Raw genomic sequence first — 63369 nt, 5'->3', positions numbered from 1 at the left:
GTGAATTGTGATTCACAATTAGTGAATTACTTATAATTACGATTTAAAATAAGTAATTGAGTGTAAGTAGTTAGATAATATACCTACAATACAGAGAAATCGGCATTACTAAACGTAAACAAAGCAATAGTGGCAAATTAGTTGACTGTTCCATGGGCGTATATAATGGGAGTCCTGGGGGTCCGGACCCCCCCCATTACTATCCATATTCCATCTTACTTGTCCAATCGACAATAATATATTATGTACCCACCGATTTTAATCGGTGAGATACATATATTTTTTTTCTATTTACAATATAATAATTATTATTATACTGTGGTGCGTGTCCGCAGGCAGAGTAGGTATTTAGGCTGCTGCTGAAAACATTCTCTTATTTATACTATGTTCTAGTGGGAGGTAGACCTACCTACCTACTTACTTCCTTTGTGTGATAGAAAACTAATACAATAAAAAAGAAGTAGGTAAAGTACCTTATCTGATCATCAAGTAGAAATTATATTATGCTAGAATAAGTGAGTAAAACTTACCTTCCCCGTTCAACAGGTAATTTAAACAAAGACAATTCTGGAATTGTTGCATTACTATTAAAACACCCAAACACATAGCAATATTATATTTATTATTCCTGCGATTATGATCGGACATTTTTGATTCGTTTAGCCGCGGCGCGGCGCGGCGCGAGTGTACTGTAGCCCCTACTGGTACTTGTCGAAACCCGCCGAGATTTTGTTGTGTGCCGTGTGGCGACGCACTGATACTATGGCGCACACATACAAGCTGCGCGCGGTGCCTTTGTATGAAGATAACTTACTTCCCCTCCTTATACTACGGTCTGTCCGTCCGTCTGTCTATCCGTCTGTTTGTCCGCGGTTTTGCTCAGAGACTATTAACCTATAAAGCTGTTATTCGGCATGAAAGCACATATTAATGATACCGACAAAATGTATAATATAAACTCCTAAAAAAAATTTTTTTTGGTACCTCTCCTACACATCAAGCGGGGATGATTTTTTTTGTGTCCACCCCACCGTGTGGGGTTTCGTTGGAAAGGTTTTTAAAAAATATTACCTACGAGTATTATTAGATCATTTTCCGATTTAGGGATCCATTTGTGAAATATAAAGTGGAAGAAATCGTTAGAGTCCATGTGTCCCCCCCTTCTACCAGCTAAACGGTTGCTTCTGGAAATGTGAAAAAAACACGGGAGTAGGAAATATTATGCTGAATTTAAAAGGAAAACTATCACGGCTAAGAAGATTTCATAAGTTATTGCTTTATTGAGTAATAGTCGATCAACTAAAAAAATTATTCGGCGAAGTATAAAGGAACTTTTCGTTTTTTTTCGTTTTCAATTCCTTTGAACGTATCTGAGATTATGTTTTTAGTAGTATAAAACACGTTATAAATGTACATTCATTGACCATACAAAAATTATCAAAAACTAGTGGTACTACGGAACCCTATATTGCGCGTGGCCCGACACGCACCTAGCTATTTTTTTAACTACTACGGCCTGGGACCTTCGATGAATGTAGGGAGAAAACCACCTCAGAAGATTACCACAAATCCCCATGGATTCGAGCTTTTTAGGGTTCCGTCCCCAAAGGGTAAAAACGGGACCCTATTACTGAGACTTCGATGTCTGTCCGTCTGTCCGTCTGTCTCCAGGCTGTAACTCAAGAACCGCTGTAGCTAGACTAAGAACAAAATAAAATTAATATTTAAGAGGGCTCTCATACAACAAACGTGATTTTTTTGGCCTTTTTTGCTTTATATCAATAATGACAACAGGTAGGTACTTGAATTTTTCTCAAAGTCCTTAATTATATGTGCAGTTTAATATTTACTAATAATATTAAAATAAAATAAAAAAATAAGGGGGACTTCCATCCAAAAAACACAATTTTTGGCCTAATTTTGCTCTATAATGGTACGGAACCCTACGTACGCGAGTCCGACTCGCACTTGGCCGATTATTTTTAATAAGAATCTATATCTATGCGGTCGAAAGAAACATTTAAAATAGTCGGCCACATCGACTTGCTTACCGGCTTCCATGGCCTGCGTTTGATAGTCATTCAAGGTCACTAAGTTCAGTAAGAGACAGCTCGATCTGCCATCGAGAAACCCATGTTGAGATGCACTAAAGGACGTCTTCAAAGCTGGGCATAATTGGGTATAATTTATAAATAATATGAAATACGTTCAAGAACTTTAGCATGCACAACTTTGCGATGGGTCTATAATAATTAGTGACATCGGTTTCAAGCCCCTTCTTATGTACCGGGGTGATAACGCACATTTCCAAATACCACTCCCTCACTTAGCGACCTTCTAAAATCTAAACAGTAATGTAATGGGATTCGCAATCGTAGAAGCGGTTATAATCTATACTATACTATACTATACTATATATAAATACGCGAGCGAAAAACTTCGGAACCCTTTTTACGAAAAATGCGGGTCGGAAACGTGGGAGCATGAAATTTCGCACAGTTGTAGTTTATATGGTGAAAGAGTGCATCGAGCTAACATTGTTTTAAAATTATGCTTTTATCATACATTATTATTTATTTTAATAAATAAAACATTATAATACCCCCACACCGGTTTCGGTGACGGTGGCCGGTTTCATTGAAACCAGGCCAGGTACGGAGGAGTAATTTTATAGTGCCCAAGTGTTTGCGCAGTACACAAGAGCACTCTCTATTCCTTTACTCTCATAACCCAGTGGGACGGAAGACCGACACAACTGGCGAGAGATCAGGCGCAGGATCATCTTACTTGACAGACAATCAGGTGATCAGCCTGCATTGTCCTAACCAAACTTGGAAATAACATGTTTCCAACGCGGGAATCGAACCCACGACCTCCGAGTTAAGAGCCACGCTTTTAACCACTGGACCACGGACTGGCGTTGAAACGTAAAAAATTACACACACTACAACACGCACACTACCAGGTTTTGACTGACAAGCAAGACATTAGACAACACGACACACGAAATAATATTCTTTGTTTATGGTTGAAGTCTGTTATCAAATTAAAAATGATTTTTTGTTTTTTTTATTAAATCTTAAAATATCATAAATATCAATACTTTAAACGGGGAGCCAAAAGAAGAAGATAACTAAATTTGAGGTCGAATTTTGACCACTGGGCGATCTCTAGTAATAATAATTATTATCAAATAAGTTATTTTTCTAAGTAGGTTAAACATTAACGCTTCCCAAACGTCTACATGAGATCATGAGAGATGCGATGAATATCGGTTCAGTGCTCTACAAGCACTAGGTCTAGTATCTCTATAGGGTTTTTGCCCTATAGAGATACTAGACCTAGAGGTTTAGTTAAAAAATATACAGTGCTATAAAATTCAAACAAAGACATTCAGAGACGCTAGATCCTCCAACTTAATGTCTGCGGAGTACACTAGGCCAGTATTTCATATAGGGCAGTAAACACTAAACAGGGAGAAGACAGTACAATACATTAGACTCTCCTTTTTGAAGCGTCTGTGTGTTTAGTTCTAATTACCCTATAACTACTGCACGCTTAAATAATGTATCTTTTAACGCGACTGCGGGTGGACCAAGGAGACTTTTCTACGGCGTCCCTCGCTTAAGCCTAAACAAAAACTTTTGAATTTTAATCGGCAATATTTTATCTAAATATCCGTGACAAACTGTACCGCGGGCGGCGGCGCGAGCGTCACGGCGCGGGCGTCACGGTGTCTCCGCTAATTTATTGGCGTTAATAAAACGATAACGGTAATGAGCGTGCGCTAATCCGCGGCGCGTCACACTGTGTCAAAGCGTCATGTGTGACGCAGCGTCACGTGCGTCACAGGCGGCGCGCGGCGCTGTCACACGCAGCCGCTACACTCTCAGACTCTCAGTTTGTTACTCTCCAATTTGTAACTTCGCACTCGTTATCGCTTCCCAACTGAGTATTCGATTTGATCGATATAGTAGCATTCGAAAAACCTCGAGTCGGACGATATTCTATGTTTATTAAGAGCAGTGATAGTCAAAAGGTAATCCATAGAATACACATACTAAGCATTATTGAAGCTCTAATGGGTATTTACTCCTGTATGAGCGTTATTTGTTTTCAAACAGATTTTTAGTGCTGATAAACTGATGAGTTTCGGACTATTAATATAACTGACATCAAACTGAACTGTTCTGACTGAATCGTCAAAGCGTAAATACTAAATAGGTACAGCCAGCTATACACACACTCTCAAGTTATGTATAAGGTCAGGAAAAGCCATGCTAATATAAGTATAAAAACGTTTAATTACATAAACGATTTCAATTACGCAATATTTTCATCGACGGCGGAACATATTTGGCGTGATTTGCCCCTCGCTGCGCCCCTCGTCATTTAAATGCTATTCCTGCAATCATCCCGATCCGCCACGGACAGTCGCCGCCGCGGGGAGCGGGGGGAGCGGCCCGGTGGGGGGGGGGGGGGGGGGGGGTGTTTACAAACACACATACAGACAGCGCCGCTGCCCGCTATTGTTATTGTAATTTTTATAATTTTGTTATCGCACTAGGGCAAGGGTTACCCCGTAATAATTAGTTATGTAGTATTATAGTCGCGGCAGGAGTACAGTTGCAAAACGTCCGGAGCTCGACTCCCGATAGTCCGATAGTCACTGGTTCGATTCAAGTTTAGAGCTCGGCTCTAAGCTCCTCGCTCAGAACTCTACGTCGTTTGAAGGTCGATGAAGGCATGCGTCTCGGCCACGGGTGTGTAACATCAGTCCTGCGTGTAATCTGCGGTCGCATCCGCCGTGCTGGGTCGGACTCGGTGTTGCCGAGACCGGCCGGCGCGCGGCGGCCGGCGGCCCCTCACAAGTCACAGCAATCGTCGCGGGAGCTCATCGATCTGCTCTAAGTAGTCGGCGATATTGTGACTACGTAAATATCACTACCGTTATCATAATATAATGTAATATGCTCAGTACACTTGAGTGTATCAAATATATTACAATATGTTACCGTTAATGTGCGTAAACCAGTTAGTTTACAGATTAACAAGGTATTCTGCAGATTATCTGGGTCAGTCAATTAAAGTGCATTAAGTTTATTCTATACTCATTAAATATAAAACAGGTTCTTGTTTGAATAAAACATACTATTTAGTTGTAGATTAATAATTTAATATAATTTTTTGGACATAAACAAAGTAATGAAATATTAACTTTTAAGTAAAATGTTACTCCACTAATGAAATATAACAGATCGAATCAACTAGGAAAAAAAAACAATCAAAACAGTGCAGTCTTAGGTTGACAAGCTTAAGTCAATATTTTTAGGACTTTTATGAAGGAAGAGAATGCAAATTAACTAGGTAAAGTGCAAATAAAAAAATAAAAAAGCTTTTTATTTAAAAATTGTAATTTTTTTAAATAAAAAGCTGTTTTTATTTAAAAATTTTAAAATTTAAGGGATGGCATCAGGGAATCTGCAGATTACCTACGTAATGTGCACGTTAACGTATTGTGCATTCTAACGGTAACATATTACACACAACATTAAGGCCATCCCCAGAGCAAACGACCTTGACCATGCATTTGACGCGTTGCCGAGATCGCACAAAAATCCTATTTTTTTAACTTATCTTAGTTCACAATTAATTTAAAAAACATTGTAAAAGGGGAATATGTAGTTAATGAAATTGTGGATCTATTGGCGTGTGTTTTAAATAAAAGTATTTTGTAAATATATACATAATTATATATAAAATAATTTTAATAAATTGGCTTATAAAAATAAGGGGGCAAACGAGCAAACGGGTCACCTGATGGAAAGCAACTTCCGTCGCCCATGGACACTCGCAGCATCAAAAGAGCTGCAGGTGCGTTGTCGGCCTTTTAAGAGGGAATAGGGTAATAGGGGAAGGTAGGGATGGAATGGGAACGGAATAAGGGAGGGTAGGGAAGGGAATACGGTAGGGGATTGGGTTATGCCCTCTATAGGACTAAGGAGCCCTACGCGTCTCCTTAGTCCTATAGAGGGCATAACCCAATCCCCTACCGTAGACGAGGCTACGCTTTTCGTAGACCTCGTGTAGCACCGCGGAGATGTGGCGTAGCGCCCCGTAGCGCTCCGTAGCACCGCGTAGCACCGCGTAGCGCCCCGTAGAGGTGGCATACATTTCCGATGTGTTATCGCACCAGACTCGTCGGGCCGCGATGTCGTCGGTGATCGGGAGGGAAGGAGAAGGTGATAAATTTGGATGAGCTTAAATTACCACGAAAGGCGTAATAAAATAAATGATAAAAAAAAACGCCAGTTTCTGCTACCCACGATGTAATTTACGTCGCAAAATAATATGTTTATCTGCATCAGTGTCGGGGCCGAGACCTCCATCCCGGCGGATCGCGAGGCGGCCGGGGGCGGGAGCCGTCGACGAATTAACTATACACTAAATACATTTCTTAAATCGCTACACAACACGGGGTTTTTTACCCACGTGCCCGGCCCGAAGGCGCGGCCGCGCGGCGGGCGGCGGGGCGCGGGGCGGCGGGCGGCGGGGTGGAGCCGGGCCCGCCCCCGGCGCTCGCCCCGCCCGGCCGGCAGTCGCGCGCCCGCCGCAGCATGCGCCGCACGTCCTGCGCCGGCGCCGACATGCACGATGCACCCCGCGGAGCAGCGTAGACCCGGCGCGATCGAGCTCGACCGGCTGGTGTCGGACAACATGCTGCGCACCATCCGGAGCCTGTGCTACGAGAAGGGCGCCCCGTCGCCGTTCCTGGTGGACGACATCCTGCAGCGCGCCGCGCGGCCGGAGCCCGAGCCGGACGAGGTGGAGGCCGGCGAGCGCGCGGACGAGGAGGAGGGCTGCGGCTGCGGCGGCGCGTGCCCCCCGTCCGGCTGCCGCACGCGCGCTGACCGCCGCTACCTCAGCACGGACGAGCTGGTGCGCGCCTGCGACGCCGACCAGAAGAAGCCGCTGCTGAAGTTCAGCGTCAGCGCCATCCTGGGCGAGGAGCCGCCGGCGCCTGGACATGCGGGTGAGTGCTGCCGCCAGCCGGTGCCCGAGGCCGGTCGGGTTATGGGCTTATGGCGAACCCGTGTCTGTACCATTATTTAGTTGCAATCTATTTATATGCAGTGTGCGAGTTACGAGGTGCAAATAAGATAAATATTAAAGGGGGCTCCCATACAAAAAAACACATTTTTTCCTACTTTCGCTTATAACCGTACGGAACCCTTCGTAAGCGAGCTCGACTCACACTTGGCCGATTTTCTTAATTACTTAAAAAAGGGCAGTTTTTAAAGCAACCTTAATAAATATTGTATTTTTGTGCTTTGTCCAATGACTGGTACTGTCCAATCACTTATCACTAGTCATTTATCCAATTCGTTGCTGTCGGATTGTACTTGAACGAAAAATTTAGAAAAAATCCGTCAAAAAGAAAAGAAGTTATACTTTATTTACATTAGTAATACATTCTATACGGAGGGTATAGAATGAGTTCCGGTGAACTAATTCTATACGGAGTATAATGTTAGGTTAGGTTAGGTTACTTTACCTTCGCTTCTGGTCATTTATATTATTTTATAGACGAGACAACGCCTGTCGAACCCTCCCCATATATAATCTAAGTTCTAACTAATAATCAACTAATTCAAATCGATCTACTCTGACAAAGTACAAGACCATGGATCACCTTAGAATTGTGAACCGGCTGCTTCATCGGTTAGAAGGTCTCCTGCCAGTCGTGGTAGGTACTTATTGTTAGTAGGATTTTGGTAATTATATCTAATGATATATTCATATTATGAATTCGTATCTCAACAACATTACCTACTAAGTACTAGCTCCCTCGATCACAAATTATTATTACCGACTTGACATAGTTCATGATATATCCGTCTACTCTTTACGAGATTAAACTGAGCGTCAAAACATTATCACGACGGAGCGCGGAGTTGCCGCCAATCCAACTGACGGCCGCAACGCCCGCAACGCCCGCGCAACGCCCGCAACGCCCGCAACGCCCGCAACGCCCGCAACGCCCGCAACGCCCGCAACGCCCGCAACGGCCGCAACGGCCGCAACGCCCGCAACGCCCGCAACGCCCGCAACGCCCGCAACGGCCGCAACGGCCGCAACGGCCGCAACGCCCGCAACGGCCGCAACGCCCGCAACGCCCGCAACGGCCGCAACGCCCGCAACGCCCGCAACGGCCGCAAAGCCCGCAACTTCGTTGCACAAAAAATCGTTAATCGCGCGGGGATCGTATACTTTTCCGGGATAAAAAGAATCCCATGTCCTTCCCCGACACTCAAAATATCTCCATACCAAATTTCAGCAAATCGGTTCAGCGGTTTGGGCGTGAAGAGGTTATAATTTATTTTTCAATTATAAATGCGAAAGATCATAATGACAGACAGACATCTTTCGCATTTATAATATTATTATGGACAAAGTATATCCTCCTTTAATCTAAAAGAACAACTTTTTCTGGTTCGTAAAAGGAGCAATATTTTTTTAACACATAAAAAATTCAACAAAAAGGTGATACACAACAATGGCAGGTTTAAGTCTCCGCTGTCTAAACAGTGTTAGGGTGGTATTAAACCTCTTGTGCCCTGTTTATGAGGTTTATTAAATTGAGTTTATCTATTCACTAGCAATTTTGATTGGCAGCTAAGATATTAACTCGTACTGTGATAAAAAGAAATAATAATTATTATAACGGTGGATCTGCCGCTGACCGCGTAGAGGCTGATCGGTTAAATAAAACTACTTTTTAAAGTATTCACTCGGAAGAATATCAAAGCATAGATTACTTGACGCTGCACAAATGTAAGTTTACAACATGTACCTACTGCTTACAATTAATTACAAGTATGACGTTGAATGAAGAATCGATTGCATAATTTTTAAGTCCGCACGTTTAAACCGCAAAAGTGACATTGATGAAATTAAGTATTCCATATAATAGAGTACTTATATAGGTACTAATTAAAAGAGTCCTCTCTTCTCTAAAGTTTGTTTGTTCGTTTGTTTGCAACGAATAGGTTCAGGTAAAGTATTAGATAAAATCCGTGTAACATTTTATTATACATAACTAGATATAATAACATTTAGTTATGTATAACAAAATGTTATTGTATCTAGTCAGTAGTAGTTCAGTGCTTACAGCTTATCTGAGTACTGATATAGTACATTATACATACTTCCCGGTGGCAGGTATCTATCAGTGCGACAGTGCCACAGGCGATGCTAAACGAGGCTAAAATGACGCGATCTGATGCGGCCGCCCGTCGTATTTCTTCATTGCAAGGTGTTAACTATTTTAAATGAAAAATTATAGATTGCAGTACATTTAACTCATCATTTCCACACTAGTGTCGGTAGCGGGACACGGCGGGACACGGCGGGACACGGTGGGACAACGTCGCTACAGCGCGCAGCGGGACATTAAGTCTGACGCATTAATCACGATAACACCCGCAACAACTGGCGGCGGTGTCGACGTGTAGTGGTGGTGTAACATCGCGCGTACACTACTGATTGTCATGTGTAATGTGTGATCGCCCCCGCCGCCCCCCGCCGCACCCGCCGTCGCCCCCCGTGATAATAGTTCCGGTGTTGTGTTACACAGTTAATCATTGTAGCTTAGTATTTGCGAATGTAAATTGAAGATCAAACTGAAGTGATAGTATTATACCTCTCGATATCATAACTCCTAGTGCCGGAAAATTCTTCTAGCTTAACACGAAATTAAATTTTAAACTAATTAAAAAATGTAACGAATATTTAGGATCCGTTTTTACCGAGGTATCGCCGAAAGAAACGGATAATTTTATGAATGATATTTTAACACAATATCGTATTTTCTGCCAGTAAACTATCCGAGGGTGATGATTGATGACAGAGTAAAAAAAAGTCAATAAAATGTTTAGTGGGTGTTTCTTTTCGTTTTGAGTTTAAATTACAACAGTTATAATATAATAATAGAAATATTATTAATAAATAAATAGGTCTTTGCAGTATGCATTCATCGTAGACAATTTATACAGAATAAAAGATAAGATATCATTAATCCTGTATCATTTTATAGCTGGTACTTAAATCTTAATATATCTTTAAACGAGCAATTCCTGTATATAATTATATAATTGGAATCTCGGAATCGGCTCCAACGATTTTCATGAAATTTAGTATTCCCCCTTCCCCTTCTGGGTTTCGGGGGCGATAAATCGATCTAGCTAGAAATCATTTTTAGAAAATGTCGTTTTATTCGTGTTTTATCGAATACCGAACAAAGCTCGGTCAAATAGCTAGTACTATATAATATACACTGCCACCAATTTTGACTAATGTGTACAGTTTTTAGATTCTTCACTTGTGGCTGACACATTATAATATTATGTATCAAGTATTTTGCCGCGACTAAGTTTTTTAGATTTAAGGCTGAGTATGTAAGGTTAGAAACTTGGCTCTACATGATATCTCACTACTTTTTAATGTTTTTGGTGGGATTTAATTTCTTTTTGTAAGTTTTACCACATACGTTTTTATGAAATTAAGGGGCAAACGAGCATGTGCACTCGCAATATTAGAACAGTTGCAAGTGCTTTTTCAGCCTTTAAGAGGGGATCAGTTATATAAATTAATTAGGGGACAAACGAGCAAATAACCTGATGGAAAATAACTACCGTCACCGAGTTGCCAGCCTTTAAGAGAGAAAATGCTTAATTGAGGGAATAGGGAAAAGGGGTATCTCTATTTCCCTGTTCTCTTTCCCTTTTTTATGAAATTAGGGGACAATCAAGGAGACGAGTCACCTGATGGAAAGCAACTACCGTCGCCCATGGACACTGTAACATCAGAAGAGTTGCAAGTGCGTTTCCGGCCTTTTTAGGGAAGAATAGGCCAAGGCTAGGGTTCCCAATCTTTTTCAGCCTGCGACGCACTTACAAGTCTCAATGTTTTGTCACGGTGCCCTACTTTACCAAAAAGATACATAATGAAATTCCCCTTAATGATTATAGGTAGGTTAAGCAAGTAAATAATAATAAACCAATATTTAATCATCTGCCTGCTCTGTATAATTCATATTAAGTATAATTTTATTTTATAATATTTGTGGTTACGGAAAATAACGGAGGATCGACTCACGGCGCCCCTCTTGCCTTTCTACGGCTCACCAGGGCGCCGCGGCGCACAGTTTGGGAACCCCTGGGCTAAAGAAATAAGCAGAAGAGCATAGGGATAGGGAATAAGGTATAGGGTGCAGTTGGGCCTCTGCTAAACTCACTGTACTCCGCTAAACATACGAAACACAGCGCAAGCCCTATTTCACGCCGGTTTTGTCAAGTCAAGTCAAGTTCAGATCAAGTCTGTGGTCTCTCAAGGCTAACACGTATTTTTTAGGGTTCCGTACCCAAAGGCTAAAAACGGGACCCTATTACTAAGACTTCGTTGTCTGTCGGTCTGTTTGTCTGTCTCCAGGCTGTAACTCAATTCAATTCAATTCGTTTATTTGCTATAAAAGTGGTGAATACAGTATCACTACTCAAGAACGGTAATAGCTAGAGAGTTGAAATTTTCACCGACTCGCACTTAGCCGATTATTTATTTGTCACAAGAATTATTTTATACTATTTTTAATTTTGTATCTAGCAGAAACGGTGGTCTCTCATACTAACATCCACCCTCTATATCAAGGAGATGGGATAGGTTAGGTTGGGTTGGATAATTTTTGTTGTTGTTTCTGTACTAATATTATATTACCTACCAAATTTCAACTTTCTAAGACTTCAGGAAGTACCCTAACAATTTTGATGATTGACGGTGAGTCAGTGACAAAATTGTGGGTTTTTGGACACTTATAAAATCTAAATTAAAATAGCTACGATATTCAAACTTTGCGCATTCAAGAATTAAACTCGTATCATTACATTTTTATATCTTAAAAATTTGATCTTTCTGGCATTATCCAAACCAAAGTTACGAGGGTTCAAAAATACGACGAAACACTTCCAGAAAAGGTAGGCCTTGCGCTTCGCTTAGGTCGTCTCGGCGGGGGCACTACCGTGCACCCGGATGATCGTTTAGAGAGCCGACGGCACTGACGTTCCACGAGTAGTCCTCGCAGCTTGGCACGCGCGCGCGGTGCCTAGCCAATAGCCATGTCCTCACTAGTCACTACACGCGGTGACAGCTTCACACAAAACCATCAATCGACCATTGACTATCCCATATCCCATAGGCCATAACAACGACAAAACATAACTAGATTTATGCTGTTTTTGAGGATGCTTGTTTTTTAAAAACCGAAAATGATGTTTTTAAGTTTAGTTTTGAATGAGTCGTAAGATCCGTGACAACTTCTGTTCTTGAGAGCTGCAGGGGCTTATCTGTTAATGAGTATATTATTTATCTTTCTTCCTTCATCTCGGTTTAACGGTGCAGGCCTATCGTCGACTAATTTTATTGGGTAGTCTACAATAATTGATTATAAATTATAATATATAAATTAATAGGTTAATTATAAAAAAAATATTTTATAAACATAAGCTAACCCGACCCAGGTTGTCACATATGTTTATCAATTAATCTTTTTAAATTAACTAGAGATCGCTCAATGGTCGAAATTCGACCTTAATTATCTTCCTCTTTTGGCTCCCCATTTAAAGTATTAACTACGTATTTCAGATTTAATAAAAAAAAACAACAATCCGTTTTTAATTTCACAACCAATTGACAACAGACTTCAAGCATAAACAAAGGAGTATAATTCGTGTGTATAGGCTTGTCAGTCAAAACATGGTAGTGTGCGTAATGTTTTATTTATTAAAATAATGTATTTATAAATGCATAATTATAAACCCCTTCTCCATATAAACTACAACAGGTGCGAAATTTCACTTTGGAACCCTTTTTACGAAAAATGCGGAAACGTAGTAGCATGCCTCCAACGTTTCCGCATTTTTCGTAAAAAGGGTTCCAAAGTTTTTCGCTCACGTATTAATATATTATAGATAAACTACCTCAAAATGTACAAATGAAAACTTTACCCCTTATTCAGAGCGTAGTTGTTAATACTCATCCGTCGGCGGCTGCGAGTACTTTTCTTTTATTCACTAGGTACTTATTATTATTTAAAATTTAAAGGCATAGTAATACAAGAAATTTTTAATTGAGAAAAATATTTTATGTCCTACGAGTTGCCTCATGTAAAGGGAAAATTCAGCCTGTATCGATTTAATAACAAAACTTAAATGTTCTATTAATAAAAAACAACTGGCTCTTAGAATAGTCATATATCTATAAAAGGCCTTCGACACATTTTAGGCATAAAAAAACATCGATATAAAAGGCACGGCATACAAAATATCAGAGTCATATTAAAAAAATAGGAAACAAGCAGTTAAAATAGACGAAACATTGAACTAATTCGGTATCTTGTAAAATCCCACAAGGATCAATTCTCGGACCTCTACTTTTTCTAATCTATATTAACGACTCTCTAGTTTGACAAGCTTAGAAATATCTAAATAAGTTTAATGAATGGTTAAAATATAATTTATAACTTTTAATGTCAAAAAACTATATTATATTCTCGTCAAAAAATAAGAAAAAACTAGGTAGTTTGTAATTAAAATGTATTTAACAGCTTGTCTAAAGATATAAAATAAATAAAATCGCTGCATTATTAAACAAGAAACTAAAGTTTTATGTACTACTTATCTGATATTAATTAAAAGAATGTAAATAGTAATAACCTAGAGTAGGTATTCTAAGATCCTATCTATGCAGAAATAATAATATTATGATAGAATGTTTTTCAGAGAATGTATGATGGTGTTTGCCAATTGTATCATTCAATTTATTTTTGTAAAACGAGTTTCTCCCCTTGTATAATTATTTTGTGAGAAATAAAGTCCTAAACCTTTAATTATTGGGGAAGAAAAAGTATGTCATACATTTTGTGTATTTTTTAGAACGCTTAATGCTTTGATAGCTGGTTAACAACGTTTATAGTTTAAAGGTAATGATTTTTCAAGTTTTTAATACAATTTATAACAAGTTACGGTGTGAGCAGTGCCATTGTTATTTTTTGTCATAATCTTGAAGTTTGTAGTTGTGGGTTCTCCTTTTTGGAAGTCAGTTAAAAAACAAGGGTGCAGTTATATAAACTCGCACAGGGCGCAAAAACGGCTATTTACGGCACTGGGTCCGCCCACGCATTTTCAAATGAGAACCTAGCCCTAGTTGAACTATAAAACCACAAAAAATGTAAATTCGTTACAAGAAATGAACAAAAATAATAAATTTAAATAGGCTAGAGGGTTTGTGTACGCCAAGATTCACTCTATTTTCACGCTAGAATGGTAATATTACAAGGACAAAGTACGTAATATTGCCTATTCTAGCAATCGACTTTTTTTTAGCAATCGACTAACGTAACATGATTTGAAATTGTTGACCAAGTTCTGCATCTACGCGTCGCGTTGCAGTCTGAATTGACCCTTACACGATAACAGAAAAGCATTTAAACAATTAAAATTTTGTTTAGTTTACCAATTTATCGTTTTTTGTCCCTCTGGCTTTTTTGTCCCCCCGAATCTAGTAGATAAAGTGTTTGTTGAAACAACCTATTTAATGCGATATTTTTTCATATAATCTTATGCAGTTTTAAAGGGCTTGTTTGTTTAACTTATGTGAATTTTATGTACCTATTTGAACCACCGCCGCTGCTAAATGCTCGCTTAATGCTAGTATATTAACACTTCTTACTGTAAACATTGTCATTTACACAATTGGTATTCATTATTGTGAGGTCATGACTCATGAGAGACTATAACATCGTCCAGCTACACACCACCTGGGCTGGATCGACAGTCGACACGGGTCTAAGATGGGAGTACTCTCGGCATACATGGCTTTATAGCCCAGCCGTATAATGTAGGAGACATTAAAAATACTCTAAATGTTGCCAATAACAATTCTCCGCGCTACATCTTAATTCACTAACAGACTCGCAATATGGCGGCCGACTTTTTCAATAAAACTGGCAACATCTGGCCGGACACTTAAGCGCGGGGGCGGGACAGAGACGGACGCATGGGGCCCGCCGCGGCCGCGAGTGGGACGGGAGATGACGAAATTAATATGTCTTTTTCTTCAACATTTTCGTCGGACGCGAGCTTTATTATTGATGTCGAGCTATTTCTCCATTAATATATTTCCTGGCGGCGCCTCGCAGCGCTATTATGACACATTACTGGCCCCCCTTCCAACTTCCCCCTCCCGGGTACATGCAGTATCGGTAATTAATAATAATAGTTACTAGTGATCCCCTCCCGGACACTCGTTAAATCATAGATATAGCAACAGTCAGGGTGTGTCACAAAACCGAGTGATAAGAGTGATAAGAGAGAGTTTACTATAAATCAGTAGCTCAGAAAGAATTACTTTTTCATAATACTTGTACGGCAAAAATATTATACACTTTGTTTTGCGTTCATTAAGCAATAGGACATTAGAATTTCATTCATGGACTCCACGAGACAGGCCAGGCCTAGTGTGGAGTCCACTAGTAATTAAGTTATACTTTGTAATATTTAATGCAATAAGCAATTATTATTATTATTAATTAAACCCATCATGGACAACATTCGCGATTGCATTATTTATTTTATCAAAATTTAGAGCCCGCCGGTTAAGTTTAAATACGAGTGACGTGTCGCAAATAGAACAATTTCATTTCTTTTATCATGTAGGGCAGGTCATTTTAATATATATTAAAAAAGATAAGGGCCGAGAATAGATCCTTGCGGCACACCATTGAAGATCGCTTGCCATTAAGCTGGACTCTGTCGCTCAATAGATCCAAAGATTTACCTCCTCTCCTCCTCTTATTCCGTAATGATGCAATTTTTTTGTTCCACGATGTACGCAGTCGAACGCTTTAGACAAGTCACAAAAAATTTCCAAGCTTTGCTTTGCATGCCAGCGCTGCTACTTTCGCAGTGAACTATCTAACTCCGTGGTAATAATAATCTATATTATACGTATATATACGTGAGCCAAAAACTTTGTATCCCTTTTCACGAAAAATGGGAAAACGTAGGTGAATGAAATTTTGCACAGTTATAGTTTATATAGTGAAGCAGTGCATCGAGCTAATATTATTTTGAAATTATGCTTTTATCATATATTCTTTTAAGAAATAAAACATTACACACACTAGGAAAAATGGCAGATTTTTGAGTGACAAGTATGGTTGAAGTCTGTTGACAACAAGGTGACAAATTGAAAATGGATTATAGTTTTTTTTATTGAATATTGATACTATTAGACAATGCTTACACGGCCAGTCTGAGATCAGCTGAGTCCCAGAGGCAAGAGTTGAAAAAAATGTATATTAATATGATAAAGTCAATATTTCTTTACAAAATATAGGTAGGTTGTTATAGTCCTAATGTCGTTGAAACTAAGGTCGAGTTTCGACCATTGGGCGATCTCTAGTATATTGTTATTATATCGTAATGATTGTAGGTATTCATATTTCCGATATCCAGCGGTTTGGGACTCGGCTCCTGATTTAGAGGTTCGATTCCCGTAGTGAAACAACGAAAAAGTAAACTTCAAGTTTACTCGGGAGATCGACGGATTGACTGACAAGGAAGGTGGTCTACGCGTCGGATGGGCGCGTAAAAGTAGGTTTGACACCAGATCCTCTCCCGTCCTCGGGCACTTTAAAATTGTTCCTCCCCATCTGGCTGAGTTTGAATTGGAAAATTGGACACCTCCTCCTCCTCCTCCTATCTTCTTTTAATAGCTTTTTGCGGGACCCGAGACAGCTTTAGCACGTCTCTCGGGCTCTCTGAAATCATATCAATGGGTTATAGTGGTTGGATACCGCGGTGGGAATGTATGTCGGGCGAGGGCCCGTTGAAAAAAACCAGGCCTAGTTTCAATCAAACCGACATCGGCACCTGCGAAGTTCGCGGAGCCTGAAAATCAGAGCAGCCGCAACAGACAACTCGTGAGTCAACTATCACGTTACACGTACTCCGGCGAGGAACAACAACCCTGACGCCGAGTCGTTCTACAGAGTACCCTGGCCTCGTATCGCCTTTCGATACAACATGATACTCGAAATTGCACGAAACGTTCGCAAAATAATAAAAGTAACTCCGCAGGCCGCCGGCGAAAGCCATTACACCGAGATTCTCAATCGTCGCAGCGATCGGAAAATCAATGTTATAAAATTATGCATTTCGGGTCCCGCTCCCATATTAACATGTCATCGGACGCCATATTGCGATAATATTTGAATTCCGTCCGACTCGCCCGCGACTCCCTGCCGCGCGACTCTCGACCCTACCGCCTTCGACACAGGGGGACGAGCGCCGCGCCGCCGGGCTCACCCGCCTCGGTAAAAGTTTATATCGCTCGCTGGTTTTTTACGAGAAAGCTATAAAGTCGATTCCTAGATGTAGAACCGATAAATCGTTTCGATTCAATTCGATTATTGAGTGAAATAAAAGGGTGGGTGGGTCGGGCAGGTGCTCGGAATTGTTATTTCCGCGTGCCGCCGCCGCCCGCCGCCCGCTCTCTATTGCGTTTCGATGATCGTTCCGCCGAACGCCGGTGCTCGGGCGGGTTATAGCCCGCAGCCCGCAACAATTAGGTGCTCACTGCTCCGCTCGTTAAGGCCGCGTTTTCCTCGTCCCCTCACCTGATGAGGTCCCGCCTGACCTTTATATAAATACGATTACGTGGGCCCCCGACCATTAAAACGACCTAGATATCATAAAAATATAGTCGAAACCGATCCTTTTTGTCGTCTTATTGGCGGGTAGAGGTGTAATATTATAATATTATAATCTAGTAACTCGTGCAATGTGCGGCCGCTTTAGTGGGTAAACGGAACTACTGTCGTAGTTGTAACGATAATTACGATAATTTGGAACGCGGCGCGGCGCGACCGTATCCCCGCGCCAGCTCCGCTCCGGCGGCCTTTTCCGGGGGTAATTTACGATGTTTAGTGCGGTTTAGCTAATTCGTGTCGCGCGTGGTGTCGACACTAATGCACTACGCGCGACGCGACGCGACCCGGTGCCACCGGTGCGGAGTTCAGTCGGTGACGGTCGCGACCGCAGCGTGCGCTGAATTACAACGACGTGCGGTCGCGAGCGCCGTTCACAACAATAATTATACCCTGTACGACTTATGCATTAGTACTTGTACTATTATCTATTCTGTGGCATTAGTTTTATATTATTTTTATTGAGTCTGACAATATTGCTGTCCCCGGCTCGATCTGTGCAAAAGGTCTGCTATTGCCGAAATACGAGTAGCCATAATATTATTTCTACGTACGTACCTACGTATCTACGTATCTAAAGACGAGTCAGTAATTTAGTAGTTTTTACACGAATTGAAATATTATAATTCGTGTAAAAACTCGATTTATCATATATTTGCCTAAACCTGTGTATGATATATACATATCTATACTATATCTATATCTTTTATCTATATTTGTGCAAATGCAAACATCAAAGACTTTTACAACTTTTGGGGCCTATTCGATGAACAAAGTAAACTTGTAACAAACCTTTACTTATTTATGAATTATGATAATGTAAGAATAGAGATAAAGATTCTTTTAGGTATATCGTGTGGTTCCAGCCTCGTCTTAGATCATAGGAGCTGAATAGTCATAGAACTATTCGAATGTAGTAACTTATCAACATTGTCAACTACAATAGTGAGTGCTGTAAGGGCCAGTTTAAAACGATAATTAGTAACTACCATATACCCAACGTAGCACATGCCGATGCGTCATGCAATCAATACGAGTGCCCGATTTAAACGCGCGTTGTTCAACTTTTAGAGCAAATAATAATAATAATGATGATAACAAATAATAATATCATAATAATATTAAATAATAATAATAACAAAGTAAACAATATAAAACTTTCCCACCTGTTATACATAGACGATATGTACGCAACGGACAGACAACAGCTAGAACATCTCCTTAAACTCACTGAAAGATTTAGCACAGATATCAGAATGGCTTTCGGCATCGATACATGTAAAATTAACTGCGTCATAAAGGGACAATACCAACAAATGAATCCGCATAACCTGGAACTACAAGACGACATAATAGATAGTATGAAAGCACACGATACGTACAAATATTCAGGATATATACAAAACACCGCAATTAGTCATAATGATATAAAAATACACTCAAATCTAAATACAAGCTAAGATTCAATAAAACACTGTCCACTCAACTATCCGGTCGTAATAAAATAAAAGCAATTAACACCTACGCAATACCAATATTAACCTACTCATTCGGAATTATTAAATGGTCTGATACAGAACTCGACGCCTTTAACACAGCAACCCGTACCGCTAGTTAAACATCCATCACATCCATTCGGCATTCGGCAGTCGAACAATTCACACTCAAAAGGAAACTAGGAGGACGAGGACGAGGTTGCATCGACATAAAAAACTGCGTTATAGGCAAATAGAACATTTAAGAATTTATTTCCAAAGTAAAGCTGAAACTAGTATTTTACACAAAGCCATATTACAACTCACCCATTCTGGAACGCCCCTGCAACTAAACAATGCTCAATTTAATCCAAAACTCAAAATAATAAAAGACTGTGATAAAATTACTAAATGGAAAAGTAAAGCACTACATGGAAAATTCCCTCACCGGTTACGACAGGACCATATAGACCGAACCGCATCCTTCAGTTGGCTAGCGAAAGGAAATATTTACAGTAAGACGGAAGGCTTCTCAGTCGCAATACAGGCCCAAATCATTAAAACCCGCAACTATTCGAAATATATACTCAAAGAAAACATAGATACCGATAAATGTAGATTATGCCACCGAACCACCGAAACAATAGAACACATTATAGGAGGATGTAGTTCAATGGCCCACAAAGAATACACCCACCGTCATGACAATGTAGCTAAACATATCCATCAACTACTAGCCATCAAGACGTATAAACTAATCGACACACACACACCTCATTACAAATATAAACCCTGCAACGTCCTGGAAAACAATACCGCTAAACTCTGTCGGGATCGAGACATCGTCACCGACCGCACTGAGTAACCATACTGAGTAATAGACCTGCTATTACCTTGACAATCAAATCTCAAAAAATCACTTACCTCATAGATATAGCCGTCCCGAACACCAATAAAATCTGAAACAAAAACAAAACGAAAAGATTAAAAAATACATACCTTTCGCAGACGAAAGAAAGCCAATGTGGCGCCAGGATACCGTAAAAATCATTCCCATCGTCATCTCCTCAACTGGCGTCATCCCGAAGACGGCCCTCACTGCTGCTCTGAAGTCACTCGACCTAAACAAAAACACATACATCCACATACAAAAATCCGTCGTAATAGATACCTGCTCCATCGTTCGTCACGTCGGTTTCTAAATCCATCATCATCGTTCACTACCTTACAATCATAACTCTTCCCTCGTACAAACTGAGTCAGGTACTTGGCATAGCCCGTACCTGAATCATAACCGGCATATTTGCCGAGACATAAATTCATATATATACATAATAATAATAATATCTATGGACGCTTCACACCACGTCAGTCTGGCCCCGTGCTAAGTACCTGAAGGACTTGTGTTACGGGTACCAGACAACGGAAATATATTTAATTTAATACTTTTATACTTACTATACACATATTTAATACACATCCATGGCCCAGGAACTTTGAAAAATTTTTGTTCCGTCGGCGGGATTCGAACCCGCGACCAGCTCGATCTACCAACAGCCCACCAACTGAGCCACAGAGGTCGTCAATAAAAATAAATGACTGATTTCTGATTTATACTGAACAGTGAAGTAACTGAAACATTATCATGAAAATAATGAAGCGGCACGGAAAATGTGTAAGTGAGCGCCGATAGCCCCTCAGGAATCAATTATTATTTGAGCGCGGCGGGCGGCGGCGGCGCGGGAAGTGTCACTTCATTAAACGCCGCTATTGTTGCCGCCGCCGGGGCCTCATTTTTTGGTCATCATTTAATTACATTGTTACGGCGATGTGGGGATTTAGCCGCGAGTAGGGAGGTGGGGCAGCAGGTCGCACCGGTCCGGCGGACCGTGAGCTAGCGCAGCAGTTTTTTTTTCATTTATTCAAAATTTTAAAATTTTCTTATACAATACAAATCGCCAAACTGCAAAACAGTTTGTTGGCGAATTTCACCGGATACGACATAATCATAATCATAAGATCGCGCCGGTCCGGCTGACCGAACCGGTCTAGATTGTTTAAGTTTTTAAACGTAAGCAGCTCGGGCACCGTACTGCGTAGCTTTAATAATATTATAATTTAAGGAAGAAGATTTTCTGACATCATTAGGTATTGTACACTGTACACTCACTTCTAACTTCTTCTTATTTATTGAACATCACTTTTTTTTAAATATTTACATAATATTATATATTATGTCTATTGGGATTAAGGCTTTAGCTATTCTGTCTCGGTTCGTCTGTTCTGTTTTGGTCGCATCCGCGTCCTATTTCTTGCTCGTCACAATACTAGTAACTGTTTGTATGATTATAATTAATTATTATTTATGTAGTGACATTGATTCCTATCTTAAGCTGTATTTGATGATTTTTATGGGCCTCGCTTCCCCTCCGGCCCATGGGAATCGCGGCAGTATTTATGTCGCTCGAGCTCGGCGGTCGGCCTACTCCGGGGCACGCTCGGTGAACACAATATTGGCACAGACGTAAAAAAAGTACGGACGTAACCTTCTCTAATCACGAGTGAAGCCTAGTTATGGCCGCCCGTGTAGGACGTGTGCGTGATATGAGGGTTGCCATATAAATCATAAATTTCCCTACTTTTAAATTTTGTAAACTCAGACAAGTTAAATGTATTTTTTATACTTAAACATATTTTTATGTTTTTTTCGCTTCAGAAATGTAAGCGGTTGTTAAAGATGTCATAATGAAAATATTATTTTTATGACACTATAGATAGAAAAAAAACACATGTTACGTACAGAGAGGTATATTATTTACATAACATTATTAGTAATAATGATTATGTACAAACATTTACAATAATAAAATTATTACTAGCTATTTGACCGAGCTTTGCTCGGTATTCGATAAAACACGAATAAAATGACATTTTCTAAAAATAATTCCTAGCTAGACAGATTTATCACCCCCGAAACCTATATACGAAACCTGTATACGAAAAGATATAAGATACTTAAGTCCCGTAACCCGTTTCATCAAACAATCAAGTAATGTTAAATAAATAATGGCTTGTTAAATCAGTTAACGGCCTGTTAGAGCTATCGAGAGTTCTACCATGCGCTAACGTCAAATCAAATCACCTAACATGGTGTTAAATTTATTCCTGGTCTAGAGGTCCATTCAATATTTTCATTCCTACTAGGTCTCAATGACGCTCGGGTGACTACACCAATAGCACCTTCCCTCCCCTACTACTGAAGGAAATCTAAGACAACAATTTTATCTATGGACGCTTCACACCACGTCAGTCTGACCCCGTGGCGTGCTAAGTACCTGAAGGACTTGTGTTACGGGTACCAGACAACGGAAATATATTTAATACTGTTATACTATACATATATTTAAGATTTTTATTATATGATACACATATTTAATACACACCCATGACCCAGGAACTTTGAAAACTTTTTGTTCCGTCGGCAGGATTCGAACCCGCGACCCCCGGCTTGAGCCACCGACAGCCCACCCACTGAGCCACAGAGGTCGTCAAACAACAGTTATATCCACTTTTGTAAATTAATAAATTAATAGGGGTGTAGACTATTTTTAGGAAATATATTTATTTTACAGATGTACCATCAAGGAAGTTGATTCCTATGCAACTGACAGACCAACGTTATTTGGTCGAATACTTATGTCAATTCAATGTTAATTGTGATCTGTCGGCTGGGTTTGACGTAACGCAACCAAACTACTTATGTCCCCGATTTGCATAGGAATCACCTTCTCTGATAGTACATAAGTATTTTGTTACACCTAAAAATATGTATAAAAAATAAATACACTCTTATTTCAATAAAAAAAATCACTTATTAAATATAAAAAATATTATAAAGTTATTAAGTAAAATATGTCCATTTTCGGTAATTCTATAATACAAACTCACAAAAAAACAATAATTTGTATTAGATTTCGTTTACTGTTTACACCCCTATTATTGTATTCCTGCCTAATTACTGGTCAATAGTATGCTAAATACTTACATGACACTAATAAAAGACAATAAAATTAATTATTTGATTATTTAAAAATAATTTAAAATTTTCCCCGGTTTGGGGAAAATTTCCCCACTTTGTTATGGACATTACTGACCTGTTGAAGTTGAATTAATATTTACATTATTTTATCAAAATACTTTAAAAATATGTTATCTTACCTATGAAATATTATTCCTTGATGTTTTTTGTGTAAGGTTGTATTGTTCTTGCACCATTTTACAACACAAGTTAGCATATTTATTTTTATTTATGAATGACAAAGATGTGTCACCGCGATGCAGTCTAATTGCGTAATGGCGGTACGATCGGCTTATTACAGTGCGAGTGTTTGTGCAAGATGTGTACATATGATCGCCTGGGCTTATTAAGGGTGCTTCACTCATTTCTTAATGGTGATCCGTCCGTATTTTTTTTACGTCCGTGAATATTGGATTAAAAAAGCTAATAAATAAAGTTTATTAGTGCATTCGAACGGCCGTGCGAGGGGCGGCGCGGCCCGCCCACCGCCGCTGCGCTGCGGCGGTAGTCTCGCGCGGTCTCGCGGACCACCTGTCAAAACACCTCGTTTGTTACGTCGCCTCATTGTGTTCGTCCCTCGTAGTTTGAGTAATGTCGCGTCATATTTTAATCTTTTTAATAACGGCTTTGTTGAAATGTTATTGCATCTTTTTTATCCGAAAAGATAAAATGCTGGGAACAATCCGCAGTAATAACAAGACGATGTGGACGTGATCACGTTTGACAGTTTATTTAAGGCTTTTAAAATTATTGATTTTGAGGTTCGTTACACATTTTTATCAATAAGAATGTCGTACACATTACCAAGTACGTAGTAGACATAATACAAGAAACATCTTGGCGGTCTAATATACTTGCCATTGAGAAAGAACGAGTCTATTTAGAATGTATTGAGTGGATTCCAACAACTTGCATTTTTTATATAATTTTGGTGGAAATTTTTGTTTAAACCAAAATTAGAGATTAGGTGTTTACGGGAAACTGGTACGACAACCACCACCTAGACGAGTTAGCTTGTGACAGAATGAAGTGAATGGCGTATTTTTTATGCTTTAAGAATCAATGGTATTTTGTAAAAATAATGTTTTACACACCCTCTTACCCACCATTTACCCACCAAAATTGAAATTTGCAAGAAAAATTAAAAAAAAACTACGTGCACTAAAGTTATAACACATTAAGTTAATTATAAACAAACCAAAACTCTACCGGTATTCAAAATAACAACATGATATTATTGCCCACAAGTAGGATAATTTAACCAAAATTGCATAAAATCGGGGGTTTTGTGATAAAATGGTTTTCTTTCATTTCTGGCTGGAAACTGGTACGACCCAGCCCACAGCCACCTCCTAAACGGGTTAGTGTGTAGCTGAATGAAGTAAATGGCGTATTTTTACGCTTAAGGGATCAATTTGGTATTTTTAGAGACACCAAAATCTCCGTGACAGACCTAAACTGTGTCATAAAAACTCAACTGTAGAACTTAGTACAACAAAATTCATATTTTATCAAGATCTCATAGTATTAAGATAAAAATCCAAAGATTATCATATTATAAAGATAAAAATCCAATCCAGTATCAAGTTTTTAGTAAATCGGTCTAGATATTGATTAAATAGGTCGACGACAAGCCACCAAAATTGGAAATCACCTATTTAATATGTTTATTATTTTGGAAAATAATTAATATTTAAAAAAATAACGACGGGGCCAAATTATAAGCATTATGTTTTACTTTAAAAATCAAAAATTAAAACCTTATCTTAAAAAAAAATAAACTGTATACAGCCGAACGTATTACCTCCTCCTTTTTTGAGGTCGGTCAAAAATAGGATAGTTTTCAGCCTTGCCGCGCAAAAAAGCGGTTTGGGAAATCCAGTCTATTACGATTTACGGTTATAGTATACTATTAAGCAAAAAACGTAACCGTTTATCTAAAAACATAAATATTGGAATTTGATGTATTCTGTGTCATTTTCACAATTTTGAGCACAGTGTACACAGCTAGTAAAGACAGGGTAAACATACTTTACCCACAAAAATATTTAACTAATATTTAAAATGTAGAGTATTTTGGAACTACATATACTAATATTACTTATAAAAACATGCAATAACTTTAGTTGTTTCTGCGTTAAGTACAGCGTAATGAAATGTAGGTTCAACAACAATTATTGTAACGACGTTAAGTCGACGTGTAATCGGGGTAGCGAGCACAATTATAGCAGCTATCGGTTCCCGCGCACCTACAATAACACAGTATAACAGTATACACTATACAGTAACACCGCACGGCGCAGACGGTCACGGCGACCCCGCGGGGCTCGGAGCGGGATTACTACACCCAGCACCTCCCACACGACCACCACAGGTTGCCCGACGAGTGCATCTAGAACAGAACTATTATTATAATCGTCGGCTTTATTGCTGTGGATTTGTCATCTGACATCTCTGTTATTGTCTTAGGGTCAATTCAGACCGCAACGCAACGCGTAGGTGTATTTCTAAAGTACTGAATTGACAGATTTCGATTGCGTGAGACGTCTTACAAATCAGTCAAATCCATACAAATTTAGAAATATATATCAACGCGCCGCGTTGCGGTCGAATTGACACTTAGGGTCAATTCAGACCGCGACGCGACGCGTAGATGCATTTCTAAATTTGTATGGATTTGACAGATTTCAATTGCGTCAGACGTCTTGCGAATCTGTCAAATCCATACTTATTTAGAAATGCATCTATGCGTCGCGTTGCGGTCTGAATTGACCCTTAGGTGTAAGAAAAGAAAATGGGCATATTCATAGCATAGAAGACATTACACCTATTATACCGGTATGAATTGCGAATTAGAGGAGCGCAATTTCCGCAGCTCGTGTTACATTTAATATATATGTAATTTATATTATGAATGTTTCTATAACTTCCCTGCAGCATTAATAATAATGATAATTGAAATAGGCTCACGGCAAACTAATACGAGAGGACTTGGCTGATCATGATCGAGGTGCCTGGGCGTGTACCTGGTGAAAACATTGGAGGCAACCGCAAAAAACACGCATTGTTTGCGCTATCATAATAGTGCGTTAAACGGCCGTCAACCGCGGCGCACCGCGCAGTTCGCCGAGTAATTACCGGTATTGTGAACACTGAACGGTGCACATCCTCGCGGCTCTCAACACAATACGAGTGGTTCGCCACCATTGTGAGAACATCATTCATACTGCGATACTAATTCACAAGTCGCCTCTCACGCGTACTCAACGATCATTACAAGATCTCATAACATCATAATAATATTATTATCATTAAAATTTTAACGTAGTTCTGCACTTTGTGTGCTGCCTTTGTATTGCAAAATTCCAAAGTTTCAATGAATCTTCTGAGCGACTACTCGTTTGAAGTACTTACTGACTACGATGGGTATAATTATATTATATTAATACGCGAGCGAAACACTTTGGATCCCTTTTGACGAAAAATGCGGAAACGTAGTGGAATGAACTTTGCACAGTTATAGTTTATACAGTGAAGGAGTGCATCGAGTTAATATTATTTTGAAATTTTGCTTTTATCATGCATTTTAAAACAAATAAAACATTACACACACTACAATACTACACCACTACCATCTTTTTGAATGACAAGCCTATAGGTACATACGAATTATACTCTTTTGTTTATGGTTAAAGTCTGTTTTTTTAATCTGAAATAGTCAAAACTTTAAACGGGGAGCCAAAAGAAGAAGATAATTATAAAGATCTAATTTCGACCATTGGGTGATCTCTAGTATAATTAATAGGACATCATATTACATATTACTGTCGGATTCTATCGACGATGCGACTGATACGGGTATTAGGTCCAAAAATAATAGAAAAATTCGTAAATATGTTGTGATAATGAGACGTCGTAAAGAATGTAATTTTCCCACACAACCACCGATGGTCGAAAATTCTGTGACGCTCCCGATTCACGACCACATGCGACCGTCATAACTCTATAGAATAGGCGCATTTGTTTCACAAATACAATTCAATAGGTGCTGCCTAGATAGAGAATAAAAATAGAACATTTATTTCGTATAATAATAGAGTCGAATTAACAAACAATTGTTAAAGTACGTCGAATTTTATTGCTCCTTTGATATCCTCGTAATCTCCGGGCTCCAGGTAGAGTCCCGCGGGCCGGCGGCCGGCGCGACGTCGCGCTCCATTGTGTCGCAACAACATTACAAACGTCGCAACAATGAGGAGCTAGTGATGCAACCTTGTTAATACCCCGTATTAAGTGCCGACTGCGGTAGGGCGCGGGGTGCGGGGCGCGGGGCGGGGGCGGTAGTTTATAGTACTACAGCTCCGCTGCTAATTCGAGCCAAAACATTCGTGTTGAGGGTTGAAACTTGCTCAATATCAGGAACGTTACCGTCACAGAATAATAGATGATATCGTCCGTCCTAGCTCCTCGCTACATCCTAAGTTGAATAAAATTAGTTTTCTTTTCAATTATAATCGCATAGTACCTACGCACAACGATAAGTGAGTTCTTTTGTAATACTTAAGGCGCCCCAGATAATCGAATATCTCCCGCACTCGGTGGGATCGGAGACCGTTTAAATGCCCCTTAGCCAATTAATACGTGGAAATAATTAAAATCACACCCTCCCGGCGCCGCGGGAGACTTTCCGCCCCGACGCCCGCCGCCGCCCCGCCCGCACCCCGACGCCCGTCTTCGTGAGCCGGCGGAGGTATTTACTGAGAAAACTGCTCCGATTACGGCGCGAGGCGTCGAGGGTGGCTTAGCGCCGTACCTCGCGCTCCCGCAGGCCAACCGTCAACCGTGTAAGCTGAACTGCTTAACGATATTGTAAACTGCTTAGCTGGCCTCGTGTGAGTGTGAGCTGCATTTAAATATTTGCTCGATATGAGGAGTTGGCTGCGTGTGACGTGTCATACAGTAACTTTTCTCACTTTCAATTAACGTGTTTATTAATTAACCTATTGATATAATCTGCATGCGAATACTTCCGAAAGTTGAGGCCGATTAGGTGAAAAATTATCAAAATTACAAGTATTCACGTTCATTACAACTCTGCCATGGAGTAATAATTGATGTGCTAAGAAATTGTAAGCCTTCAATCATGTTTTGTAGGTTTTTAGGGTATCTTCTAAGGTGCTCGCTGTTCACCTCATTTAAATTCTAACATAAATCGATTAGCAAAAAAAGTGTTGACTACATGTAATATTTAAAACGTGAGTGGAAGAACCAGGTAACAGTAAAAAATGCCGTTTTTTTTGCATAAATGGAGGCTTTAGGGCCGGATAAATGATTTGAAAAAAAAAAACTGTAGATTTTATGTGGAGCCAATAATATATTAGCCAGATGATGAAATAGATAAATTACAAGATTAGTTCAAATTATAAGGGAAAAAATGGATATATTCCATATGTTATTAAATCTTAGTTATCTGGTTCTTCCACTTACGTCTGCCATGATCTAGAAATATTTTCTCCCAAAACTTTATGAACTAATTATAGGGAACCGTAAGAAACAGTGTATACGACGTTACTTCATTCCGCCGATGCCCTTCATCGACATCAACTCGGTCACCGACAGAGCGAAACGAAGCCGGCTGTCGTTTAGGTCGTTAACAGTCGTGCGACCTGAGCCAGTAGTACTAGTGTAGGGTCGGGGCTCCCGCCGACGCTCGTGATAAATTGCGATCAACGTATCGCGTGTAATGTAAAAACGGAACCCTTCCCCGCGCGATATCAACTCGATAGGTAGTTTAAATTAATACACGGAGTCAAAAACAAAACACTTTGAGCATGATTAATGGCATTACAAAGGCCGCACAATATATTAGGAGCTGGGGCTGCGGCTGACAGGCGCGCGAGAAGACGCGGCCCGGCGCCGGGCGCGAGCGGGTGCGGGCGTCGGGAGCGAGCGCCGTATGTCGCTAACTTCTGTTTATTGGAACGAAGTTCCTTATCGCGCGTTGCGTTCGTTAAAGGGGGCTAGACGGAAAAAAGTTGTAACGACACGACACTTTTTGACCGACACTTTGTGCCACAGACGTAGATCAAGATAGATGCTGTATTTATCTTGATCTATGTCTGTGCTTTTTGCTATAGTTGTAAGCGTATAGTTGTAAGTCGGCGTGGGCGTGTTTCTCTGTCTGTCTCTTAATCTCTCTCTCATAGAAAGCTAGGTCCAGTTATATATTTTTTTTGTTTTTATAACTTCGTTCCTTTTTATGTTATAACACTATTATATTATGATAATTCATTAGCAAATTACTTTTTATTCAACCATCTCGATTGTTGCGAACTGGACAAGATGCATTTTTTAAATTATTAGTATGTTAAAGAATAATAAGAAAAAACATTAAAATAAGTAATATATAAAAAAAGTAATGGTAAATACTACTAAAGTAGTACTTAAAACGTTATTGTTAAGATTTCGAAGCGAAAAAGGTATGACAATGTGACTCACTCCTGTGACGTAAATTAAATTAAAAAAACCGGCCAAGTGCGTGTCCGTTTTCCGGGTAGGGTTCCGTAGTACCGCTAGTTTTTATTATTATTTTTGTATGGTCAATGAATGCACATTTATAACGTGTTTTACACTACTAACATGATCATCTCAGTTACTTTCGAAGGATTTTGAACGAAAACGAATATATTTTTTTACTTGATCGACTATAATTACTCAATAACTTATGAAGTCTTCTTAGCCGTGATAGTTTTCCTTTTAAATTCAGCATATTTCCTACTCTCGTGAATTTTTTCACATTTCCAGAAGCAACCGTTTAGCTGGTGGAAGGGACAGGAACAGGGAAGGGGGACACTGGACTCTAACGATTTTTTCTACTTTAAAACTTCATATTTCGCAAATGGATCCCTAAATCGGAAAATTATCTTTGAATACTCTAGTAATATTTTTAACAAAACTATCCAACGATACCCCACATGGTGGGGTGGTGCGCCAAGACTCGGTTATCGCGCGGGAACCGTACATTTTTCCGAGACAAAAAGTATCCTATGTCCTTTCCCGGGACCCAAAGTATCTCCACGCCAAATTTCAGAAAAATCGGTTTAGCGGTTTGGGCGTGAAGAGGTAACAGACAGACAGACAGACAGATCCACTTTCGCATTTATAATATTAGTATGGATATAGATTTTGTCAGCATCATGATTAATGATGTATCATTTGAAATTGATTCCTAGGCAATTGACGGACCTACGTCATTTGTCGGCGTATGTCAATTCAATGTTAGCTGTGATCGGTCGGATGGGTTTGACGTAACGCGACCAAATTACTGAGGTCCGCCATCTGCCTAGGATAAAAAACCAACTTCTCTAAAATAAAATAAAATATCTTTTTATTCAAAATTAGGTATGATAATTGATAGTACATTCATGCCGAATTACAGCTTTGTAGGTCCTTCCTCTGAGCAAAACCACAGACAGACAGATGGACGGTCGGACAGTCGGACAGACGGACATACAGACGGACGGACAGACCGGAACTATAAGGGTTCCCTGTTGACTACGGAACCCTAAAAAAGAATGCCGCGATGTATTACCAAAACTATTGTGACGTCACGTAAAAAACGTTCCGATTATCATGTTTTTTCAAATGCATATTTTTATATCAAAAAACAGTATCGACTGAGATTTTAACATACATTTTCCCTTCGTCGCTACCGCTCTTGACACGGACCACAGCGCGCCAACGGAGGAAACGTTCTCAATTTATAATAGCTTTGTGATGCGATTAGGGCGCCCGCCGCCCGCTCCCCGCTTCGCCCGCTAACTGCCGCTCTCTGCCGCAGAGTACCGCGACGCCGCCGCCGCCGCCGCGCCCTGGCCCATCGCCAAGCCCGTCGCCAGCCGCCCGCTGCCGCACCTCCACCTGCAGCACCTCCTGCAGCACTGCCACCACCCCTACCTAGGTGAGTCGCTGCTCCCACACTACGCGACACAGAACCTAGCTTAGCGGTAGTAATATTGTAGTTGACGTGTAGGCTGTAGCACACGAGCCGGCCTCCGAGGAGGTGGGGGGAGGTACACGCTCCCGGCAGGCGGCGCGGTGCGACGTCGGCCACGTCGCCCGCACAAAACCACAACACGGTGTTTTGTAGTGCTACGCGACAGCTCTACGCCGCCGCTACGGGCCGCCTACGCGCTACGAACTATGCGACGACCGCCTACGAATTACGTAGCACCACTAGCACCCCCGTCTTTGGAAACATAGTATCATTATTAACATGAAAATGCCCCCAATGCAGTTCAAATGATTTTGCGAGTATACATACAGCATGACACCAGACTGATTAATTATTTTCCTACATGAATATAATTTAAGCGATACGCGTTCTTAATCAAATCAAATCAAAATCATTTTATTTGCTTAGGAATATGGTACAATAAGGTGTTAGCTTTTTCATTTTCCACATATTCTACTACAATGAGTGTGCAAATATTATTACCAGATACTAAGGTTAATGTATTACCAAGTCGTATGTATCACCAAAAGTTCAAAAGCTTGCATATTGGCGAGAAATCGCGTCGCTCCTTGTTTGTCTGCTACTTTTAGCTCTAGCCTGACTGTCGTGTTCGCCGATAGTGATGTTGTGTGTGTGTGTGCGCAGTGCGGCCGGCGGCGGCGCACACGACGGTGTTCCCGCTGCCGGGCGGGTTCCCGTGGGCGCACAGCTCGCGGGGCAAGCCGCGGCGCGGCATGATGCGGCGCGCGGTGTTCTCCGACTTGCAGCGCAAGGGGCTGGAGAAGCGCTTCCAGGTGCAGAAGTACATCTCCAAGCCCGACCGGAAGAAGCTCGCCGAGAAGCTCGGCCTCAAGGACAGCCAGGTGAGCGACCGCCGCGGGCGCGGCGCGCTAGCACCCCGCGGGGACGCCAGCGCGCTACAAAAAACTGTATCGGGCGCGAGGGCGAGGGAGCGTCAGGCGCAGGCGGCCGCGGGCGCCGCGCCGAGTGCCGCGCGACGACGTCGACGACGCCGAACCTTGTTATTTACCGGGCACAGTTAATTGTGTTTCGTCGGGGCTTTGATCTCGGAGCAGCGGGGGCGTCGACGTTTGCGGCTCCCGGTTAAAGAGTTGATCGTGTTACTCGCGAGTCGCGACACTGACGACATTATCGACGTTAGAAATATTCCGAGAGATTTGTTGTGGAGCACTGCAGTTTTTGGTCGCGTAGACGAAATTCATGACAAATTCATTCAATCGTATTATATATAAAACATGCGAACGATACAAATATATTTGGAAGTTGTTGCAAATATGTAGTCATGCATTATCATTAATCAGTATTGAATATTGAATGTTATTGAAATATTGAATGAAATAAAAATGCCAAAGTTTTTCGTATTGGTCGCTTAAAACGGAGCTTTCTATTTGTCCATACTCGTATACACAGTGTCGCGAGCACCCCTGAACGAGGTACCCCTGAACCTTCCGCGCGTATTGTCTCCGGCAGTCCGGCGATCGTATCTCGAGATCAATCGCTCGCAGCCGTTTGGAACGAGATGGGCACAAAAAGCGCTTTCAAAGAGGGGTGGGGGCGGCGACGTCACCGCCATCGCCGATTACGATTAATTACAGCAGATTCATGGGTGCCCGCTGCCCGTACTGCGGGGGTCGATTAGTACGCACTTGCGTAAATATTACCATTAGCTTTAATAATAATAATATCTATGGACGCTTCACACCACGTCAGCCTGGCCCCGTGTTACGTACCTGAACGACTTGTGTTATGGGTACCAGACGAGTTGGGAGTGCCTCCGGCGCCGGTTGACGAACTGGCTGCCGGCACCGTATTCCGATCGAAGTCACATGATGTTTATCGAATAGGCCGTCGGCGCCTATTCGGCAAACATCGCTTGTCAAATGACAGAATAGTGATCAAATACATCAGTCTTGAGCTAAAGGACTATGAAAAGCACAATGAAAAGTACCAATAATAAGGTATAATGAGAGGATGCATATTATGTTAATGGTATCTAGTGATGGTGATGATGATTAATGAAATGAAATGAAAATAGCATTTGATCAAACACAATCTGCAGCCGAACATAATATAACCTCCACCTTTGGAAGTCGGTTAAAAAGTCGAATATTTTAGGTAATATTTCCTTCTTTTGTTTACCGGCACTGGAACCCAGCGTTTTACGCATTTTCACCGGTTCCCATTTTGAGTGCCGGCGCCGGCAGCGTTGTTTTATATCTCGGCTGCCGGCAGTATACTTACCGCCGGTTCCCATTACTGATATTTTTGGTAGCCGGAGCCGGCAGCGGAGGCACTCCCTTTTTTTATTATATGATACACATATATTTTAATACACATCCAGACCCGGGAATATTGAAAACTATTTTTCCGTCGGCGAGATTCTAACCTGCGACCCCCGGCTTGAGCTGCCACACACTCAACCAATTGGCCACAGCGGTCGTCTATAATACTAAATAGTATAAAATAAAGTCGCTTCCCGTCGCCTGTCCCTCCGAATGCTTATTATTTAGATATTAAAAACTACGCATAGTATTTTAACACGTTTTTTTATATTTTATAAATTAAATAGATAGATTAATTTAAGAGCAATATTTAAACATGGCAAAACAACTTTTATCGGGTCAGCCAGTAATCAATCATTATGAGTACTTATGAACTTATTAATCGCAGAATACATTTTAGTGGAGTTTCATATTCCTTACCTTTACAAAAACTATTATACGACATAGTACCTACGTAGGAGACGATATAGGGTGTCGACTGTCGGGTGTCGCGGCTCCTCGGGTCCTTGTCAAATATGAAAATGGCGCTGTAAAGAGTGTGGCTCGCGGGCGCCTTGCGGCATCCTTCCTCTGAGGAGCCGCGGGCGAGACGGCGATAGCGCCGACCGCGGGAGCGAGCGGGACGGCCGCGGGCGGCGGGCGCGTCTTAAAACCCGTTTCTATTGGGCGATTTGTATCGTACTTTTGTTCGGCAGCCGCCATTGGTCGCGGCGCGTTTTTCCGTCGCGGGCGGCGGGCGGCGGGCGCGGTCGGCCTTTTTATGACGTCTGATGTTTATAGGATACTTTGGAGCAGGTCTGAGTGTTTATTGAGCGCTGCCCGCGATGGGGCCGATTGATGCCGAGCCGGCCTGCTCGTGCCACAGGGATGATCGTTTTTAGGGTTCCGTACCCAAAGGGTGAAAACGGGGTTATTACTGAGACTTCGTTGTCTGTCCGTCTGTCTGTCTCCAGGCTGTAGGTCAAGAACCGCTATAGCTAATTTTATACGTGGGAGAGCCATGCTTCGGCATGAATGGGCAGGCTCGACCGGAGAAATACCACGTTCTCACAGAAAACCGGCGTGAAACAGCGCTTGCGCTGTGTTTCGCCGAGTGAGTGAGTTTACCGGAGGCCCAATCCCCTACCCTATTCCCTTCCCTACCCTCCCCTATTCCCTTCTCTTCCCATCCCTACCCTCCCCTATTCCCTTCCCTTCCCATCCCTACCCTCCCCTATTACCCTATTTGCTATAGCAACAAATACTGAAAACAAAAAAAATATTTAAGGGGGCACCCATACAAGAAAAGTGATTTTGTTGGCCTTTTTTGCTCGATATCAATAATTACATTAGGCAGTTAGTTCAAATTTTCACAGAATCCTCAATTATATCAGACAGTGTACTTTAATAATTAATAATAAAATAAAAATAAAAATTTATAAAATAAATATTCCCATAATATACAAAAACACAACTCTTGGCCTATTTTTATCTATAACAGTACGGAACGCTTGGTGCACGAGTCCGGCTCGCACTTGGCCAAAATTTGTTCAAATGTGGCTGAAAATACAAACTGGCAAGAAGTTTAAAAAGAGAAGTCGATTGACTCGCGAGACGCCTAGGAGTCCTAGGACACCTAAATCCATTGATCGTAGATAAATATTAATAAGTATATATTATAATAAAACTCAGATTTACAATGTAAAGAACATTAGACAGAAAACCGGCCAAGTGCGTGTCGGGCCACACGCAATATAGGGTTCCGTAGTACCGCTTATTTTTTTTAAATTTTTGTATGGTCAATGAATGTACATTTGTAACGTGTTTTACACTACTAACAACATCATCTCAGTAACTTTCAAAGGCATTTGAACGTAAAGTTCCTTTATACTTCGCCGAGTACATTTTTTTTAGTTGAGCGACTATTACTCAATAACTTATGAAGTCTTCTTAGCCGTGATAGTTTTCCTTTTAAATTCAGCATATTTCCTACTCCTGTAATTTTTTTCACATTTCCAGAAGCAACAGTTTAGCTAGTAGAAGGGGGGGGGGGACACTGGACTTTAACGATTTTTTCCACTTTAAAACTTAATATTTCACAGACGGATCCCTAAATCGGAAAATTATTTATAAATACTCACAATATTTTTAAAAAACCTATCCTAACCTGAACCTTATATTGTGCGTGGCCGGCGCGGCCCGACACGCACTTGCTTATTAATCTGATTGAATGTTATAACCGGCACAGGAATTAGCCCGGCGAGACGACCTGAGCGGTGGGAAGAACAAAATCTGATTATGGCTGATAAAATAATAAATATAGTATTTTTCTTAACTGCACAGTGCACAGCTTAATACACGGCGTGCGTGTAGCATTATTAGAGAATATTAAAGGAGTACCTATATGACTAGTGAGTACAGCTATGTTTGCAATGTATAATAATATTATGTAATATGAGTCGTATTATCTCTTACGATACAATTTTTTAATTTATATTTTCTGCAAAGTCTTTACGACTCAGTAAAAGTTTTCTTACATTTGCAAATAAACGAGATATGTCAAAATATAATATTATGTTACATAAATTTATATTTTGACAGTGCGTCTGCAAAAAAAAAAACTACATAACTATATCAACTATAAAAACTACATACACACTTTATTACAAGACATTAAAAGTGAAATAAATACAAATCGCTTTCAAATTCCTGAAGTGCGGCAGGAGGTGGCGCAATGAAATCGTTCTACTTTCGAGAAAAACCCCGAGAAAATTTAATGCATTTTTCACTTCCTTTGACTTATTAATTGAGAGTGACATTATTATTTTTGAAATCGGAGGGCGGGTCATGGAATCAAGGCGGCATCTGATCGCGGGACTAATTCCTGAGGGAGCCGCGGCCGGCGTCGCGTCGGCGACGGCGGCGCCCGGCGGGACGACGACGCGCGACGTTACATGTACCACCCCCTTGAATCACCCCCCTCCTCCCACGCAGATCGCGGACAGTCGAAGACACGGCATTATCATATAATACTTACTATTGTACAAAATCAATATAATATAATACATCTTTCAAAGGGTTAATTAAGCCTGTAAGCAAATTTAACCTAGAACCTCGAAACGAGGTGTTAACGCTATTTATTAATAGGTTGGGGAAAAAGTCTTTTCGTATTATAGTATGTTACATGAACTTGTCCTAAAACATGGATCAGGGTTACGCGGCGGGCTTACAACGCTCTCCGAATCCAGTACAATGACGCGCTGAGGATACTGCTGGGAAAGCCACGGGATTGTAGCGCATCCACGATGTTTGCACAGGCTAGAATTGATGATTTCTTTGCCATAATTCGTAAAAGAACATCATCTACAATGGTAAGACTTAGAAATAGTACCAACAGTATCCGAACGTTGGCTGGAAAAATTGACAGCCCGTTTCAAAAATACTGGACAAGTGTACACCTCAGTAGTAATAAGAAATAGGTTAAAGTAATTTACTAACAAATACTAACTCTTAATTATTATTATTGTATACCAACCGAGCTACTAACACATCTGTTGTTGTTTTTTATTTTTTTGTTTTGTAAGTGTAACTGTTAGGCTACATTATGGGCTATTTGGCCTGAAATAAAGATAAATTAAATTAAATTAAATTAAAATCTCTTGGGCTATACCAATTGTATCTGGATGATTTTGGTATCATTAAAAAGTTTTAATTTTACAGAAGACAATTCCAAATTCATATTAGGTAAATGTGAGATTTTCATTTGTTTTTCTTATTGTTAAAATGAGCGATACATTTTAAAGTTTTCTTACAAAAAAGGTAAAAAATTAAAAATGCAACACAAGCGGCGAAAAAAAATTGTGATGTTTATGGACCGGCAGCATCTGTGAGAGTAGCGCAAATTATCCGGAAAATCAATATCAAACATGCACGTCGCTCTGGTCGCCTTCTTATGGACAAAACTGATGCTATTTGTGAAAGTGGAGCGAGATTGGCATATCAGTAGTTACGATATAGCTGAAGAACTGGGGATTGACCACAAAACGGTTTTGGCGCATTTGAAAAAAGCTGGGTACACCAAAAAGCCAAATATTTGGGTGCCTCATGAGGGTGCTTCGGTCGCTGCAGAATTCCTTAGGCAGTGTCAGGTTGACATTACAAGAGGACGCCAAAACCACTTGTCGCAATTTTTTCACCAGAAGCCCCAAAATTTTTATAGCAATGGGATCATGTCCCTGCCAACAAGATGGCAAAAAGTTATCGAACAAAATGGCACCTATATACTTTAGTCAATTGTAAATAAACTTTATAAAAAAACCTTTTGAATTTTTATATTTTAAAATGCGAAGAAACTTTTTCCCCAACCTAATAGATAAACTTTAAACCATGATAATAAAAATCATAGAAATCGGAAGCATAGGAGATTTGTTTTAAAGTGACTTGCAGCTTTGCAACATAACTAATAGTTGGCTTAGAAATCCCAAATACTCCGACAATCTCACCGGAGCCTAGATAACTGCTCACTGATGTATTACAAGTTACATCTATTTCACTGACTGAAATTGTTTCTACTTATTTTAGTACTCTCCGGCTGTCCACAATGCTTAGAAGTTTATTCAATTCGCTATCGGATCCCCCTAATGTCACGTCGTAAACAGCATAAGCCTATTACTTACAACAAATAAAATATACAGAAAGTAGAGCGGCGGGTCTAGTAGCGGCCTAGGGCTGCGCCCCCCGGCCGGCGCCCAACAATTATTTAATGTCAAACGCAAGCAGCGCGCCAAGATTGCGGGCGCGGGGCGCGGGGATGTAGCGGGCAGGGGGGGGGGGGGGTCGATTACACTTCACAGTTTTATAAGTGGTGCATACGACCATATTATGTAGCATGCATTGTGATGAAAAGAGGTTGGACAAAAACTAAGTAATCATCAAATAATGTTTGTGCTACAAATATTGCCAAAAGCCACGAGGTCTTAGATCCCGATAATCTAAAAATATTTACGTCAGGTAAAAGTCCTACAGATATAATATTATCTAATTTAAGTAAGTTTAAAACTTCTTATTTAGAGTAGGCTGGTATGTTTGCAACTGAAAAGTGAAATATTTTAATTTTGAAGGACGACAATGTCAAGTTTGTAAGAACTGAAAAAAATGTTTTAAGAGAAAATATATTTTGTGTTCAATTTGTAGGATTTACAATTATAAACGTAATTACAATTATATATATATATATATATATATATATATATATATATATATATATATATATATATATATATATATATATATATATATATATATATATATATATATATATATATATATATATATAATCTTCCGATGACATTAATTTAGTTGCAGTCAGTTAAGTTAATCTTTACTAGAGTTCGCTCAATGGTCGAAATTCGACCCCAGACAAAAAAATAAATTATAAGTTTCAAACAACGCTTTTCTTGAGGCTTTTCTATTGATATTCTATTGTCAAAAATTGACTTTATTATTTTTAGACAAAACTCCTGCGACAGTCTCAGATTAATAAAGTCAAATGATGACAGACTGGCCGTGTAAAAGGCCGTACCTTGGTAGTGAGCGCATCCCTCACGACCAATGTCAAATAGAGAACATTGAGTTGAAACGCAACCGTGTAGACGCTTATTGGTGCTCAGTCGCACATTGATCATCGGATGCGTTGCATGTGGTGTGTAGTGCCAGTAGCCAAAAATCTTAACATTGGTATTAAACGTTCTTCCACAGACACAGCTTTTCGCATCAACAGTCATTAATGAACCCTTAATTACAAAACAAGACACACGTCTTGTTTTGTAATTAAGGGTCGCACCATCTATATCTATACATATTATAAAACAAAGTCGCTTTTATCCCTCATGTCCCTTTGTTCCCTTTAATCTTTAAAACTACGCAACGGATTTGGATAATTCTTTCAGTGTTATATAGCCCATTTATCGATAAAGGCTATAGGCTATATTTTATCACGCTAAGACTAATAGGAGCGAAGAAACAGAGGAAAACGTGGAAAAAACGGGGAAAGTTATTTGAAAGGGCTAACTTGATCGCGCTAATCTCAGGAACTACTGATCCGATTTAAAAAATTCTTTCAGTGTTAGATATTCCATTTATTGACATAGGCTATAGGCTATACTTTATCACGCTAAGACTAATAGGAGAATGTAGAAAAAACGGGGGAAATTATTTGAAAGGGCTTATCTCGCGAACTACTGGAGCAATTTTTATTTTATTTGGCACAGATAAGAAGTAGACCACGTAAAGGATCATAGGCTATCAATTTTAATCATTTTTTCAGTGGCTATATATTTTATGGCATGTATTTAAATCAATATCTGTATATTCCCTTTTCTCGATCAAAATATTTGAAAGTTTCACCAAAAATACTGACTTGCACACTAATTATGCACCCTAAATAATGCGAATTCAGCATACTATATAAAGCTATTTGCGAAACTGTTTTACTGAACGAATAACTATTATTAAAATAGTATATCTAACAATTCCTTAGTTCAACAAACATACTACAACTTTTTAAAGGAAAACCATCACCTAAATTACTTTTAGCAACATCATTTATTCTAAATAAAACCCAATTTAATCTGTTATGTTCATATAATTAAGAACACATAAAAATCATCAAGTGCTAACTTAACATGGACTAAACTTTGGCACACTGAATGGTAACTCAGTTTATAAACAACAATAATAAACAATCAGCAAAGAGCGAGTCGGATTCGCGCACAAAGGGTTCCTTACCGATATATTGCATAATAATTAAGCCTCCGGCTTAGGAATTGCACTCTAGGGATTGACAAGCTACTGAAGAAAAAAAAAAGAAAAAAACAACTGGCTTCAATTACGAGTCGACGGAGCCCCGCTACGCGGGGCTCCTACTTCTGGGTGGTTCACAAGAAATAACCACGATGGCTAAGGCGGGAGCTACGCTGCGCTACGCTTCCGCCTTAGCCATCTAACCTAACCCAATCAAGTCGTATTGGGCCAACATAGCTATTAATTATTTAAGAATCATTAATAAATTTATTAACCCATACAATTACAATACAGTAGTGAATTTTCATAATTTTTCTTAATTTTTATCAAGAAACCTTGAATTATATAGTTTTGGAATGATAAAATCTTTCACCATATCTCATCATAATTACCAAAAATCTTTGTCGCTAACACAAAAATAGATCAAGATATGTCTGTGGTCGCTAAAGAGTAAAGAGCGAGCGCAAAGGAGTGAGTGCGGCGTTAGATGAGGAGGCACCAAGTACCAACATGTTTTTCAGTAAAACAGAGAAACAAAAAGAAAATAAAGTTAGGTTAAAAATATTTTAGTTGCACGATTTGTCAATTTGTATACTTGTTTTGATAATAGAAATTGATTTTATTGTGGTGCACCTTTCGATATCGTTTTTAGAAATTCCGGTGTAAAATCGTCCAATTTAGAGTGCAAGTTAGTATTTTTGATAAACAATTTAAATTTTAGTTGTACAAATAATATATCCGATGTATGAACCATATTTTTGGTGGTATTCGGTTATAAATGTCGTCTCGTTTTGTATGATGTTTAAGTTTTTTTTTGAAGGACATGTTCAGTTAATCAATTGTTTTTTTTTTGATCAGCATTAGTTTTTCTGGTATGTATTCAGTTAATTAGCGGAGTTAAGGTAGTGTGCTGAAAAATTATTCTGATTTGCATTTAATAATATCCCATATTTTATACCCGTGCGACGCCGGGGCGGGTCGCTAGTTTCTAATAATTCGTTGAAAGTATTTTCGTCCATTTTAAAATAATTGAGAAAATCATCAGAGTCCAATATTTTTAAAATGTTTAAAAATAAGCGATAACACTTCAGGATGTGTACGCGTTCCTTGTAGAGAGTCCACTGTGAAAGTAGCAGCCCTGAAAGACCAACTTTTTTTCACTTTTGTATGGGGAAAATCGTGACGCTCGGGCCCTTGCCCATACAAAAGTGATTTTTTTTTAGATTATATATTGGGAACGGCCGTAAGAGCGTGACAGACGGTTGCATGAAGTTGATTGACGAAAATCTGGATATCTTGATTTTTGCTTCATGCAACCATCAGTCACGAATTTTGAGTGAGTGTTGTCACATCTGACAAAATAGGAAAAAAAATAGAAACGTATACCTTTGAAAATTTTGGCTTTCACTGACATAACACTATTAACACTGAAGAGAATCGAGTGACCGCATAATATTCGTCAGTTCATCAGTCACGAAATGAAATTTTTTTCATGTTTTCACATTTCTTGAAATGACGGAATTGACTGTCGCTTGCATGAGCGTGGTAATGGATGCCTAACAGTATTTAAGATTCAATAAAAAAACTAAATCTATTTTCAATTTGACAACAGACTTCAACCATGAGACCATTCGTATGTATAAGCCTGCCCTAATGTGTGTGTTGTAGTGTAATTTTATTTGTTAAAAAAATATGATAAAAGCATAAATATTTCAAAATAATATTAGCTCAATTCACTCCTTCACCATATAAAAAAAAACTGTGATTTCATACACCTACGTTTCCCCAGTTTTCGTAAAAAGGGTTACAAAGTTTTTCGCTCGCGTATTAAAATATTATCTATATACTAAAATTGTACAAATAAAGTATCAATAGACAGTATCAATATCACATCATCATCAGAAGTCGCTACTGCAGCGACGACTCTTTTTAAAAACTAAGGGTCAATTCAGACCGCAACGCGACGCGTAGATGGATTTGACAGATATGCAAGACGTCTCACGCAATTGAAATCTGTCAATTCAGTACAAATTTAGAAATGCATATCTACGCGTCGCGATGCGGTCTGAATTGACGCTAAGTCCTAACCGAACGATCGAGTGATGCCAAATGAAACGAATCCTCGACGGTCACACTGCACACAACACCCCACACCCCACAACTCGCCCGCGGCCCGGCGGCGGCGGCCGGTACAAACACGAGGACTGTACAAAAGTAATCGGCGGCGGGACAATAGGTTATGGGAGCGGAGCTAAGTGGGGCCCGATAACGTTATCACTTAGACCCGTGATAAGACGGGGGACACGGGAGGTGCGGGCGCGGGGCGAGCGTCGGGGAGGGGCTCACTGGCGCGCCGCTATAAACGTGACGTAGGTAATAATGGAGTAAAAAATTAGAATCATCTGAACCGATTAATGTACCTCTGCACTTAAAAACTACCATGGTAGCTTCACGAAAGACGAGCTTATTATTATAATATTATTAGGCTCGTCTTTCGTGAAGCTACCCTACAACAGAGTTTAGTGTACGAATAACAATAGATCTTTCAATAGAAGTCAGTTGCTTTTATAATATTTTGCAGTCATTGAGTTTTGTGAATGTACAACACTACTCACTACCTGCGGGCTGCGACATGTGTCGTTCGTCCTGACTCCCGAGTCGCGACCGGCCCACTGACAATAGTTATAGTAGAAGCTGTTGGATTTCGTCTGTTTACATAATATCATACACTCATACAAATCGTTATTTAAATATTGCACGAATACTAAATAAAGGGTTTACGCATTTTATTCAAATGTCGGCCGCGCTTCGAAAACAAACCAAACAAAACTTTGACTTTTGACATGAGCAAACATGGCGGACGTCAAAAAAATTGCGCCAACAAAAACTTTCAAACTCAAAATAAAAAATGCAAATATTCGAAATTGGAACGGCGTAAATGTAAACAGCGCGCCGTTTGAATATTCATTCCAAATATGAATATTTCAAATTTAGAATAGCTTCAGCGAGCGGCCGAAAATCACATTCATTGGACCGACGCGACGCGGCGTCCCGATGTACCGGTGAACGATGGTGGATACCAGCTACCGTGCGATGTGTAAGCACTTATTACGTACTGTGTCTCTGTTGTAATTTCTCAACTCTGTAACCTTAGCTTCGAACGGATACAATCGTTCCAATAGTGGAATTAGCGGACAAAACATTTGAAATTGATGTTACAATAAAAAGTTCCATTTGTGTAGATAAGTTTTAGCTATTGAGCGTAAAATACACTTATGTTAAAAACTAATCGTTAGGTAAGTAAGAACTAATAAAGCATACCGGCATGGGCATAGACAGGTATACAGGACTACTGTACTGTGTACACTACCGAACACACCTTTCCTGGCCTTTACAACACGTGTAAATTATAACTTAAAAATTTTAATTCTCTTTTCTTACACATATTAATTTATAGTCTGTCAAAAAAGTAAAGAAATTGAAAAGTGGCAACATCGTAGTGTCATCCCTTTTTCTTAGATTGATTTGAAAGGGATGACACTACGATGTTGTCACTTTTTAATTTCTTCGCTTTTTTGACAGCTTTAATAGTAGCATACTGCATACATCGTTATAATATTTGTTTAACTCGCTTCGTATTCATTACACATATATTATATTTTTAAATTGTATTTTCCGGGGACCGCCACATTGTTAATAAACGTGATACAGAAACCTAAACCGCAAACGAGCACTCGATTTTAACTATGTATTAATTAATTATTGCGCGAACGACACGCGCCGTCCGGCTCCGGCGGTCGTCCGGCCCCGGCCGAGCCGGAGCCGCTGGAACAGGGTGTAATGAAACTGAGCACAGAACATGTCCAAAAGTAATTAATTCCGTGGCGACTCCGCGATCCGCGCGCCTAGAGATGTGCCGCGCCCGCCGCCTGCGCGCCGCACACGGCACACGATAACCCGCGATACAGCTATGTATATCGATCATCAGCCACACTAAAGAAAGATTTTCTAATTTAATAATTCTTCATTAAATTAAAGTGGTGCAGGGGGGTCTTCGAGTGTGGCCGTATTACCTTCGAGTAGTATTCGTGTCGCCGCCGTGCCGCCCGTGGCCCGTGTCACCGAATTAAGTACAACTATGGGTCAATTCAGACCGCAACGCGACGAGGCGAGGCGAGGCGCGGCGTGGCATAAATTTGTATGGATTCGACAGATTTCAATTGCGTGAGACGTCTTGCGAATCTGTCAAATCCATATTAATTTAGAAATGCATCTACGCGTCGCGTTGCGGTCTGAATAAGACCGCAATGCGACGCGTAGATGCATTTCTAAATTTTCAGTTACGTTGCGGTCTAAATTGACCCTTAGGGTCAATTTAGACCGCAACGCGACGCGTAGATGCATTTCAATTTTGATTGTGTGAGACGTCATGCAAGTCGTCTACGCGTCGCGTTGCGGTCTGAATTGACCCTTATGAGGAATGCTGGTTGTAGCGATTATTTAAATCAATTTCCATTACTTTGCCGTTAGTGCGGTATTTCTTAGGTCGATTGACGAACGACGAATTAGCAGATAAAATTTGTAGACCTACCAGAATCTACCACAATTTCCAGAGTTTCTACAATTGACAACAATAAGATTTATAAATATTATTGTTGTCAATTGTAGAAATCTATTGTATACTCTAACAGCAGTGGCTACAAATATGTATAAATACATATTTGTAGCCACTGCTGTCGATATCTGAGGGGATAAATTTGCTCATCACTAGCGATCTCACAAAAGTCGAAAGGGGCGGGCGTCAGCTGCCGCCGGCATATTGTCGCTAAATACCGCCGCCGTCACCCGGCGCGGCGGGACGCGACACGACGTGACGTGACGTGCCGGCCGGCGCAACGAGCGGTCAGCGGGGACCCTCACCTCGCTAAACGTTATTATCAAAACATTCAAACACCGAACCCTCGGCAACATATTGCCGACGCTGCGGGGTAGCTGCCCCCCCCCCCCCCCCCTCGCTCCTGCACCTCGCGAGCCCTTCGGGGACTCCGTCTCTCTTAATTAGACAATATTATGTAACGTGAGAAAGAAGCGGGCGAGGATCGATTAGGGCCGCGACTGGCGACTGAGTCGAGAATCGTCGCAGCCCGGAACGGAACTAATCTCTAATTGATCGATATTCCGGAATCGAACGCGATCGTTTGTCATGTTTTTAAACGACGGCCGCCTGTCTACCGCCGCCGCCGGATAATTGAAACGTTGAGACAAATTATTCTGTCGATGACGTTTTTTATTAAAAAAACGTTAAATTTGGCGTTAAAGTTCGCGGCGCGCCGTTACGGTCGGGAATGATCGGGATAAAGAAAGGCGTGACAAACGCGCGCTCACAACTGTGCTGTTGTTGCTGATCGAGCGGTGCCCTTTCATTGTGATCCCTAGACGTGCGCGGTGCGACCGTTGTGCGCTGCTATTCCACCGAATATGAATTATTATGATGTCGCTAAAATATTATAATATAATATTGTCAATTGTGTAGTTGCGATCGAAAGTTATTTTTAACCAAATATTTTGTGATTAAACTCGATTAAATATATTAATTTTTTTGTATTTATTAAGCTGATAGAAAATGTCACATGAGAATCGCAGGCACAATAGATTTTCAATTGTGATGCGACAGCCGGGAGCCGTTTGGGGATTGATGGGTTAAAAATGTTCGCTTCTCAACTGGCGTATCAAAATCGAAGATTTTTAAATAGTAGGAAGTAATCATTCGCAATAATAATAATAGAACATTACGCCGACGAGCATTATAACAGTCCTACGAGTGCAAATTTATGTGTGTACTGTGTAATGTCCTATTTTTTTTCCTCGCTGGTAGGTAATAGTAAAGTCTAACAGTAAAAATAATAAAATAATCATTCGCTCTCCTCCGACTTTACGCTGTCGCGGTCGTTTTATTGCCAATAATTATTTTTTATGGTCTGTAAATGGGTTAAGCCGGACCCACCGCGACCGGCAGCCTCGATCGCCGAATGCCTAATTACAAACAAACAATCCCGGCTCGGCTTTGTTCGGCCGCTCGGCGCCGGCAAAAAGTGCACCGCCCGCCGCCCGCCGCCCCCTGCCCCGCCCCCGACCATCAATATCGCTGTGTCACGGGCACAATGCACGCGAATCCCCGAAAACAGTTATTTTACAAAAAAATGAACACGCCCGAACATCGCCGGTGACAAATCGACCCCGCAACCGTCCGCCGCCGCGCGCCCTCCGCCGTCGTCACTCGTGTTATTATTATCCGTGTTTATTCGAGGCTTCCGATTGCCACACATTAAATACAATTAAGAAGACCGCTCCTGAATATCGCAGGCAGTAAACGTACTCACTGCGTTTGCCATGCGAGGGTTTATCCCGCAGGCCGCACCGCACACGATACTTTTGATCCACACCTATGCCTATCTATTTTTCAGTTTTTAAAGTCATTTGCGATCGCGCGTAAGACAGATGTACAGACTTACAGAGATGCGTGATCCGCAATACGAGACGGTGGTGGAGCTCCCATCTCCTGACCGTCGTATCCAAGTATATCAAGGCATATCGTATATTAATGTACCTACCTATGTAAAATGCTGGAGCGACCTAACGGAGCGACGTGGCTTCGCTCCGACGTTAACGTGCTAGAAGACGAGTAACATTAATAACATTATAATGTTTAACTAAGTCGAGCCGTCTTTTTCCAGGTCAAAATTTGGTTTCAAAACCGTCGGATGAAGTGGCGGAACTCGAAGGAGCGCGAGCTGCTGGCGTCGGGCGGGTCGCGCGAGCAGACGCTGCCCAACAAGAACAACCCGCACCCCGACCTCTCCGACGCCGAGCTCGACAAGCCCAAGCCCTCCCCGCCGTCGCCGCGCTCCCCGCGCTCGCCCCACTCGCCCCACTCGCCCGCCGGCGACGACGACCTGCGCGCCCGCATGTTCGCCTCCACGTCCGCCGACTACCGCTACGACGAGAGGGCCGCGCTGTTCGCCCGCGACTTCCCCGCGCCCGACGACGACGCCGACTTCGACAGCGACGCCAGCGCCTCCGACGAGGAGATCAACGTCACATGACGTGCTTCGGCCCCCCTCGCCGACAGTGAATCTTCCGTTCGATCCTACTTCACCCGACTGTAATGAGTTCGTTCGTCCGGGGGATCGCTGCGGTGCCGTCGACTGGCTAGTTCGGCGCGCGGGCGATGCCCCCGGGCCGGCCGGCGGCGTCGCGGGACCGCGCGGGCCGGCCGATGTAAATACTGTGTATCATAGAGTGCACCGCGTAGATGTATGTTTCGTTTTACTATATCACTGTAAGGTACGATCTGCGAGAGTCTCTGGGGAGGGCGACGCCGGACGAGATATAATCGAGTAGTTTACGGGAGGGTCCTATAACGTCTAGGTATGTTCTTTAAATGACGAACGAGATCACCGAGCTCTATCTCGACGTTCTATCTACTCAAGAGCATCGCGCGCCCGACGAACCGTTCTCGTCGCCGGCGTCGGCCTCCCTCCTCTAGGTAATACTCGTTATAAATATGACGTACCACCGTAGTTAAGTAATGTAATTTGTAAAAAGTGTCGCCCGGAGGTCGCGTCGGGCGGAGCGGGGCGGGGCGGGGGCGGCGGGGCGTGTACATAGCGCGGCGGCCCCGCGCCCGCGCCCGCGCCGCTCGCGTCCTACCCTACGACTAACGTAATGTAAAACTTTATGTGAATAATAAAATATTAAAGCCATCCCACTCATTATTGCATCGACCTCCTCGAAACTCTATCCGTCGACATCGGCCGTCGACGACGGCTCGCTGCGATGCTCCGCATCTACGTGCCACGATCACGAGTGGTCAAACACTTCGACCGGCGGCTCGAGGCCGGAGATAATAATAATAATAATAAAATTTTATATCCATAGATAACAGTGTACAGTAACCAACAGTTCTGACCCCCACGCTAGGCGAAGCCTGTCCTGTGGGGGAGTTTATATACACATTCACTGATGCACAAGGAATACATTGTTGCGTATTACATCATTACAACGTGCCTGCCGTAACGTAGATGCCTCCAACCTTACGAGTGCATTCACAACATCCATAGTTATGATAAAATATTCGGATAATCGGCATACATGATCTGTCAGTGGTAATGACCGAACGCGCTATAGATGTAATAGTGAAGTGAGCACTGAGCAGATCAAACGGCAGCCGTTGGCCGCGGGCGGCGCACGGCGGCACGTGGCGCGGATCGGGCGCACATCGCCGCCCGCCCCGCTCTTGCGAGTGTCGCTGACATATTGCTGCTAATTAATAGCTTTACTGCCGACTGAGTAGTGAGTATACGCACATTTGCATATTTTTTTATTTCACGATTTTCGATATCCAAATTAAGGTACCGTCGACTTCCTCGTTTCGGAGAATGCCAAACGACACCTCGTATTATAACGACGAGCTGGGCGGCTGCTAACGTATATTGTAATTATTACTCATCTTGGCGGGGGCACTCCCGTGCCCCCAGATAGTGCTCCGATGTTTACCCAGATCGTCACCGGAAAAAAACCTTCGGCGCGAAATATTCGAGACGTCGGAGCCAGCCGTGAGCCGACGACAGATCTCGTTCCGCCGATTACAGCTAATACTCGGGATTACGAGTGGTCGACGTCAAACAACACGCGATAGACGCGTCAGACGCAGCTGGCCGTCAAGTGCAGCAGCAGCAGGCGCGGGCGGCGACGCGTGTACCGCGCCCGGCGCCGGACACGCGCCCGCCGCGTGCCGGCCTCCCCCCGCTGGCGACGACATCATAGATAAATGATAAACATTATAGATGGAGTAAGGACAGTCATAACAACTGTATTTTAAAAAGAGAAGTAATTAATTGCGTATGCCATTTAAAAATTTGGTTTGCAAGAAATAACAGCAAATAAATCATTTTGTCAGCTTACAAAGATTTTGTTGGCAATAATTAAAATCAGGCTGCAACTCGTGTCCTGTAAATAATCATGATAATGGTCAGCAATTCAAACACAAAACTGGCAGCGAGTTTTATTATCTATCTGCAAACTAAACAGTCACTCGGCAGAATAATTACTTGGTCGGCAAGATTATACATTCGGTCAGCAGAGAAAACATTTCAGTATTTTATTTTATTTGATTCCATTATTAATTTATTTATTTTATTAATTAATAAAGACTTAACAGAAGGCCTACTTACCACGGATACCGAAACGGGGGGACGGCGGGTGCAGCCCCCCCGAAAGGGGGGCTCGGGGAGGGCGCAGCCCCCCGCCAAAACAAAAACAAACACAATCCAGAAAGTCTAAAAGTAGGTAAGGTTAGGTTTGAACTTTGACCAAAACACGGAGGGAACTGAGCGAGCGAAGCGAGCGTGCTGCGGCAGCAGCCGGCGACCGTCATAAAAGAAAAGGGGGGCTCGGGGGGCGCAGCCCCCCGCCAAAACAAAAAAATAAATCCAGAATTTTTTGCTTATTTTTTGAGTGCTTACCAAATTTTAATTAAGTATAGGCCACTCATTACAGCTTTGATAAATATTCAGCTGCCAAAAAAAATATACTGCTGTTCAGAACGATATATATTGCAGACTGATTTATAAATATCTGCTGAACACAAGTTGCTATCCAACTATCAATTTTAGCTTACCAATTACATATTTCTGCTCACAAATATGTACGTAATTTAGAATTAAAACTTCCTATCTCCAAAACTACTGAACCGATTTTGATGAAACTTGCACTATTCCCTAAGTTGAACAATACCTAGTACAACAATAAAGAACTACTGAAATCGGAATGATAGTTCCAGAGATATGCGAACACAAACATAAAACATACATACATACAAACACTTTTGAAATTTGGCACATTTGTTCATATATATATACAAGAATTAACAACATAATATATTACGAAAATTGGGCAGTTCTGCAAATATTACATACATAGGTACGCGTCGAATTGATAAAGAAGAAAAAATCCAGGAATGGTCAGATTTTTAAGGTTTTATTGTTTTCTTAAACAACTTTATTTTATTTTATTTTTTTTTTGGGTATAAGGGTGTTTGTGTGTCAATTGTGTGTTACCGAAGTGTGTTTGTTAATAATAGTTAAAATTAAAATAGTAGTAAAATTCAATTTTGTATAATTGTAAGTGTAATGTTTGTAAATATTATTTAATGAAAAGGAATGCAAGGTTTTAATTATTTATAATATGTAAATTTTTAAGTCTATCGATAAGACATTTTTTTTATATTTGGCATGTTTGAGAGCAAATATATCAATATCATTGAAGTGATTATTAAAGTTACGAACTATTCGAGTAATGCGAGATCGGATACCTGCGTAAGTTCGGCTAAATGGAGTAGCAAAAAAGTTATAATGCTTTGTTGAAAGTTATAATGCGATCTAACAGGTACCCTGTAGCAGTTTGTTAATTAAGTAATTGCAATCGTATTTATTATTACAAAGTTCGTAAAGCATCATTTCTTCCAGTTGTAAACGTCTTGATTTTAGATTAAGTAATTTATGTTTAGCCAGAAGATGGTTGTAGGGAATTCGATTTTTGAAGCATTTATACTGCATAGAACGAAGGAATTTTTTTGAACGGATTCAACTTGGTCATTGTATTTGTTGTATAAAGGATTCCAAATTCATACCGCATAATATTCCAATTGACTTCTAACAAGTGATTTATAAATATATAAGTAAGTGGACGGCTTTTGAAAAACAGTAGAAGCTCGCATAACTACCGTTTGCGTACGATTCGAAATATATGATTTGAACCATCTCCATAAACTTCTAATATCATCATTTCCATATCTTTTTAAAATATGAAGAATATTCGATGGTGGAAAAGTCAAAGGGCTTAAAGGACATTTTGGCGATTTTGAGTTTTTGATGAAGTTATCTTCAGTTTTTTAAGGGCTATCGATTGGTTTAATTAAAATTTTGCTACGACGTATGATGACGCTAGAATTGCCAAGACAAAAAAATTGTTTTTTTTGTTTTTTGATCTTAAAGGCCCAAAAATTAAAATAGGCATTTAAGACCTCCGATCACCAACTTAAAATCATCCTTATTTGGCTTAAAGGACACTAAGGCTGTATTAATAGTCTGCTCTTGGTATTTAAGAACAAAGAGAATATAAAAAAGACAGTAAAAAGAGGATATAAGAGGTTGAACCTAGAAAAAAAATTACGTCGGTTATTGAAGTTTAAGTTAAAAAAAACAGATTAAACTTTTCCTTGTCCGTTTTCAGGCAATCGTGGTCGATCTTTCTTTAGCTAAACACAATCGATCTTGCTTAAAAATTAACCAATCACAGTCGATATTACATCGAATTGTATTTTTTTCTTTCAAGTCCGACTCTTGTTACGCTTGTAGTTAATATTCTCTTTGCTCAGTCTTAAAGTTGGCTATTTACACGGGCCTTGGTTATTAACATGAAATTAAACACCCTTTAAACGTATTTTAAAATTGTATTTGAATATTGTATCGTATTTAATTACGACCTACATTGACTTCTTTGGATTAAATATTTCATGAAGCTCAAAATTTATCCTCACTTTACGATTCGATTGTGACTAGTCAAAGATAGTACGTATGGTTCATATTTTTGATAGATTCATAATAATTACTTAAATATTTAACTCTAAATTAAAACTTTCTTATTGTTACTAAGATATGAATAAGATTTAAGCAAAAATGCCTTATTTATTATAGGAATAATTTAAGGAGGTTTTCAGTGTAAGGAATATATAACACAGTATGTTTATTGCAGATCGTTTCTTTGAAGAATATTAATATTTATTATATTATGTACGTTAAAGGAGTGAGCACACTGAGACGGGCCGTGCCGGGGCTCATCGCAAAAATCCGCCTCCATACAATTTGTATGGAAGCGGAAATCCGCTGCGCCCCGACACAGTGTGCGAACAAATACATACAAATTGTATGGAGGCGGATTCTTGCGATGAGCCCCGGCACGCTGAGCCCCGGCACGGCCTGTCTCAGTGTGCTCGCTCCTTTAGTGTACAACTTTTCTGTGCAACTCTAATCCTTACTTTCATTTCTGTTATTTAAAAGGTCAAGAAATTTATACCTTGACCGCTGTAAAGTCGACCCTAGTAGCATACTCGTAGCATACATTTAGTATGCTACGAGTATGCTACGAGGGTCGACTTTACAGCGGTCAAGCTATAGGTATTTAATATTATATAGTTTTTTTCTCAATAATTGGCCTTGTAATAGGGTTGTTGAGGAAGTGATTATGAGGAAGAGGAGGAGGAAGAGGAATTTTCACGCGCAAATTTAGAGGATGCGGATGAGGAAGAGGATATTTTTTGAGGAAGAGGATGCGGATGAGGAAGCGGAAGAGGAAGCGGATGAGGAAGAGGATGATAGGAAATTATAAATTTATAAATACTAGCGGACCCAACCCAAAAGTCTTTGTCCTGTCTGTACATAACTAGGTACATAGGTACATTACACAAAAATTAATTAAAAGGGCATTTTCCAGTGGACCAAACTATGAATCTAAATCATTCTCAAAACACACACACTAAAGAATCATCAAAATCCGTCCCACAATTAAGGAGGAGTTCAGTAACTAGTCTAAGAAAATTAGTTTCAAATTCGACGATCAGACCGAATAATTCGTCTAGTTTTGAAAGTTGGTACAGTTGTTCCTAAAGGTGTCCAGATGAATATACTAAAAGTCCCCGAGGGTGGGACAAGAGCCGGCGGTGAGGAAGGGGGGGAAAGGTCTCTTTTTCAAGGTTTTTGCTTGTGACTCGAAAATTATTTAAAATATCTCCTTAGTGACTTCTACCTTAATTATCTACATTACTATCAATTACGTCCAAACTGTACGATCAAACGATCATTACTTTAGGAAATACAGAGTATTAAAAGGGTACGCTCGCGCTGTTTTCCTTACAAACGATTTCCCCAATTTACTCCCTGGACAATGCGTTTAGACAAATGATTTTTATACAATAAGTACTATGATCTGTTAAAGCTACGTTAGATTTTTTCTAAATTTACTAATAAATAAAAAATAATGCCCCGTACCCCGCCAATCGACCGACCATAAAATAAATAAGATGTTTACGATAAAATAAAAACGTAGTGGTATAGACTCATTCTTCCTGAAGATATTTAAAAAGAATAAGTTTAGATAGGATCAACTTTGAAGGAAGAATCACGGGAATACGTTACCTCGATTAACTGTACCTAGAGACAGATACAGTAAATCGGCGTAACGTAGTCCCCTGATTCCACCGCGCGCCGGCTCTTGTCCCACCCTCGGAGACTTTTAGTATATTCATCTGGACACCTTTAGGAACAACTGTACCAACTTTCAAAACTACACGAATTATTCGGTCTGAATTCCTTAATTTTCCCAAACTAAACATACACAACAACGCACACAAAAAAAAAAGATGAGTGAATGATACAATTCTCTGGCTCTGGCGTGTGCGTTGCCATGATTGGATTCGCGACGCGCATGCACAGTGAAATTCCTCATAAATTCCTCTTAAATTTTGAGGAAGCGATAGCGGAAGAGGATTTTTTAATTGTTATTTATGAGGATGCGGTAGCGGTTGAGGAACCCAAAATATTGCGGAACTTCCTCATTATGAGGAAGCGGAAGAGGAATCCTCAGCAACCCTACCTTGTAATCACTGTCTAATTTCAGCTTACTTTTAAATTTAGAGGCAACTAAGTAAATTTTTGTTATTTTAATGTTATTTTTAGATGATATTACCTAAGTATATATTATAAGGACAATGTAAGTACCTATATACAATTTATTTCATAACAATCAAAATTAAACACTGAAACTTAAAGGAAGAGAAGCAATATAAACAATAAACACTGAGACAGGCTAAATCTGATTGACAAAAGTGTTAAAAAATTTGAAATTAAAAACAATTTAAGTTTTAACGTACCTACATATTCTGTTTTAATATAATAACAATAATTTTGATTAATAATATTAATGAGCCAATGCTTTTTAAGATTTATTTTCAAAAATATTACATGAGATAACCAGTTGCCAATTACAGTTTAATGGACAAATTTTTGGATATCCAGAATGTAGTTGTCCTGTAAGGCCTAACGTCATTGTTAAAAATTTCTTTAGGCTCTAACGATTTTATTTTGTATTTTCTGATTTGGCTTTAAAGGACACTTACCAAAAATCACAGAACTTAAAGGACACTCATCTCGTTAACTACGCTAGCTGGACCAAATTAAATGATTGGATCCAGTTCAGCGCAAAAAAATATAGAAAATGGTCTTTAAACCAAAACTGTAGCTCAAAAAACTACAAAGTTATGTGTGTTTTTCTATAAAAAAGTTTTTCGGCTCTCCTGAAAAATCGCAATTTGTCATTTAAGCCCTTTGACATTTCCACCATCGAATTATACTAAAATACAACACTTTCCTCAAGTTTGCCATATACGATTACTTTCTAGAAAATATACCTTACCAGCAACACTATAAAATAATGCAATAATACCTACAGGGTGTTTTTTGTGATGTTTTCTTACCCTCGTTAACTTTTTCTCCCATGGTTTAGAGATGTGTCATACAATAAAATGTACAGCTTTTCAAGCCCTTTCATTTGATATAATATGTGTTACAGCTTGGGTACGGGTTCTTTGAGTGTAAAGCTGGAACAATTAATTATCGGACGTTTTCATCGGATGCGGCTTATTTATATCTGATAACTGATTAATACAAAATACACTAAACTGTGCACATTGTCTGACATAAGTCGCGGACGCGACCTTGAGCGTTCGGACGTCCGAACCGAATCTGGCTAGCCGGATGTTTTTGCATCCGCGAACGTTCAAAAACTCGACCAAATCCGACGTGTGCCTTAGCCGCCATATTATTGGTTTGAAGATCAAATCTTTTTTAGGGTTCCGTACCCAAAGGGTAAAAACGGGACCCTATTACTAAGACTTCGTTGTCTGTCCGTCTGTCTGTCTGTCTGTCTGTCTGTCTGTCTGTCTGTCTGTCTGTCTGTCTGTCTGTCTGTCTGTCTGTCTATCTGTCTGTCCGTCTGTCTGTCCGTCTGTCTCCAGGCTGTAACACAAGAACGGTAATAGCTAGAGAGATGAAATTTTTACAGATTATGTATATCTGTTGCCGCTATAACAACAAATACTAAAAACAAAATAAAATTAATATTTAAATCCCATACAACAAACGTGATTTTTTTGGCCTCTGTTGCTCTAGATATCAATAATGGCAACAGGTTGGTACTTGATTTTTGCTCAAAGTCTTTAGTTGTATGTTTACTTAATAATATTAAAATGAAATAAAAAATTAAGGGGGGGGGGGAAGTAAGGGGGCAAACGAGCAAACGGGTCAAAAGCAACTTCCGTCGCCCATGGACACTCGCAGCATCAGAAGAGCTGCAGGTGCGTTGCCGGCCTTTAAAGAGGGAAACAGGGTAATAGGGGAGGCTAGGGATGGGAAGGGAAGGGAATAGGGAGGGTAGGGAAGGGATTAGGGTAGGGGATTGGGCCTCCGGTAAACTCATTCACTCGGCCACATAATACCAAAATCATTTTCTCATACGAAAATATTTAACATGTTTGAGTTATTTTTCAGCTTAAAATAGTAATTACCTAGGTTCCTGCGTAAAAATTGACTACAAAATATTTAAACACTAAAAAATATATAAATAAATAATAGTAACTACATAATATTTAAACTTCAAAAATATTTTTTTAGTATTTAAATATTTTGTAGTAAATTTATTATTTATCTTATATATAAAATTCTCGTGTCACAATGTTAGGCCGCGTACTCCTCCGAAACGGCTGTACTGATTTTAAACAAATTTTATATGCGTACCCAGTAGTCGATTCTCAGGCCCACTGAATATATATTTGGTGGGCCTGAGAATCGGCTATTGGGTACTTTTTATATTGATAAGTGCATTTGTTGAATAAATAATAGTAAATTATTACAACTCGAGACTGACGGCGACCAATGTTTGTGCGACGGGATAGCGATGGACGTTGCCATGGTGACATACTTATTTAGTCATTTAAAAAAATAATACGGGTAAAAAACTCTATATAGGGAAATTTAAATTTAAATTTTAAGGGCTCCTATACAAAAACACAGTGTTTGCCTACTTTTGCTCTTTAACGGTACGGGACCCTTCGTGTTGCGAGTCCGACTCGCACTTGGCGGATTCATACTTAACTAGATGACGCCCGCAACTCTGTTGCACCAAAATTTGTTCATCGCAATGGAACCGTACATTCTTATCGACTATGATAATGTCCTTTCCCGGAACTCAAAGTATCTCCATAGTCCATACCCCGCAAAATCGGTTTAGCTGTTTGGGCGTGAAGAGGTAACAGACAGAATTTTATTTCACAGAAGTTTATTCGCATTTATAATATTAATTATTATTGATTTATACCGAGATATATTTTGTCTTTTACCAAAGATTACTAGCGAGTAGTGACTGCGTAACTATAACACTGAAAAGCTTTTTTGTTTACTAACTAGGTGCCAGCGAGTACCCAACTATGTATAATATGTCGCAATCATCTGGTTTAATCTGCGATTCGATTGAATGACTAGCGCATTCATTGTATGACATAGTTCAATCGAATGACTAAAGGACGACTCGTCAAGACTTTGACTGTGACGTTTAACGTCTTGACTAAAAGTCATATTATAGTGTGCAGTCGATTTTGCGTACCATTTGTACGCAAAATTTTTTTAGGTAGCCGTTGACGGGGTAGTTGTGGGTTAATCCACGATGTCATATTGTTTTATTGCAAATAAAGCACTTTAAAGTAAATTTTGTCGACAAAATATCAACACAGTGCTATCAAATGTACGAGCTGTTTGACGCCATATTTTTCGGTCGGATGACATCTGACAGCAAGCACGTAGTTCCATGAATAATTAAATTTTAAATATTTAAAAGACTGCTAAAGTTAGTTTTAATTATTTAAAAATATACACTGTAGCATAATATAGTGAAATTAAGTTTAGAAAAAGTAAAATTGTGAGCGAAAGTGGAAAAAAGTGGTTTGACGGACGCGATCCACAATCAGCTGTTTCACAACTACCGACGGTAACAAAGTACTACGTAAGTTACGGAGAAAATAAACACTATTTAATTATTTTTAACCATAAAAATATAAAAACATACCTCAGAATTCCCAATTTTAAGTGTTCACATTGTGCATTGTAAAAAATTCATGTGTGTAGCTGATGGGGTCAAATGCAATAAGTGCATGGAAGTGTTCCACCCTATATGCGCAGAAAAAATGAAATTTGACCCAAAATCTGCTTTAAAATGGTCTTGCCGTTCATGCAGAGCTGCTCCTATAACACCAGCCTCTGAGGGCTTAATAACATCACCACCAGACACTTTCGCCGACGCGACTTTTTCACCTAACCCCTTGGCGGACGAAATAAGGCTCCTGAGGGAAGTTATTATGTCTGTACGGCACGAAATGCAAACCTTCGGTCAGGAGATTTCTAAACTTAATGGCAGAGATCAATAATCGTCTGGATGGGCTCGAGAAACGAATGACCGCAGCACAGCAGAGAAGCGAATCGATGCGCACGCGCGCACCCCCGTGCCGGCCCGGACCCGGCGGTAACTAACGCGATAGATAAATTAGAATATCAATTGAATCAACGGGAACAAGATTACCTATGTAATGACATACAAGTCACAGGCGTACATGAATGCACCGGTGAAAACGTACAGCATCTTGTCAACTTAGTTGCGAAAAAAGTCGGCGTTGAGCTAGATGAGCGAGATATTGTTAGTGCCGAGCGGAGGGGTCCGAGGCGATCTGGAGCCGAAGGAGAACAGCGCCAGTACTCGCGGCCTATTATTGTTCGCTTTTCCCGTAGGATCGTGCGTGACAATATACTCAAAGCGGCTCGAGTTCGCCGTGGCGTCGACACCACTGGTATCACAGAAGGCCGAGCGACTCGCATCTACATCAATGAGTATCTTACCAAGTTCAATCGCGCGCTGTTTTATAAAGCTCGCGAGGAAGGTCGCCGCAATAACTGGCGATATGTATGGACTCGCGGTGGACTTATCTTCGCTCGTCGTGATCCCGACTCCCCTGTACAGCGTATCACTTCAGATAGTGATCTCTCACGCATTATTTGTACTGCTTAAGTTGGTTCATCTTCATTAATATTCATTTTAACTTTAAAAGTTACTTTATGTGCAGAACATTGCGAGTTTCTATTTTATTCTGTTATAATTGTCGTGTGTTACTGTTATGTTATATTATATTTATTCTGATTGTTAGTTTTATTGTTATTTTATATTACTTATATAATTGTTTTATACCTTTAAATTTTTTACACAATATCATTGTTACATATAAAACCCTGTGTACGTTTAAAATAATTTTGTTCTCGACAGGCTGTGCGATACCTAAATTATGTTTTCTAAAATTATACATTGTTTATATTTTATTTAAAACCAACTTATTGTATACCGACGATACATCTTTAAATCGGCCTCATTTTACTAAGATATTACTTAAACATGTAGACGGCTGTGTAATACCTAAGTCAATAATACCTACATTAATTACAGAAAAGTACGCAAAGATAATGTTAAACATAATAATATTACCTATATATTTTTTATACAATTGTGTGTTCATCATGCAACAAACAAACTATATTATATATTTTTAAATTTTTTACAACCTTATATTAGTTTATTTATGAAACTATCTCATATCAGGAATATGATAGTAATGATAATTGTTATTACACATACTTACAGAAAACTGTTTAAATTATGCAGTTAAGATTTATAAGGTCAATATAATATTATTATATTGCTGTTTCTTTTATTATTTTGTATATATTTTTATGGTATCTATAAAATGCATCAAGTAAGATTGTATATGTATTTCTCACTAGTTTAATATTTTAGAATGTATTCATTATTTTTCACACTATATTATGTCTACATCTTATTATATTATATATTATATGATGTTATAATACTGCTTTCGTCTGCTTGTCATCTGCCCGAAAATAAAGGGGTCCACGGAAGATCAGGGACGACAGTACCGGTCGTCTTAACCTGAGTGGTCTCCGTTTCTGCACACTTGGGTGTTACACTGCCGTTCTATTGTCATAATATTAATTAAGTAATTTATGTTTTAGCTGTAGATTAGGGTAAATATGCTTTTATTATTATTGTGCTTGTTAACATCAGTTTTGTATATGACCTATATTATGTGTAACACTTAGTGGTGGCAGAATAAACGTTTATTTATTTATTTAGTGACTACTAGCGCCGCAGTGGGAAAAAAATTAAATACATTCAATTACCTGACTGATTTCATGTCCGCTATCTTCAAAGAGCTATGTTACAAATCGCTAACTAGTTGGCGTTGAGTGACGATCGTTCAATCGACGTTCGGCCGAGTCATTCAATTGAATGGTGTTATTCAATGAATGCGTTAGTCATTCAATCGAATCGTAGATTGAACCAGATGACTGCGACATATAATACCGTTTGACGGTAACAGAGCGCCGCAGGTGGAAGTGCGCTGTAAAACAAGACGTAATTGACACCTGCCCGCTACTGGCTGCAACAACATCCCTCTGCGATTGAACCACGCCTCGCCACGTCGCGCCACGTCACGTCACGTCGTTCGTAGCAAACACACCCGCTACCCGCTGCCGGTCGCTGCTCAATTTAAAAAGCGACGAAAACCTTCAGGCGGGACAGTTTCGACGGGTCAGAAACAAAAACAGCTAAAACATTTTGTAAAAACTAAAATCTAGCTAGATACCAACTCTATTTAGAACTTGAGCTTCGATTTCGACGGACTCGTGGGCCTAGACTGTAGTCCTGGAACCGGGGACTGTCCCGGCCGAGAGGAGAGTACTGCTCGTCGTCACTCTTTACTACAGTACACGTGTACACGGCACCACCAAAATGAATGTAGTGAAATGTCAACAAGGATGGCGCGCCGACACCTCGCGAGTCTCGACTCTCGAGGTGTCGAGGTGTCGGGTGAGTGGCGACACGTCGCCGCCGACCGTCATAAATACGGCAGCTAATTACCGCCGAGAGTGTAATGTCCCGTGAGCGGACACAATCGCGCCCGGGGCCCGGTCGGGCGCGTTAGCCGGCTCGGACCTACTGGAGCGTGTAACTACTCGAATTTAATGTTATTTATGGTCTCGAATTCGAAATAATACATTTTTTAGAAGTATCATTAATAACGCTCGTTTTTATTATCACAACATCATAAATTACCGACCGTTGAGATCCGCGTTTTTTAATGTCGAATTAGCTCGCCATTTGACAATCGTCGGCCTTTGTTCGGTTTTTGTGTGCGTTCACGCGCGAGCGTCGCCGCGCGCGAGGGGTGAGCTCCGTGTGAGCCCCGGCTCACCCGGCCCGCCCGGCTCACCCGGCCGGCGGCGCCGAGCGCTGTGATACGTATACTTTACATACTCTCCGAGCGCTGTATTATAATATCCACTGTTATAACAGAGAACCGTCTGTAGCGATTGCTGGGTCCCATTGATCGCTTATAATTTAATTAAGGAATTAATTGATCTCGTAAACGCTAGCCTGGGATAGGAGGAGACGCTGTAGTCCTCCGTCGATGCTGACGACGAATTTTATGTTAGTAAACGATCTAATTAAAACGTCGTTCAGGATAGACGATTAATGTCGACGATTCGTCTTGAAATAACTATAATCAGTTATTGAATTGCATTCAAGCAGTCGACCTCAGCCAGTAGGTCCGATTCATCATTTAAAGAGTGAGCTGTATAACTACGAGAACTCTACACATAAATACGGAACCCTAAAAAACCGGCCAAGTGCGTATCGGGCCACGCGCAATATAGTGTTCCGTAGTACCGCTAGTTTTTGATAATTTTTGTATGATCAATGAATGTACCATCGAGGAAGTTGATTCCTATGTAATTGACAGACCAACGTTATTTGGTCGAATATGTCAATTCAATGTTAATTATGATCTGTCAGCTGGGTTTGAAGTAACGCAACCGAACTACTCAGGTCCCCGATTTGCATAGGAATCAACTTCTCTGATAGTACATTTATAATGTGTTTTAAACATTATTAGGGTTGATTCAGACCGCAACGCGACGCGTAGATGCATTTCTAAATTAGTATGGATTTGACAGATTCGCAAGACGTCTCACGCAATTGAAATCTGTCAAATCTATACAATAGAAATACTTACATCTACGCGTCCCTTTGCGGTCTGAATCAACTCTAATAACATCATCTCAGTTACGTGCGAAGGAATTTTAACGTAAAGTTCCTTTATACTTCTCCGAATACACTTTTTTAGTTGAGCGACTATTACTCAATAACTTATGAAGTCCTCTTAGCCGTGATAGTTTTCCTTTTAAATTCATCATATTTTCTACTCCCGTGAATTTTTTCACATTTCCAGAAGCAACCGCTTAGCTTCCACTACTCTACCACTACCACTGGACTGTAACAATTTTTTCCCCTTTAAAACTTCATAATATATTTCACAAATGGATCCCTAAATCGGAAAATGAATAAAATCATCTTTGAAGACTCGTAATATTAAAAAGAACCTCCGACGACTCCCCAATCGGCGGGGTGGACGTGAAAAAAATCATCCCCGCTTGATGTGTAGTTTTAAAGATTATAAACCATTTTGTCGGCATCATTATTATGTTCATTCATTCCGAATTACGGCTTTATAGGCCCTGTCAAAGAGAATATTTGCGGTTTTGCTCAGAGACCGTTAAGTGTTTTCTCGAATAAAAATGCTACAGATTACAGCCGTATACGGCTATATAATACGTATAATACGAGTCGTCTAGTTCGAATATTGATGTCGAATAATAATTGTCATATGAAGCGTCTTGATGCGTGTTCTATTCGTGTTCCACGCGTTCTCTTGTTTCCTTCTAGAATTTCCTTAAAATCGAGTTGGTCGCGGATGACATCATGACATCTAGTAGGCCACGCTTATCAGTTTTTCATGTGTGAGTGAGATGGCGATATTTTTCATGAAATTAGAGCGGGACAGTTGAAATGTATGAACACGTATAGGGCCACGTAGTGATTATATGTAATCACTACGTGGCTCTATAGTCTCTGAGCAAAACCGCGGACAGACAAATGGACATACGGACGGACAGACCGAAACTATAAGGGTTGTAGGGGGTATATGTTGACTACGGAAACCTTCACGGAAACCTAAAAAGTAAAAACACGACGGTAAGACTATGTAAGTATCGCCGTGACAATTCTAAGTACGGAGTACGGAGTTGCGTGTGGGCCAGCTGTTTTTGCAGTAATCGCGCCGAGAATGTCAGTATTTTTTATCCCGCGCCTCGCGGGCGTGAGAGCGCGGCGGCGGCGCGGCGGCGCGGCGGCGCGGGTCGCCCGCCGGGAGCACACACTCCACTCGAGCTTCAATGGTGCTTCATTCACAGGCTACGATCTGGCCGTGAAGCCCGTATGTCGCGGCAGGAGCAGACACTCATATAATCTAATACATAAAATTCTCGTGTTACGAGGTGCGTGGTTGAATTCCTCTGAATACTCCATTCTACATACGCGACCAGCCCCGTTCCATATGAAAAGCCTTATTCTTTCTGTTATATCTTGAACTTTGGTTTTTCCTTTATTGTCTTACGTTACTTATTCTGTCTCCTAGTTTTATTTTTCTATTAAAATGGTTACCAACAATATATGCATTTAAAAAATTACAGTCAATAGTATACAGAAATTTTCAATTCTGATGCACACACCCTAAGGCCCTGTATTCCCAAAAACGGACGATTTTCAAG

At 40.3% G+C, this 63369-nt stretch overlaps 1 protein-coding gene across 1 annotated transcript; it reads left to right on the top strand.

Moving 5' to 3' along the window:
• Positions 1-6654: 6654 nt before the first annotated feature.
• Positions 6655-47637, top strand: LOC121727030 (homeobox protein DBX1). Its single transcript, XM_042114709.1, has 6 exons — positions 6655-7010; positions 22839-22854; positions 30465-30480; positions 31215-31334; positions 32034-32251; positions 47206-47637. Exons 1-6 carry the CDS (start codon positions 6655-6657, stop codon positions 47572-47574), a joined length of 1095 nt encoding a protein of 364 aa, XP_041970643.1. The 3' UTR covers positions 47575-47637.
• Positions 47638-63369: the final 15732 nt, after the last annotated feature.

Source organism: Aricia agestis, chromosome 5 (assembly GCF_905147365.1).
Source record: "Aricia agestis chromosome 5, ilAriAges1.1, whole genome shotgun sequence".
Classification (NCBI taxonomy): domain Eukaryota; kingdom Metazoa; phylum Arthropoda; class Insecta; order Lepidoptera; family Lycaenidae; genus Aricia; species Aricia agestis.
This window is presented reverse-complemented; position numbering and strand designations above follow the sequence as displayed.

Bases quoted from the DNA above. Each gene is read 5' to 3' on its own strand.
- LOC121727030 (XM_042114709.1), top strand. From the start codon at position 6,655: ATGCACCCCGCGGAGCAGCGTAGACCCGGCGCGATCGAGCTCGACCGG. The intron at 31,335-32,033 runs GTGAGTCGCTGC...GTGTGTGCGCAG, and splicing joins CTGCCACCACCCCTACCTAG to TGCGGCCGGCGGCGGCGCAC. The intron at 32,252-47,205 runs GTGAGCGACCGC...GTCTTTTTCCAG, and splicing joins TCGGCCTCAAGGACAGCCAG to GTCAAAATTTGGTTTCAAAA.